Here is a 52,984-nt window from a genome sequence, read left to right as displayed (position 1 = left end):
CCCATCGCACCCCTCTAGGTTGATACAGAGCCCCTGTTTGAGTTCCCTGAGACATACAGCAAATTCCCATTGGCTATCTATTTTGCATATGGGAATGTAAGTTTCCATGTTACTCTCTCCATACATCTCACCCGCTCCCCAAGTCCATAAGTCTGTTCTCTATTGTCTGTTTCTCCACTTCTGCTCTGCAAATAAATCCTTTGGTACCATATTTTTAGATTCTATATATATACATTGCTGCTGCTAAGTCACTTTAGTCATGTCTGACTCTGCGACCCCATAGACGGCAGCCCACCAGGCTCCCCCGTTCCTGGGATTCTCCAGGCAAGAACACTGGAGTGGGTTGCCATTTCCTTCTCCATATATATACAGTAGTATACGATATTTATCTTTCTTTTTCTGACGTACTTCACTCGGTACAATAGGCTCTAGGTTCATCCACCTCATCAGAACTGACTCAAATGCATTCCTTTTTGTGGCTGAGTAATATTCCATCGTGTATATGTACCAGCACTTTTTATCCATTCATCTGTTGATGGACATCTAGGTTGCTTCCATGTTCTAGCTATTGCAAATAGTGCTGCAATGAACTCTGAGGGGCATGTGTCTTTTTAAATTTTGCTTTCCTCAGGGTATATGCCCAGGAGTGGGTTTGCTGGGTTATATGGTGGTTTTATACCTAGTGTTCTAAGGAATCTCCATACTGTCTCCCATAGTGGCTGTATCAACTTACATTCCCAACAGCAGTACAAGAGTGTTCTCTTTCCTCCACACCTTTCCAGCATTTACTGTATGTAGACTTTTTGATTATGGCTATTCTGACTGGCGTGAGGTGATATCATATCTCGTGTAGTTTTGATTTGCATTTCTCTAATAATGAGTGATATTGAGCATCTTTTCATGTGTCTGTTAGCCATCTGTATGGTTTTGGAGAAATGTCTGTTTAGGTCTTTTCCCCACTTTTTAAATTAGGTTGTTTTTCTGGTATTGAGTTGTATGAGTTGCTTGTATACTTTGGAAATTAATCCTTTGTCAGTTGTTTCATTTGCTATTCTCACCTATTGTTAAACAGGAAAACCCCTGAGGTTCTGGGAACTGGGAACCAGGAGACCTTGACTTGAATTCCATCTGGTTCCTGGTTGACTAGTTTTAAGCAAGTTCCCTCCCATCTTGTTCTCATTTTCCCCAATCCGTGTAGGATGTGAGCATTTCCGGATTTCCTCGTCTGTTTGTGACAGTATCAGAACAAAAATGAGGGGCTTCCGTGGTGGTTAAAACTCTGAGCTTCCACTGCAGGGGATGTGGGGTTTGGTTCCTGGTCAGGGAAGCTCCACACGTCAGGTGCAGATAAAGGGGGGAAATTATAAAGAAAGAAAAATCAAGTTTGCAAACTTAAAAAAAAAAACAAAAACAAAAACAACGAGGAGCAGGGAACGCCCCTAGAGAGTGATCCTTTTGGGATCCCTCTTATTAGAGCCTAAGCGCAAAGCGGAATCTTCTTTTCTGGGCTTCGAGCTTGCAGCCCGAGCATTTTTGTAAAGGGCCTGAATCGCGCAGCTTCTAGCCGGGGTCTCCCCTTGCAAGTCCGGGGTCGCTCCCTGCCGGGCCTCCCGTAAAAGCACTTCCCCACTGTCCACCGTTCCCGCTCGACCTGAGCAGAAAGGGAGCTCAGAGGACGGACTTGATGGGTGCGCGAGGCTGATGGCCAATACTGAGAAGTTTAGACTCTAAACTTTAGAAGAGGAGCGGATAAATGAAGGAGGGAGAAGGAGGACCATAAAGAGGTTGGCGGCAGATAGAGGGGTCCAGGGTGGAAAGGAAACGAGAGAAAGCGTCTGGCTAGAGCGGTGGGGGGGGGGGGGGGGGGGGGGGAGGGAACCATAGAGAGGAGCTAGAAGGAGGACTAGAGGGGCCATGGTGGGCGGGGAGGTGGGTAGCTAAGAGGGTAATTGGCTTCCAATGCGGGAACTAAAGACAGCCGGAAGGACCATTTCCTTCGGGGTTTTAGGGTGGTTTTAGGGTGGTTGGGGGCGGGGGTGGAGGGCGCTTGCCTGGTGGCTCAGTGGTAAAGAATCCGCCTGCCAATACAGGAGTTCTATCCCTGGGTGGGGAAGATCCCCTGGAGAACGGAATGGCAACCCCATCCAGTGCTCCTGTCTGGAAAAGAGAAGCTTGGCGGGCTACAGTCCATGGGGTCACTAAGAGTCGGACACCACACACACACACACACACACACACACACACACACACACACTATCGCTCTAGAGCTCTCTCAGTCCCCACCACCCCTTCTGTAGCTCAAATCTCATTCTTTCTCAGCTGGATTTCGGGCCCAGCCTCCTCCCTACTTCCTGAGCTTGCACTCTCTAGCCCGACAACATAGGCAGAGAGACCTTTCTAAAACTCTCATCCTTTCCCAGCTCAATATCCTTCTACACTCCCTCTTGACTCAAGACAGAAATCTCAACTCCTCTGCTCTGCGTTGGAAGGCCTTCATAACGAAGTTCCCGCCAAGCTCGCTGACCTCTCACCGCTTTGATTGTGCATCTTTCAAACACAACATGTCATAACCCCCAGTGAAACCCTCATGCTTTCATTGCTCCGGGTGCCAGGTCTTGGACTCCTCTCGCTACCCAGAATAACGTTTCCTGGGGGATCCTGGCCATTTCATCAGGCCTTAATTCCTCCAGAAAGCAACCTCTGACTCCTGCCTAGTTCCAGATCCCAGGCTGACTGAGGCACTCCGTCAGGCTACCGGTTTTACTGGAATGCTTGTAAAGCCCCCATATGACAGTTCCCTCATTAGCTCCCAGCTCACCCCGATGCCTGCGACACAAACTCCAAGTTCTTCAATTTGGTCCCTGCTGATGTCTCAGCCAGCATTGTCCCTGGCTGTGCACATGATGCTTGCAGCTGCTGCTGTGCTTGTGATTGGTTGTGCTGTGGTTAGTTGCTGAGTCATGTCCGACTCTTTGTGACCCCGTAGACTGTAGCCCACCAGAAACCTCTGTCTGTGGGGATTCTTCAGGCAAGAATACTGCAGTGGGTTGCCATTCCCTCCTCCAGGGGATCTTCCCAACCCAGGGATCGAACCTGGGTCTCCTGTGTTACAGGCAGTTTCTTTACTGTCTGAATCACCAGGAAAGCTCAAGAATACTGAAGTGGGTAGCTGTGGTTCTTAAATGTGTCCAACTCTTTGTGACTCCATGGACTGTAGATTGCCAGGCTCCTCTGTCCATAGGATTCTCCAGGCAAGATTTCTGGAGAAGTCATTCCCTTCTTCAGGAGATCTTGCCAACCCAGGGATCAAACCTGCATTTCTTGCATTGACAGGCAGGTTCTTTACAACTGAGCCACCAGGGATGTTTCATCACCCTGAAAGAAGAATGGTTCTTTAGGCTGTTTGCAGTCCTGGCCTTTGCCCCCACTTCACTGCACTTGTAACTGCATTCACGATTCCCAAAGGCGGGCTAACTCTTCTGTCCACACCTGAGCTCAGACGTTTCCTCCAGGAAAACTTTCTAATTCTGCACCCCTCCCCCACCCCAGCTGGGTCACGTGCCTCTTCTGACCACCTGGAGTGCCTCATCATTGCCCGTGTGACCCTACTTTGTAGCTGCCTGTTTGTCAGTTGGCTTCCCGTAGATTAGTCTCCCCAATATGGTGGCCACCAGCCATGCGTCGGTATTGAGCACTTGAAACAGGATTAGTCCAGGTTAAGATGTAAGGTGGCAGCTGCTAGCAGATACTGTTTTGAGAATGGCAGGTGCTGGCCTTGAGTCTGATACAGTTCAGAAAATTCAAGTTCTCAGTAATGGAACAGTGCATCTGAAACCACGTCTATAATGGCTACCCAGCTCCATTAACAAAAAAATACGTATTTTTTGGCTGCACTGGGTTCTTCTCGCAGCACAGGCTTTCTCTAGTTGCAGCAAGTGGAGGCTACTCTTTGTTGAAGTGCGGGACCTCTCACTGCCGTGGCTTCTCTTCCTGTGGAGCACCAGCTCTAGGTGCTCCGGCTTCAGGAGTTGCAGCGCATGAGCTCATTAGTTTCGGCGCACAGGCTTAACTGCTCCCTGGCATTTAGGCTCTTTCTGGACCAGGGGTTGAACCTGTGTCTCCTGCATTGGCAGGTGGGTTCCTATTGACTGTGCCACCAGGGAAATCCTCCAGCTCCATTTTTGATGCTTAAGCCACAGTGACTCCATTTTTATTCTACTTACATTCTTTACTGGTTATAGAAGATGTACGAAGAGGATGTATGCTTGCCAGGCCATAGGACAGGCTGTTCTGGTCAGCATAAAGTTCAAGACAGATCATGTATCAGCCAGAAGGACTTCCCATACATCAACATCTGAAAATTTATTCGATCATAATCTACATCTGAATATAGAAAAAAGTAAGATTAAAAGGAAAAAGCAAAGAATGTCAAATAGTGCAGGACAGGTGAGGAAACTGAGTCACCACATGCTTTTCAGATTTGCCTAGAGATGGGAGTTCCCTGGCAGTTCAGTAGTTAGGACTTGGTGCTTTCACTGCAGAGGATCTGGGTTCAGTCGCTGGTGTTGGACAACTAAGATTCCACAAGCCAAGCAGCTTGGAGAGCGGAGGGGTGGGGAGGTTTGCCTGGAGAAACTTGAGGTCTGATTGATTTGAAACGAGAAGTGGAATCCTGCTGTTTCTAAGCTCATTTTACAACCTGATCTTTGCCAGGAAACATGGAATGCCCACTCTTTCAAGACAGTGGGTACTGAGGCAAGAAGGCGGCCGTTTGTGAATTCCCAGCGCTCTGCGTGGGTGGGAGCTTGAAAGCCCAGCCTTCTGGTTTTTCCTGGCCAGCACCCACAGCCAGCTTTGAGGGCTGTGTCACACTCGGGCAGCTCTTTCCCTAACCGTCTTTCAGCTGCACCCCTCTAACTCTCAGGGACCATAGGACACGTTCCCGAAAATGAAGGTCTGGGGATGAGAAAGTGTAAAGACCTGCCGGATTTAGGATAACCCTGGCTCCAGCACCCACTTGCTCATCAGCCTCTCACTTAAACTCCTTGCGCGTCAGTCCCCTCATCTGTAAAATGCTAGGACTGAATCTGACACCTTCTTGTTCAAGTCCTCTTTTCGGCATATATCCGATCCTTTAGTGACGCGGACTCGTCGTTGTTGAATTTGTTTCTTGATTGTCATCCCTACCTGCTTCTCCTAGGTGCTGGGGCGGCGGGGGTGCCTGGGAAGATGTCAATATTTTGGTCTCTGTCGCCCCCAGGAGGCTTAGGAGAGTCCCTTGTTGCAGGTGTCCAATGCAGATAATATGTGCCGCCTCTTAAGGTAGAGGAAGGCGGGGACTACCTAGGTCTGGTTGGCTCACGCTTTTACCCCCATAAGCTGGTATCTAAGAGCCATTTGTGTTGAACAACATACAACCGATATGTGTTGAACGAAATAACTGAGCTTCAAGCTGGCGGAACTAAAGGTCCTTGGAACCCTTCCTTTGAGGGGTGTGTTTCCGGGCGGAAGGCTTTCACGTGAAACCCCCCCCCCCCCCCCCGGCCCCTCTGTTCGGTGGTCGGATCCCGTGTGTCCCCACTTAGGGCTCCCGGGTTGGGGGTTAATGTTTTCGCCTCCTGCATTCCGGGATCGGGCTTTCGGGAGGCCGTTCCTCACAACGGACGAACAGAAGGGTCACGCCCGGAGTAAGGGCCCTGGAGCACGAGGCCAGGTCACCAAGACCGGACCTGCTGACCCACTGAGGGGACAGGATACTTGCAGCTGCTGCTGTGCTTGTGGTGTGCTGTGCTTAGTTGCTGAGTCATGTCCGACTCTCTGGGACCCCATGGACTGTAGCCCACCAGAAACCTCTGTCTATGGTTTGTGCCGAGCTTCTTGGGAACAGAGAAGAGGCGGAAACCAGGCAGGTCTTGGGGGGGAGGGGTGGCTTTGGAAAGACGGTGGGGAGGTGATGGGGTCGACCGAATCCAGATTCTGGAGGTGAGAGGCTTCATTGGCGGCCGCGGTGGGGATGGCGGGGGTGGGGGGCAATGAAAACACTTAATTGTTGTCGCAGGACCTGCATGAAAGGAAGAGACCTTGGAGCTGCAGAGAAAGATACTCGAAGGGTATTTAACCGTCTGCCTTGCCCCTTCGCTCTGTCCTTATCAATACCTGCTAACTGACTGGACGGGCACAGAGTACACCCACCCACACAGACCCCGTGAGTGGGGAAGCCCAGTAACACAGCCCCACCCAGCGCGCGGCCGTCCCGGCTGCCCGCGGGCTTCCAGGAACGCAGCCTGTCTCAAGGCCCATGCCCTCGCCCATCTGGACGTCCGGTGCTTCATTTGTGAAACTTGTGGCAAGGCCTTCAAAGGACCCCGCTGTCTCTGCCCGCCCCGTCTCACCTACCGAGCTTCCTGCCGCTGCTCCTGCTGCTCCCGGCAGGTCAGCCTTACCAGGGAGCCAGTCAGCACGCACTGGTGTATCAGGGCAGATTGGGTCTCCTGCTAATGTGGGCACAAAAAGGGAAAGACACAGTGAAAGTCTCTCAGGCGTGTCTGACTCTTTGCGACCCCATGAAGTTCATGGGATTCTCCAGGCAAGAATACTGGAGTGGGTAGCTGTTCCCTTCACCAAGGGATCTTCCCAACCGAAGGACTGAACACTTGTCTCCCGCATTGCAGGCGGATTCTTTACCAGCTGAGCCATCAGGAAAGCCCGTTGTAGATGCATAGGAAGGGAAGGGCACACAGGCATGCCTTTAGGGGGCTACGTCCTGGGAATCCTGCCCCAGGTCACCAGCATCCAGCTCGAGGGCTGTCAGTTGCAGAGCTAGGCCCCGGCATCTCTGAAGGACAAGGCAGCACCTTTTCTGTGCTGGCTCTTTCTAACACTGTATGATCTTCAGCCTTCGGGTGTGCTGCGAGTCCGTGGGTGGCAGGGGAAGCAGGAGACAGTATCATGAAAGATGCATTCACCTCCCAGGGCGATGTCTGGTCTCCTTGGCTCAGATACCAAAGAATCTGCCTGCAGTGCAGGAGATCACTGGGTCAGGAAGATCTCCAGGATTCGGAAATGGCAACCTACTCCAGTTTTCTTGTCTGGAGAATCTCCATGGACAGAGGAGCCTGGTGGGCTGGAGTCCATGGGGTCAAAAAGAGTTGGACACGACTAAGCGACTAACATAACACTTTTTCCTATTGTAGAATGACTGGTTCCTTCTCCAGCCTAGAACGATAAAGTGACTTTTAAAGTCTTGCCTGGAAAATCCCATGGACAGAGGAGCCTGGTAGGCTGCAGTCCATGGGGTCGCTAAGAGTCGGACACGACTGAGCCACGTTACTTTCACTTTTCACTTTCTTGCGTTGGAGAAGGAAATGGCAACCCACTCCAGTGTTCTGCCTGGAGAATCCCAGGGACCGGGGAGCCTGGTGGACTGCCGTCTATGGGGTCGCACAGAGTCGAACACGACTGAAGTGACTTAACAGTAAAGGCAAGTCACAACTTTTCGGACAAAAGCTATCTCTTTTGTCTTCCCTTCCTCCGCATCTACCGTGTCTCCAAATAGTGACTATACTGGCTGGGTATTTTCTTTTTTTCAACCCTCCGATGGCAGAAGTGAGGCGCGCAGGCACCCGGAACTGTGGTCCGCGGGTGTTTGTTTCCCGCCGGGACGGATGCCTCGGACCCCGCCCGGCCGCAATGGCGGCGGGAGCCGGAAGAGGGCTTCGGGCTCTTACTGTCCATCTCCACCGCGCCGCGGACAGACGTTCTGGGGCCGTCCCTCGGGCTGCTTCCCGCCGCGCTCGGACCCAAGAGGCTCCCGCACCGCCAGCCGGCGCCGGGAGGCAGAGCCCGAGCTCCGCGCGGCCGGAGAGGCCCGAGCGGCGCGGTGCGTCCGCTGGGGCGCCCTCTTGGACGCAGGCGCGCGGGGCGGAACAGCTCGGAGCTCGTGGGTTCCGCGGAAAGAGCGAATTTAGAGGGTCCCGCGTGTGTCCGCCCCGCAGGCTCTCAGAGGGCTCCTCGACCCCGAGCCTCTCCGGGGGCCATGGGCCCTCCTTCCCTAGGGTGGACCCCGCCCCGGGCCCTCTGCCCACCTCGGAAGGCCCGTCACCCCCTCACCTCCGGGGATGGTGTTTGCCCTGCGTGGCCGGAGCCCAGGCGCTCCTCCTGTCCCTGTGCCTTCCCGGGAGCTCCCCGCATCGCCGGAGCCACAGCACCTCCTGCTCGGAGGTCTTCAAGCACGCCAACGAGGATTCCGAGGCGTCGCTTCACACACCGGCCCGCTGTGCCCTTGTGTTCCCAGGAGGCCCGGCGGCTGGCCCAGAACGTCCAGGACCGCTCGGCTGGAAGGGATTTCCTGGACGGTGGAGAGGCCGCAGGGGTTCCGTAATGCCTCCCGTTTCTGGTACAGAAGGCAGAGTGCGGGCCCTGGGCCTCCTGCTTACTTGTCCTGTGACCTGAGGCTGCCTTGCTGGGCCAGTTTCCTCCTCCTGAAACTCCTTGTGACCTCCAGCTATCCTGGCCAGCGGGGAGAAGCAGGAGTCTCTTGTTGGACCCCTGACTCTCCCACAGCCTCTCTTCATAGCCTGGGATCGATCACCACCCATCCTGGACTCAGTGTCTTGATCTGTGAGATGGGACAGAATGAAGCGTCCTTATGAGGTGAGCTGCAAACTCACGTAATATGAAGGTAGCACACACTGTTCCATAGCTTTTATTTTTATCTTCGACCGAGCAGAACAACTCGCGGAGTCTTAGTAGCGGCTTGGAGGATCTTAGTATTAGTTCTCAACCAGGGATGGAACCTGTGCCCTTGGCAGTGAAAGCCAGGAGTCCTAAGCACTGGACTGCCAGGGTGTTACCTTCATCACTTCTTTCTAGTAACTCATGGTGCCTGCCAAGGCAGGTGAAAATAAACGTTACTTAGTTTGAGTCCTTTTTAAATTGCAGTGGTAGAGCTGGAACCCAACCAAGGTGGAAACCTTTCCTTTGTGCGTGTGGATTGTAGGCTGGAGTGCTGCCCTAGGAGTAGGTTCCCCAGTCGGGTCAGGGCTGGGTGATGCCACTTGTGGCTGGGCCACCTCAAGAAGGGCCTCAGATCCCAGGTGGAGGAACCTGGGGACTTGGTCCTGAGGGTCACAGGGGCTGTGAGAAGGTCTCATGCATGTGAGGCAGCTGTGAGATGAGTATCGCGCCAGGGTGGGAGAAGTTCTGGGGGCCAGGGTACCAAGGAGAAGGCTGGTGCAAGGGCCCAGGTGGGAGGAAGGGGCCAGAGCTGGGGCTTGGGGGGTGGAGGGGAGCATACAGCCGTCAGGAGGAGGCACTCTGTTCCTGCCCAGCTTTGGGGAGTGAGATGGGGGGGCGGGATGGGGACCTTTGGGTGGATGAAGGGTGTCATGATAATCATGATGGTGTGATCACTAATCTAGAGCCAGACATCCTGCAATGTAAAGTCAAGTGGGCCTTAGAAAGCATCACTACAAACAAAGCTAGTGGAGGTGATGGAATTCCAGTTGAGCTGTTTCAAATCCTGAAAGATGATGCTGTGAAAGTGCTGCACCCAATATGCCAGCAAGTTTGGAAAACTCAGCAGTGGCCACAGGACTGGAAAAGGTCAGTTTTTATTCCAATTCCAAAGAAAGGCAATGCCAAAGAATGCTCAAACTACCGCACAGTTGCACTCATCTCACATGCTAGTAAAGTCATGCTCAATATTATACAAGCCAGGCTTCAGCAATACGTGAACCGTGAACTCCCTGATGTTCAAGCTGGTTTTAGAAAAGGCAGAGGAACCAGAGATCAAATGGCCAACATCCGCTGGATCATGGAAAAAGCAACAGAGTTCCAGAAAAACATCTATTTCTGCTTTATTGACTATGCCAAAGCCTTTGACTGTGTGGATCACAATAAACTGTGGAAAATTCTGAAAGAGATGGGAATACTAGACCACCTGACCTGCCTCTTGAGAAACCTATATGCAGGTCAGGAAGCAACAGTTAGAACTAGACATGGAACAACAGACTGGTTCCAAATAGGAAAAGGAGTACGTCAAGGCTGTATATTGTCACCCTGCTTATTTAACTTATATGCAGAGTACATCATGAGAAACGCTGGGCTGGAAGAAGCACAAGCTAGAATGAAGATTGCCGGGAGAAATATCAATAACCTCAGATATGCAGATGACACCACCCTTATGGCAGAAAGTGAAGAGGAGCTAAAGAGCCTCTTGATGAAAGTGAAAGAGGAGAGTGAAAAAGTTGGCTTAAAGCTCAACATTCAGAAAACGAAGATCATGGCATCTGGTCCCATCACTTCATGGAAAATAGATGGGGAAACAGTAGAAACAGTGTCAGACTTTATTTTTGGGGGCTCCAAAATCACTGCAGATGGTTACTGCAGCCATGAAATTAAAAGACGCTTATTCCTTGGAAGAAAAGTTATGACCAACCGAGATAGCATATTCAAAAGCAGAGACAGTACTTTGCCGACTAAGATCCGTCTAGTCAAGGCTATGGTTTTTCCTGTGGTCATGTATGGGTGTGAGAGTTGGACTGTGAAGAAGGCTGAGCGCCGAAGAATTGATGCATTTGAACTGTGGTGTTGGAGAAGACTCTTGAGAGTCCCTTGGACTGCAAGGAGATCCATCCAGTCCATTCTGAAGATCAGCCTTGGGATTTCTTTGGAAGGAATGATGCTAAAGCTGAAACTCCAGTACTTTGGCCACCTCATGTGAAGAGTTGACTCTTTGGAAAAGACTGATGGTGGGAGGGATTGGGGGCAGGAGGAGAAGGGGATGACCGAGGATGAGATGGCTGGATGGCATCACGGACTCGATGGATGGGAGTCTGAGTGAACTCCGGGAGTTGGTGATGGACAGGGAGGCCTGGTGTGCTGCGATTCATGGGGTCGCAAAGAGTTGGACACGACTGAGGAACTGAACTGAGGGCGTCACCGTTACCCTGTCCCAGGAGAGAAGCAGGGCATTTTGTTTGGGTGGGGGAGATGAGCTTTACCTTCCGGCAGGGTGACTGAATTCCATTCATTCCATCATTTAACCGGTATTGAATTCTGCCACTCCCAGCTCCCCAGACCTTTGCTAGAGTCTGAGCATAGACTTGCCCAGGACAGAGCAGGAAAGGCAGGCAGGAAAGTAGCAAATCCGTTAAGGAACAAGACCCTAAATTGAGATGCAGAGGAGATGGCCCGAGGGGCAGGTGGGGGGTCTCCCCTCCCCTCCCTAACCTCTGATATCACCTGCAGCGCTCCAGTGATAAAGGGTTACTTGAGTTCCCACCTGGCCAGAAAGGATGCCTCCTTGTAAGGGCTTGGGAGGAACATTCCAGAAGGAGGAACAGCAACACAAGGCCCAGGAGGTGGGAGAGGTTGGCAAGGGGGCACCTTGGTGCTGGGGGCCAGTCCACACAGGGCCGGGGCGCTACTGGGGTTTAATCTAAAGTGCAGCAAGAAGGGTTTGGGGTCAGGGAGTGACATGTTTTGGCCGGTTTACAAAATTGCCTCAGTGTTGCCATAGGGAGAGGGCGCCAGAGGAGGCAGAGTGGTGGGAGGGGAGGCTGTTACCATGGCAGCACTGTGCTGAGGACAAGCCCGAGGTGTCCCCAGACAGTGGCCATGACCCCTGGCTCGGGTCAGGTAGAGGCAGTGTCATCCTGGCTCCCCCACCTGAGGGTGCATGGCTTCCGGCCCATCACGTGACCTCTCTGAGCTTCTGTTTGCTCGTCTAAAGGTTGGGGTCCTCAAGACACTTCCCGTCTGGGTCCGCTCTGATGACTCGGTACATCTAACAATCACAGCCACTGGCACCATGCAGTTCAGTCGCTCAGTCGTGCCCAACCCTTTGCGACCCCATGGACTGCAGCATGCCAGGCCTCCCTGTCCATCACTATCTCCCGGAATTTGCTCAGACTCATGTCCATTGAGTCGGTGATGCCATCCAACCATCTCGTCCTCTGTCGACCCCTTTTCCTGCCCTCAGTCTTTCCCAGCATCAGTGTGTTTTCCAGGGAGTCAGTTCTTCTCATTAGGTGGCCAAAGTTTTGGAGCTTCAGCTTCAGCATCAGTCCTTCCAATGAATATTCAGGGTTGATTTCCTTTAGGATGGACTGGTTGGATCTCCTTGCAGTCCAAGGGCACCTTAGGAAAGGCCCAATAAATGTTGGTCATTGTTACTATTTCCAGAGATGGGTGTCGTTCTCACCTACAAAGCTAGTTTTCTGGATCTGAAACTTAAGAAAGGGATCTGAGGGAGAGATTCACGGGGGTGTCTGTGTAGCCCAGGATCTGTGTTGTTTCCTCCCCTCCCAGGAGGGGAGGTACATTTGGCAAGACCTGTTGTCACAGCCTGGTGAGAGGTTTGGGTGGGGGCGGGGGTGATGGTCCTTCTGGCCTCTGAAGGGTGGAGGCCACGGATGCTGGTCAACCTCCCACAGTGTGCAGGACAACTCTGCAGCAAAGAATGGCCCAGTCCCCAGAGGTCAGCAGCGCCAAAATGAGATGCCTGGTGTAGACAGAGGGGTGTTGGCCCCTTAAGCCGGGCACACTCTCTCAATCCACCAGTTTCCATCCAGTTTCCCTACCACCTGCCATGAAATTAGAGGAGGAAGAATTTGTAGGACCAACGATGTCCAGTACGGAGCCACACTTTAAAAAGTGAAAAGGAACAGCTGAAATAGTTTTAAGGACTCATTTAATACTTAACCCAGTCAGTTTACCCAGCGTATCCTTTCTCAGTGCTTATTTAATTTCTATGCAGAGCACATCATAAGAAATGCTGGACTGGAAGAAACACAAGCTGGAATCAAGATTGCTGGGAGAAATATCAATAACCTCAGATATGCAGATGACACCACCCTTATGGCAGAAAGTGAAGAGGAGCTAAAAAGCCTCTTGATGAAAGTGAAAGAGGAGAGTGAAAAAGTTGGCTTAAAGCTCAACATTCAGAAAATGAAGATCATGCATCTGGTCCCATCACTTCATGGCAAATAGATGGGGAAAGAGTGGAAACAGTGTCAGACTTTATTTTGGGGGGCTCCAAAATCACTGCAGATGGTGATTGCAGCCATGAAATTAAAAGACGCTTACGCCTTGGAAGAAAAGTTATGACCAATCTAGATAGTATATTCAAAAGCAGAGACATTACTTTGCTGACTAAAGTCCGTCTAGTCAAGGCTATGGTTTTTCCTGTGGTCATGTATGGATGTGAGAGTTGGACGTGAAGAAGGCTGAGCGCCGAAGAATTGATGCTTTTGAAGTGTGGTGTTGGAGAAGACTCTTGAGGGTCCCTGGGACTGCAAGGAGATCCAACCAGTCCATTCTGAAGGAGATCAACCCTGGGATTTCTTTGGAAGGAATGATGCTAAAGCTGAAACTCCAGTACTTTGGCCACCTCATGTGAAGAGTTGACTCATTGGAAAAGACTCTGATGCTGGGAGGGATTGGGGGCAGGAGGAGAAGGGGATGACCGAGGATGAGATGGCTGGATGGCATCACGGACTCGATGGGCATGAGTCTGAGTGAACTCCAGGAGCTGGTGATGGACAGGGAGGCCTGGTGTGCTGCGATTCATGGGGTCGCAAAGAGTCGGACACGACTGAGCGACTGAACTGAGCTGAACTGACCCTTTCTCAGTGGAATCCACAGGCATCATGCACGATGTACTGTGCCCTCTTTGTTCTCAGTTTTCAGAATACGAGGGGTGTCTGCATCCCAGCCCGCCTCAGGTCAGCCTGGACGTGTGCCAAGTGCTCGAGAGCCACATGTGGCCAGTGGTTGCCCTTCATGGCTGTACAGTTCTGGAGGATCTTTGTTTTTCTAATAAAACTTTTATTGAATAAAAAAGACAAACACCAAAGTTATTCTCCAAATCCCGTAAGGTATAGTGATACTATACAGTAGGTCTTTGTTGGTTATCCATTTGAAATATAGCAGTGTGAACATGTCCATGCCAAACTCACTATCCTTCCCTTCCTATCCTTTCCCACCTCCAGAACCATAAGAGCCTTCTTTTAAGTCGGTGAGTCTGTTTATTTTTTTTGGTTGCATCGTATTAATTGTGGCATGTCCTCTGCACTGGGATTGTGGAGTCTTAGTTCCTGGACCACCAAGGAACTCCCTGTGAGTCTGCTTCTGTCTTGTACATAAGTTCATCTGTATCATTTAAGATTCTGCATATAAGGGATGTCATACAATGTTTCTGCTTTTCTGACCACTCAGTATGACAACCTCTAGTTCAGTTCAGTCGCTCAGTTGTGTCCGACTCTTTGCGACCCCATGAATCGCAGCACACCAGGCCTCCCTGTCCATCACCAGCTCCCGGAGTTCACTCAGACTCTCTTCCATCGAGTCCGTGATGCCATCCAGCCATCTCATCCTCTGTTGTCCCCTTCTCCTCCTGCCCCCAATCCCTCCCACCATCAGAATCTTTTCCAAAGAGTCAACTCTTCACATGAGGTGGCCAAAGTACTGGAGTTTCAGCTTTAGCATCATTCCCTCCAAAGAAATCCCAAGGCTGATCTTCAGAATGGACTGGTTGGATCTCCTTGCAGTCCAAGGGACTCTCAAGAGTCATTTCCAACACCACAGTTCAAAAGCATCAATTCCTCTGCACTCAGCTTTTTTCACAGGCCAACTCTCACATCCATACATGACTACTGGAGAAACCATATCCTTGACTAGACAGACCTTAGTCGGCAAAGTACTGTCTCTGCTTTTGAATATGCTATCTCGGTTGGTCATAACTTTCCTTCCAAGGTGTAAGTGTCTTTTAATTTCATGGCTGCAATCACCATCTGCAGTGATTTTGGAGCCCAAGAAAATAAAGTCTGACACTGTTTCCACTGTTTTCCCATCTATTTTCCATGAAGTGATGGGACCAGATGCCATGATCTTCGTTTTCTGACTGTTGAGCTTTAAGCCAACTTTTTTCCTCTCCTCTTTCACTTTCATCAAGAGGCTTTTTAGTTCCTCTTCACTTTCTGCCATAAGGGTGGTGTCATCTGCATATCTGAGGTTATTGATATTTCTCCCCGCAGTCTTGATTCCAGCTTGTGCTTCTTCCAGCCCAGCGTTCCTCATGATGTACTCTGCATATAAGTTAAATTAGCAGGGTGACAATATACAGCCTTGACGTCCTCCTTTTCCTATTTGGAACCAGTCTGTTCCATGTCTAGTTCTAACTGTTGCTTCCTGACCTGCATATAGGTTTCTCAAGAGGCAGGTCAGGTGGTCTGGTATTCCCATCTCTTCAGAAAGGAATGGCAAACCACTTAAGTATTCTTGTCTTGAGGACCCCATGAACAGTATGAAAACGCAAAATGATAGGATACTGAGAGAGAAACTCCTCAGGTCGGCAGGCATTTAGATTATTGCCCAATAAAACATATCTTGCGATCCAGGCCAATATAACTGAATCATCTGTGGCCCTCGGGTCTCCAGTTTGCAACTGGCTGAGTGTGGTTCAGGAGCTGTACTGCAAGGTGGGCAGCCACTAGCCACCTGTCTATTTAAAGAAGAGAAAGAGAAACGTTTAAAAGTCAGGTCCTGAATCACGAGCCACCTTTCAGATATGGGGCAGTTCCCCTGCACAGAGCGCAGGTCAGAGGATTTTTCCATCATCGCAGAAAGTTCTTGTTGGCAGTTCTCTCAGAGGGAGCTCTGGCCCAACCCAGGTCCTTGGTCGGGTCACGACCTTAACGCCGGTTCTCTCTGCTCTGTGTCCCCAGCTGCCGCGCCGGCCCCACGCCGCTCTGGTGCCGGCGGCGCGTGGCGTTCGCTCTGGGATCACCGCGCAGCTGGAGGACGAGCTGCGGGCGCGCGGCTCCCGGCGCCAGCCTGGCTGCCCTGCCACCCTCTGGTCCTCGGCACCCCCCAAACCTTCATCACCCCATCTGGAGACTTTGGTTCTCTCCGGTCCTCTGTCCCCTTGCCCCGCCTTCCCCCCCATGAGAAGCCCACCCTCCCCATCTGCCCATCTGGCAGGCTTTGGGCTTCTCTGGGCCTCGGTTTCCCCACTTTGCGGGCCGGAGGATCCCGGCGGGGAGACGTTGGCGCCCAGGCTGGCCTCTGGACCTGGGACCTGCATCAACCCCGCGGGCAGAAACGTCGGTCCTCCCGCCCTCGGCGTCGCCGGGCAGCGGACGCAGGCGGGATGGCCGGGGCGAGGCGACGGCCTGGGCGACCCCGCTCGGGCGGGACTTCGGGCAGACGCAGTCCCGCCCGCCTTCGTTTACCCTGCGACCTCGGTCCCAGGTACCGAGCAGCTCCCGGCGCGGGCGGTCGCTGCGATTCCCGCGCCCTGGCCCCCTCCCCGCTCCCGACCCCCAGAAGCTCAAGAGCTGCGGAACCTTCGCTGCGGCGCGCGCTTCCGGCCGGCGCCGTTTCCCAGGGACGCCGCCGCCCCTCGCGCCCCCGCGCCCCCCGCGCCCGCGTTCCCGGCGCCGCCGGCCCGGAGCTCCCCGAAGCTTCGGCCCCGCCGCCGCCGGCCCTCGCGAGGGGAAGCCCGGGCCGCACGGGACCTCGGCCCGCTCCTCCGGACCCGAGAGGCCGCTGCACCGGGTACATGGGTAGGGATGGAGGGAGGAGCCGCGCCGGGCCGGCGGTAATCTGGGTGGGGGTGGGGCCGGGGCCGGCCGCGGCGGGGACTGAGGGGCAGGGGCAGCGCGGGTCCTGGGGGAGCGCGGGAAGCTGAGCCGGGCACGGCGCGGGGAGGGGTGGGGAAATAAAGGTGCTGCATCCCGCAGGAGGGGGGTGTTTGGGAGGGGGGCTCCGGGGCCCCGGCAGCTATGGAGAGGGTCGGAACGCTGTCAGCGGCCTATGAGTAGGGGCCGGGCCAGAGAAGGACCCCCGGGAGCGGGGGAGGTGGGGATGTAGCAGGTGTGAAAGTTCACAAGCCGACGCTTGCATAGAAAGCTGGCAGTTGAGATGTCCTAGCGATGCGTACCTGAAACTCGGAGGTTAGATGATGGAGTGAAAGTCGCTGAGTCGTCTCCGACTCTGTGCGACCTCAGGGACTGTAGCCCGCCAGGCTCCGCTGTCCATAGCATTCTCCAGGCCAGAATACTGGAGTGGGTAGCCGTTCCCTCCTCCAGGGGATCTTCCCACCCAAGGAATCGAACCGAGGTCCCCCACGCTGCAGGCGGATTTTTTACTGTCTGAGCCACCAGGGAAGCCCCTAGGTGATGGGAGAGTATGTTGAATCCTTAAGGGGCCAAGTGTAGGAACAAGTTAGATAAGCTCCGAGTGGAAAAGTGGGGAACTGGATTAGTGGGACTCTGGGGACATACCTTGGGAGGAAATTAAGAGCAGCCACAGACGTATCCAGGTTTGGGAGGCCTTCCAGGGAACTAGTGGGCATGGAGGTCTAGGAGGTCTGGAGGCCAAAGAGAGGCCTCTGCGGTGGTCCTGGGGGTGGGGTGTGGGGTGTGGGTGTGGGGAGAGGATGCATCCTAAATTGCGGCCGAGGAAGCGACCCGTTAGAGAAATTCTGGAGGCAAGAATCCTGGCGAGACTTGGAAGAAGCCTTGAAGATGTAAAGGACAAAATAGGCTTGGGATTTGATTGGCTGTCGAGGAGTGAGGGAGGCGGGAAGCAGGAGGAAGGTGAGGAGGAGAAGGGAAGAGGCCGGGTGATGCCCTCGGGTCCCCTGGGGGAGGAGAGGAGGACTCGCGAGGAAAGGCAAGTGGGGTCTCTGAGCTGCTGAGCTTAGCCGGAGAAGCCGTCGAGGCTGCCTGGTGCGGCCGAGCGACTCGGCCTGGAAGCGGCCCCTTTTCCCGTCAGGGAGGAAGTCAGTGGGACAGAGGGCCGCGAGCGCTGAGACGGCGGGGACATTGTCCCCGAGCAGCGGCCGTGTTGACCTGTCTCCCCTCCGCCGCTCCCAGCTGCCGCTCCGGATGCTGCTGTTGCCACCGCGGGCCCCCCACCCTCGGGCCTCCTCTCCCGAGGCCATGGACCCGCCGCCCCCCAAGGCGCCCCCTTTCCCCCCGGCGGAGGGCCCTGCCTCCACTGCGTCCTCGGCGGCGGGGCCCCGGCCCCCGCGGCTGGGCCGCCACCTGCTCATCGACGCCAACGGGGTCCCCTACACGTACACGGCACCGCTGGAGGAGGAGCCGCGCGGCCCGACCCCGCGCGAGGCGCCGCCTGGAGAGCCCGGGCCGCGCAAGGGCTATAGCTGCCCCGAGTGCGCCCGCGTCTTTGCCAGCCCCCTGCGGCTGCAGAGCCACCGCGTGTCGCACTCGGACCTCAAGCCCTTCACGTGCGGCGCCTGCGGCAAGGCCTTCAAGCGCTCCAGCCACCTGTCGAGGCACCGCGCCACGCACCGCGCCCGTGCCGGGCCGCCGCACGCCTGCCCGCTCTGCCCGCGCCGCTTCCAGGACGCCGCGGAGCTGGCGCAGCACGTGCGGCTGCACTGAGCCGGCGGGCGGCCCCGGCTCTCCTCCCCGCGCCCGGCGCCCCGGGTGCCGCTCCCGCGTGGTGCACGCCAGCCGTCTGCGCGGGAGGGTCAAAGGCTGCGGCCGCGGCCCGGTTCGCTCCTGCGTCTCCCCTCGCACCCGCTACCCTCACCCGCTCTCAATAAACATTCCGCACTTCACTTCAGGGCTCTTATTTGCGGGGCGCGGGGCTGGGGCGGGCGCGGGTGGTGAAGCCAGACCGTGAGCACTTGGGAACCACCGTCCCGGCACGCGTTTCCGGCCGGAGCCGTTTCCCGGCGGCCCGGGCGCCCCGCCCCCACCGCTCTGCCCTGGACCCTTTCCTCCGTCCCCCGGTCCTCTCCGCCCCTCCCCGGCGCCGCCAGCTCCCGGGGGACGTCCCGAGCGCCCCGGCCCGCCTCCGTCTGCACCCACGCAGGGAGCCCTGGGCCGATCAGCAGCCACCCGGACCCGAGAAGCTGCTGCACCGGGTACGGGGGCCGGGAGGCGGGCGGGAGCTGGAGCGGGCCGCGGGGCGGGGCGGGGCCGGGCGCGCGGGGCCCCGAGCGCAGGGCGGGGCGGGGCGCGCGGAGAGGCCGGGCCGGGGCTGGGGCGGAGGCCTGCGGAGCGCGGGCAGACCGCCGGGAGTGGGGGCGGGTGGGCGTGCCCTGGACGGAACGCACAGGGGTACGGGGGCGGGGGAGGACACTGGGCTCCCGGCACGGTCTCCCACCTGAGGGCCTGGGCACAGGCCTAGGGGGCGCCTCGAGCTGGCACTGACCCCCAGGGCAGGGTCAGCGGCCTGGAGGCCTGATGGGTGGGGCCTGCTGGCGACTTGTGAGCTGAGGAGGGCACACAGGGGGCAGACAGCCACAAAGAGATCCCGCGCCTGCGGTCGGCGGTGGGAAGGAAGGGAGAGGTGTCTCGAGGAGGGGGCGCCTGGGAGCCTCAGAGGGTCACAGAGTCAGGGTGGCGCTGCAGAATATGCAGCGGGCCAGAGTAGGGCACGCAGAGCGGGAAGGACGGAGCTCGTGGGGCCGAGCGTCCCGCCTCCGCGTGACCTCCTCGTCCTGTCTCCCACCCCTCAGGCCTCAGCCACCACTCCGGATGCTGGTGCTGCCGGCCCCCGGCCCCCGGCCCCCGGCGTTTCCCTCCGCTGAGGCCATGCAGGCCCCTCCCCCTCGGACAGGCGGGTCCCCAGAGCCCGGACCTTCCTGCTCCACAGGATGTCCCCAGACCTCGCCCTCTTCTTCCAGGCCCAACCACTACCTGCTCATAGACACCCAGGGCGTCCCGTACACCGTGCTGGTGGACGAGGAGTCGCAGAGGGAGTCCGGGCCCGATGGGGCGTCGGCCCAGAAAAAATGCTACAGCTGCCCCGTGTGCTCCCGGGTCTTCGAGTACATGTCCTACCTGCAGCGACACAGCATCACCCACTCGGAGGTGAAGCCCTTCGAGTGCGACACTTGCGGGAAGGCATTCAAGCGAGCCAGCCATCTGGCGCGCCACCACTCCATTCACCGGGCAGGCGGCGGGCGGCCCCACGGCTGCCCGCTCTGCCCTCGCCGATTCCGAGAGGCGGGCGAGTTGGCCCAGCACAGCCGGGTCCACTCCGGGGAGCGCCCCTACCAGTGCCCGCACTGCCCGCGCCGGTTCATGGAGCAGAACACGCTGCAGAAGCATACGCGGTGGAAGCACCCCTGAGCCAGGCTGCGGGGCCCCCCCAGGTACCGCGGGATTTTGGGGGCGGGGGTACACAGGGACACCTCTCGTCCTCAGACAGCTGGCGAGCACCAGGGGGCCCTGGACACAAACAGACCTATCGCCGCAGGGAGGCCGACCGCGGCCTTAAGAAGTCCTGCAGTCATCTCCTGGTGTTTGGGAGATAAGATGGGAACAAGACCCCACGTTTCCTGAATGGAACCCTCTAACCTCAGAGACACCAGCGATTCCACGACTGAGCCCTGACTGCCGGGGTTGGGCCAGGTGGGGGCAAGAGTGCCATGTGTTACCGATCTTTGGCCTGAAAACTGTGCCTGGGGGCCATCAGGAATCTGCACTATCTTCCTGAGACCCGCCCCCTCCCCCCCAACGTGCGATGCTGCGGGAAAGGGCCCCAGACTTGCCTCCCACTCCTCAGCCAGAGGTGGAGACTGGACACTCACTCAGTAAATACGTGTTCCGCTTTGAGCACCCGAGGTCGGTCTGGGAGATTGTCTTTGCCCACTGCCTCGCAGGGAGACTTCGAAAGTGCCTGGCCCACCTGGCTGGGGAATGGGCAGGTTGGCCTGTTCTGGGGTTCATCCGAGCTTGGCTCCTGACCACCTGTGTCACTGAGGCAGAATGTTTTTAATCTTAACTTTCTAAAAACCACGATCCATTGTAAGAAACACATTTTATACGGCAACCCGGTATACAGATACACAAAATACATGGAAAACAAAGGTTTAACAATAGCTACTTCTGCGTGCAGGCCTCTCATGTTTTTTTCCATCTATTTAATTTTTTAGACTGCTGATTACAGATTTCATTCTACCCTATAAAATTTTCTGCGCATGAATATGTAGTTTGAAAGACACCGAACTAGGGCAGGTGCCTCCCCCTGCACGTTTTGACACCGGTAGTGAAGTGAGTAGGAGGGGCGTGTGGCCAGGATGGTTCCACTCTCCAGCTGTAGGGGTAGAAAGCACTGCTCTCTTTAAGAGCTGGTAGGAATTCTGGAGCACGGAAGCTACCGGAGAGAGGGAGGAGAGGCAGGTGGCACTGGGGCAGAAGCCGAATAAACACCTGCCCTCACCGAGTTTTCTTTGAGTGTCGGAGTTGTGTCAGGCACTGTGCCGGGCCTCATCTCTTCCGACCTCTTGTTGGGTGGAGAAAACCAGCTGTCTCTACTCCCTAGAGAGGGAGCGTCCCATAATCTGACTCCAGATAACACTCATAGCGTCCCGAGCTTCAGTTCTGGCCCTGGCTAGGCGCTGGGCTGAGCGTTCTGCGTGCGTCGCATCCCCACAACAGACCTAAAAGGGATTATGATCGTCCCACTTTACAGGTGAGAAAACCAAGGCTGCGAAGGAGCGGCCAGGATTGGGATCTAGGTCCGAAAGTTGCAAAGCCAGCTCTTAACACGGGGGCAGGGACTGGTTTTTAGGCCTTTGTTTTCGGGGAGGGGTAACTCACTAGTCCGAGGGCCCCGGGAAGCCTGGGGTCCTGCGTGCTCAGCCCAGGGGAGATGCAGGAGCGGGTCGCGGGGGTCCACTCCGGCCAGTTCTCAGCATCTCTCTTAAGGGGATCCTCAGCTTTCCTGGCTGTTCCCTACGTCTCCCTGCCTCTCCCAAACCCGACCCGGCGCCTCCTCACCCACCCGGGTGACCCCGGGCGCCGCCAGCTCTCCAGGAATTGGGAATTTCGTGACGTTCCCTGACCAGGCTTCGCCGAGGGCGGGGGGAGTGCTGCAAGGGGCCATCGCGCAAGTGCGGGCCGGGTCTCCGCCGCAAACGGCCGGCTCACCAGGGACCCGGGACTCCTGGAGGAGGCACGCCACCTTCGCACCGGGTGGCCCCGGCTGCTGGCCCTCCTCGTCGCCCGTCTCCGAGACTCACCGCCGCCTCCGCCCCGCCCGCGGGTGGGTGGTCGCTTCCTTTCGCTCCCCCTCACTCTTTGCAGACGCTCCCCAGCGCCGGGCATGGGCGCCGCCGCCACCGGTCCCCGGGCCGGATTCCGCGCGCGGGTGGGTGAGCGGGGATCCCCGGCCAGCTCGGCCCCGGGCACTGGAGGGGGTGGTGGCCGCGTCCGCACCTGCGGCCAGGCGCATCCTCCGCGGGGACCACTCGCCGCGGCCCGCCCTCCCGCCCGCGGGACAAAGGGCGGGGGCGGCGCATCCCCACGCGTGACCTTCTCCCGCGCCGCGCACGCCCAGCCCCCCAGCACCGTCCGGTGCTCGCCCGGACGTTACCCGTGGGTGGGGAGGCCCGCCCGTGGCTGGGGTCCCCACCCTGCACCTGGAAGTTGGGGCACTCTCCCAGGCCGGTAACCTGTGTCGAGACCCTGTCGGCCTACTTCGACCAGAACCCTGCTCCGTCGACCCCACGGGTCCTCCTTCCTCCAGCTCCCCACTCCCTAGAGCCTAGGAGTTTGTAACCCCAGGTGTCCTCAGTCTGCCCCGCCTCCGTCAGACCCACGAGTCCCGGCCTTCAAACAGCTTTCCCCACGTCGAGAGCCCCAGGTCCCCCGGAATGCCCCCCAGAAGCCCGTCTGTGTTCCTCCATCTGTGGCTGCCCTTTTTGTCCAGTGGCCCTGAGGCGCTCAGCTGCCGGGGTCTGCAGAAGGCCGCGCCATGAACAGCCGAAGGAGGCCAGGTGAGGAACCGGGGCCCTGCTCCACCCACCCAGGTCCCTGCCCTTTCCTCCCAGGCTGGGGTCTGGTCCGAGGCCCCGGGACCTCCCTTGGGTGAGCCTAGCCTCTCTCCTCCAGTGAAGAAGGACAGCGAGGCCTTGGAGATTTCCATCCCCTTCGATGAGACGCCCCACCTGGACCCGCAAATCTTTTACAGCCTGAGCCCCTCTCGGGGGAACTTCGAGGGTGAGTGGACTGGAGGGGGACTGAGTCCCGTGGGGGTGCAGCCAGGGTCCTTGAGACCTGGGGTGTGACCAGGGCCGACCGCCCCTAGAGCCGGCGGAGGCTGCTTCCCCGACAGCGGCCCTGATGAACGGCATCCGGGCCCAGCTGCACCTGGCCCTGGAGAGGAACTCCTGGCTGCAGAAGCGCATTGAGGACCTGGAGGAGGAGCGGGACTTCCTGCGGTGCCAGCTCGACAAGTTCATTTCCTCTGCCCGCCTGGACGCAGGTGAGGGCGTCCCCCCTCCCCAGGGCACCGGGCTCCACCTTCCTCAGGGACATGGTGCCCTTGCATTCACACTCCTCCTTTGGTGGCTCTCTGTGGGCTCCAAGCCCAGCCTCCTTCCCGCTTGAGTCCTGCTGATGGGCGGGACTGTGGCCTGATTGTCTGGGTCCTGAGCACTGCCCCGACCCCTCCCCACAGGGGCTTTCCTGTCCCGAATCTTTAACAGTGGCCTGGAGGATCTAGCCTCTCCTCGACCTCGGTGGTGGTCAACCCCTGGCTGGCTGCCTCGAAAGCTTCCACTTCCTCTCTGGAAAGTCATCTGAGAGTTAGGGCGAGGGCCCTGCAGCTTTTCTCAACACCTACCTCATTGGGGATCCCTGTGCTCTGGCGCCACCTCTGGCCTGGGTTGCTGGGGTCTACCACCATCCGCCCCCCCCATGCTGGGGAAACCCACGCAGGATGGTCAGGGGCAGGGGCCCCTGGACTTTCTTTGTGGTAAGACCAGCACCGGGCTCCGAACCCGCTGTTAGAGGGAGGGCCTGCATCAGAACCTGGGCAGCTTCCCGGTCTGGGTGAGGGCGGGGGCATGCCCTTCCCGGGGGGACTAGACCTAAAGACTATTTCTCTTGGGGTCTGAACCCCACGCCCCCAGCGAGCCCTTGCCTGCCCCTACTCTTCTGGAGGCCTTACTGGGTCCCCAGAAAACTCCACTGTGAGAACCCCACAAAATCACTCTTTCCTGAGGTCCCCGTGGTACTGGCCTGGTCCTCTGGGCCTCTCCCCCAGACCTCTTGCACCAAGTCTGAGCATCCTCAGGCCACGCTCCACCCAGGACCCCCAAATCCCGGCCTAGTGTACTGTGTTCAGCTGGGCGTCTGTGCTGCACTTCCTCCTGGGAGACCCCCTTTCCCGGGGACTCTGTGACCTGCCGCCCGCCACCTCGATGTCCTGTTCCCGCAGTTCACGTGTGTGCGTGTCTTCCTGCCCCTCTCCAGACGACCACTGCCGGGGGAAGCCCGGGCCTCGGCGGGCCGAGGGGGACGGCCGAGGGGGGACAGGGGGTGAGGCCTCAGACCCCGAGTCAGCCGCCTCCTCGGTCAGCGGAGCATCTGAAGAAGGCAGCACCATGGAGAGGAAGAGGCAGAAGCAGAAAGGAGGCCCAGGCCGGCGGCGCTTCGGGAAGCCCAAGGCCCGGGAGAGGCAGCGGGGTGAGTGGGGGACGCGGGGGCTGGGGGTCTGTATGAGCTCCCTTCTCCCCGCCCCTGCATCGGCAAACAGACCAGATCAGACCTGGTTGACTGTCTGGGCCTCCGTGGGTGGTCCTGGAGTTAGGGCCTCAGGCCCCGGGGGAGGCAGCAATGGCCCAGGAGGACTGGGAGGAACGCAGCCCTTCCCCGCACTCCGGCCCTCCCCGGGCCTGCCTGTCTCCCCTTCTCCCACCGTGTGTAACTCACAGCTAGCCTCCTGGTCTTTCTGGTTCCACTTTCTGCCTCCTCCCGCCCCCCCGCCGCCCCCCCCCCCCGTCTCTGTACCCCCAACTCTCTCCCCTGCCCTCGGCTTGCAGTGAAGGACGCGGACGGGGTGCTCTGCCGCTACAAGAAGATCCTGGGCACCTTCCAGAAGCTGAAGAGCATGTCTCGGGCCTTCGAGCACCACCGAGTGGACCGCAACACGGTGGCGCTGACCACGCCCATCGCGGAGCTGCTCATCGTAGCCCCGGAGAAGCTGGCCGAGGTGGGCGAGTTCGACCCCTCCAAGGAGCGCCTGCTCGAGTACTCGCGCCGCTGCTTCCTGGCCCTGGACGAGGAGACCCTCAAGAAGGTGCAGGCCCTCAAGAAGAGCAAGCTGCTGCTTCCCATCACGTACCGCTTCAAGCGGTGATCCCACCCCACCCGGCCCGGCGCCCGCCCTCCGGCCCCTGCTTCCTCGCCCGGCGCGCGGGGCCGGCGTGTGCACGGGCGGTGGGCCCCCACGAGGGCGGCTCATTTCCACTCGGACCGCCACCCCCTCCCCAGGCCCCCTGTATATAGGTCTGTCCCCTGGGCCTCTCACAGCCCTAGCGTCCACCCTGCCCTCCGCCTTCCCTGGGTTGGGGGCTGTCCTCCCTTAGTCCTGCTTCCAAGAGGACCACCATCCAGGGCCCGGTTCTGTCTTCCCTGACCACTGGCACCCCCGCATCTGAGCGGCACCGTCCTGCCCTCGCTGGGCCCTCCCTCCTGGGGAAGACTGCGGGACCCTGCGGGGCGAGGCCACTGTACATATCCCGTCCGCACCCCAGCCCCGCAGCGAGCTTCCCACCCGCCTTCCGAGACCGCCCGAGTCCACACGAGACAGAGCTATTAAGATAATTTAAATTAAAATGATAAAATTTGGAATAAACTAGGCCCCGGCCTTTTCCTGGGCAGGGGGTGGCCGTTGCCGCGGGGACGGGGGCTCTGGAGGATTCCGGAGCGTGGACCGTCAGGCGGGAGCCGGGGAACTGGGCGAGAAAGGGTGTAATTAGCTCCCGCAAAGGCAGGGGTGGGAGGGGAGGCAGTTGTGCCCTGGGGGCGGGGCAGCACTTCGGGGAAAGTGCGTGAGCACCACCCGCTGGGCTACTGGGACCAGAGGCGCGGCGGCAGGAGGGACTCCATGACCTCCGACGGAGGTGGCCTGCCGGGGCAGCCGGGAACCTCCGAGCTGAGGAGTCCGCCAGGAGGCGGTATCGCGAGATTATCCGTCTCCCGGAAGTGTCCTCCGCGGCGCCTGCGCGGCGGGGCGAGCGCGCTTGTGCGGTCGCCACGGCAACTAGTAAAGAGGCGGCGTAGCTTAACGGTTGGGAATGCAGTGCCCTCCCCGGGGTAAGGGGAAGACTCGCGCACGCGCGCTGAGGGCTCTGGAAGCAGGGGTGGGGGGGCCTTTCTGGAGCGGCTGAGAAACCTCGCCTCAGACCGACGTCTAACGCAGGCGCAGAAGCCCATCTCGCCCCCCCCGCCTCTTTCACCCTGCGCAGGCGCACAAAGCCGCGCTGGCAACCTCCGCAGCGGCCGCGCGCACCCTTTACCCCGCTGGCTGCTTTTGTCTCGCGCAGCCTTCTTAGGCTCTCCACAGGAGCGGCCCTTCTTTTCCTCCCCTTTCCCCACCCGGAGAGTCAGGTGCCGAGAGCTGGGACGCTGCCCTTCTCCGTTTCCTCTCCCCTGACCCACCTCGCCTCTGTCCTCCCTCCCTTTTCGGTTCCCGGAGCCGGAAGGAGCCGAAGCACTGACGGAAAAAGCCGAAGCTGTCACCCGTGAGTGGGGGGTCTTCCCGAAGTGGTGGCGGAAGGAGCCGAAGTTCTCCGGGAGGGGAGGAGGGTGCCACTGGAATCTCCGGAAGGAACCGAAGTTTGGAAACAGCTAGATCTCTGACTGGGTCCGAAGGCGAGCGCCGGAAACCTTCGGAAAGTGCCGACTCCGGGACGGTTAGGACTGTCGGAAGTAGCCGATTCGCTTGGACTGGGCCGGCGGAGAAGAGCGGGGAGAATCAGCGCAAGCAGTCAAAGGGACGGTTTGAATTTTCAGAAGAAGCCGGATTCTTAGAGGGGGCTGGGTACAGAGGAACGCAAGGAACTCCGAAAACATCCGAACGTGGAAGAGCTAATATCCGAAAAGTTACGAAAACTTGGGAGAGTCCGCGAAACCCTCACTTCGGGTGTTTTCGGAAGCAGCCGTAGTCACCGCTCCGGACGCTTTCCTCTACGGTCCGGAAATAGCCGACGCGTTTCGGCGCCAGACCCTGGGGGGAGGGGCACCTCGCGGGCGCGCAGGCGGTGAGGGGCGGAGCCGGGGCGGGGCGGGGCGGGCAGCCAGGCCTTGATTAGGTAGGAGGCGGCGGAGCGCCGGCGGCGGCCGGAAGTAGCCGAAGCTAGCGGCGGAAGTAGCCGAAGCGGCCGGAGCGGGCGCGCGGCAAGGCGAAGCGAAAGCTGCACAGCGCCCTACGCGGCCGCCTCAGCATGTCGGACTTCGACGAGTTCGAGCGGCAGCTCAACGAGAATAAGCAAGGTGAGAGTGCCGGGGGAGAGGGGCAGCGGGCGGGGCGGTTCTTGGCTTCCCTCCGTGTCCCCCGCCATTTTTCCCGTCGCTTCCCCCTCTTCTTAGGGCCGCGCGGCGCACCCCCCCTCCCGTCCCGCGGCGCGCGCCTCGCTCACGTGACCGCCCGGCGTGCCACGCGCGGCGGGGAGGGGGCGGCGGGCGCCGACCCGGACGCATGCGCACCGCGCTCCGCTCCGCGCCTAGAGTGGTCGCGTTGGAGGCGGCGCTGGCGCAGCGGGCTCGCCTGGTGTCACCTCACGGATTTATGCGTTTTTTAATCTGGAAAGGGGATTGTATAGATGAGTCCAGCAACTCCTTTTCGCCCGACGCCCTGGCACTTCCGCTTCCGGCTGGTTAGGCCTGGTTCTCCACGCCCCCTTTGTTCCAAAATGGCGGTTGTGGGTCCCCCTTCACGTGGGCGCTGGCAGTGCCGCGTGGGGAGCACCTCTCACCCCGGCGCCTTTGCCCTTCTTCCTGCTCACCGGCCGCCGGGACCCCGCGGGCTGCTAGGGTTGGCGGCGGTGGAAGAGGCCGCATTGTCCGTGCTCTGTGCCCCTCCCGCACCCCTGCACCCCTTCTTGGGGCCCTGGCTCCCCCGGCGGTCGCAGTGCGGAGTGTTTGTCTGTCATCGCTCCCCACGGCCTGCATGATCGCGCCAGCCTCCTAAATCTCAGCGTGGAGCGGATTCTTGGGCACTGAGCGAGGAGAGGGCTCGTTTCACTTCAGAGGGTGGGAAGCTCGTCCCCCTCGGGAGACGGCGAGTCCAAGCACGGGGCTGTGATTAGTTTGGGGACTCCAAGAACGTTAGCGCTGGGAGAGTTGTAGGACAGTTAGCAGATTTCCTTGCCGCCTTAATCCGGTTTGAGAGTGAACAAATTTGGGTCGAGGGAAGGTGGCGGGCTTGAGGCTTACTCTGCTTGTGTCTGGAACGCTGAGTGAGGGGCGCTGGGATTCACCTTTCGGCCCAGCCTGAAGTTGGGGAGGGGGTGGCTGGATCAGTAGACTGTGCCTGGGGAAGCGTACCTACCCACAGGTTGTCTGTCCCATACGTGATGCACTGCTTAACAGCACGGGCTTTGGAGGGGAGCAGACGATGAGTAGCACCTGATGAGTGCCTGAGTATTTGTGGGCCTATTTTTTTCTCACGTAGGTCGCTGGTGTTTTTTTTGGTCGCTAACAGATGATAGTGATAATAGTTAAGTTTACAGCACCCACCACAGTGTGTCACGCACGTTGCTAAGCTCTTCTGCAGTTTTCCTAAGAGGGTTCTTGTAACAGCTCCGCGAGGCTGAAGTGATTTCGTACCCTTCGCAGAGGTGGAAACAGACTCAAGAATAAAAGCTTTCCAGATTTCAGCTGATGAGAGGCAGAGCTGAGATTCAGCGGGCAACATGCCGACAGTGTGTGGCATGTGGCTTGGCCTCTTTAAAGTACCCAATAAGTGAACCTTTTCAACGGTGAAATCGTTCATAATGTGCGGGCTCACACGGAAATGTGGACGCGCGTTTCCAGCAGATGTACCCAAGCCGTACACCTGGGGGTGCCCAAGAGCCTCATTTAAATAACAGGAGAAAACAGGTTTAGAGGTTTGGTTGCTGTTGCACGGTTTTGTGCAGGAAGCTGAAACGGCCCCTGAGTCTGCGGGGCTGCGGAGTCGCGTCCTTCCAGGCTGGACAGCCAGAGCTGATGGAGCTGCCCTGGGGCCCTGACACCCGCGCTCTGGTCTCTGCCTGGGTGTCCCCTCTGCCCTGGGAGGCCAGGCCCTCAGCCTGGGCATGTCCCTGGGGTTGGTGAGTTGTTCCATAACGACGTGGCCGTGGCATTTAGAGCAGCCAGAGCTCCCCTTCTGTTCTGATGTGTGCTGGATCATTCTGTTTTTGTTTTTGTTTTTTTTTTTTCTGGGGTGGGGCAGGGGTTTCCCTTGCTTTATGGGGCAGCTTTGCCCACGTGCTGCTCTGCCCCTGAGTCTGTCTTGGCGGTCCTGCCTCCCCCAGGCCTCAGCCCCTGCGACCTGGGTTCCGTGTTTGTGTCCATGACACCCGGCGGGCACCAGTGCTTACTGTGTGACCACCTCTCTCTGGTTGTCTGTTTCTGAGCCTCAGCTGCAGGGAAGGGTGTCTCCCCGTCTTAGCAGTGGGGAGCCAGAGGCCCAGAACCGTTGTCCATCCCCTTCCCAGGACCAGGATGCTCCTCACACTGCTTGCCCGTTCCTCCTGGTGCCAGTCTTGGATATATTTTTCACGTTTAGTCTTTTCATCTTTGAGGAGGCAATTTCACCATCACCAGTGGTTCCAGCCAGGTCCTAATGGGTCTGCCTGTTTCGTGTTTAGAGGTATTGCCCCTGCCTAGCTGCCCTTGACCTTTCAGGGTTCATATTCAGGCTTCACCTGTATCCAGGCTTTTTGGCCAGGGCAAGTCACATGACCTCCCTAAGCCTCAATTTTCTCGTCTGTTGTGAGCGAGATTCCCGCTCCCAGCAAGTGTTTCCCCACAGTAACCCGGGGAGTAAAAGCAGCAGAGTCTGGTTTTAGACAGGATCTGAGTGTTTGCAACGAGGTTTTTTTCTTTTCTGGGTGCGTATGTAGCTTTAGTGTTAAAACTCATTTATAAAAGTTCGCGGGTAGTTGCTTCGGAAGAGCTTGAGAGTTGAAGCAGTACGCCCGAGGCTTTGACAGCCTGTCCTTACTGCCCCCGCCTCCTTGTAAAATGAACTGGAGTCTGAGGGCTGGTTGAGCATAGTGGAGGAACCAGTGGCCTCTTTGAACCGAGGGACTGGACTACAGACCGCGTGGGGCAGAAGCCGCGCGCCTCGGAGGGTGGCGGGCTGCTGGGCAAAGGAGGGGAGGTCGAAGGCCCCGGCTGTAGCGGCCGTGGGGCGGTCTGGACGAAGGGCCCACCCAGCTCCTGCGTCCTTGACGCGGGGGTGGTGGGCGGGGCCTCCCAGGAGGGCGGTCCGCTTGGGGGCGGGGCTGGACGGGTGGGTGCCCCCCCCCCCCCGGGGCTGCCCGGCCCCGCCCGGCCTGACGCGGGCCCGAGGTGGGGCGCGGGGCCGGCTGGTTGAGGAGGAGTCTCCTGAGGGGTCGCCGGGTCCCTTCAGGAAAACATCACTGGGTCTCTTGATTCCCCAGCGTCTAGCCCTGCCCCTCTCAGGGACGACCCTGGGTCAGGCCCCTCAGCCCTGGAGGGGGACCAGGAGCCAGCCTCCTCTGACTTCTCTGGCCCCCCAGCTCCTCCTGAGCAGACTCAGGTACCTTACACCCCGGGGCCCTGCCAGGCCCTGTCCCCTCAGGTAACTGCTCCCGCCCGGCCCCCAGGGCCCTCGGGCTCCGCGTGCGTGGACAGGAAGCCTGCCGCCCCGCCCTCCTCGAGCCCTTCCCCGTGGGGGTGGCCTCCCGGGCAGGGGCGCGGCCTCGGGGGCGGGCGGGCCGGGCTGCCCCCGCCCAGCTCACGGCCCTGTCCCCGCAGAGCGCGACAAGGAGAATCGGCACCGCAAGCGCAGCCACAGCCGCTCCCGGAGCCGGGACCGCAAGCGCCGCAGCCGGAGCCGCGACCGCCGCAACCGGGACCAGCGCAGCGCCTCCCGGGACAGGCGGCGCCGCAGGTACCAGGGCGGCGGGGCTGCGTCTGGGCCGCCGGCCCCTCTCCACGCGGGGCTGGGGGCTCTGCTGTCCTGTCTGGCCGCCGTCGTCTCTCTGCGGGGGCTTCCGGGGGCGACTCTGGGGTCAGGGCCCCGCTTCCCCCGTCTGGTCTGGGTTCTCCGTCGGCTTCCCGGGCTGCGCTCTGCCTCCCTGGGGCGGGACGGCGTCTCTCGGGACAGCTCTCTGCTCGGACGCCTCTTCCCTTCCCAGGCTGCCCCCTGTTCTCTCAGCCCCAGTGGAAGGGCGGGTGGGTGGCGCCCCGCCTCCTCCCACCTCAGCCTCCAGCTGGAAGCTGGTCTGTCTGGCCCTTCTTCCCTTCCTCGTGGCTGGGGGGCTTGGGGGCGATGCCCTGCCCCAGCCCTGGGGCTCAGTGCCCTCGGGGGGGTGCGGTGTGCGGGGAGACGAGGGTCCCCAGTCACCCCTCCCCACACCTTTCCCTCCCACCCCCAGCAAACCTTTGACCAGAGGCGCTAAAGAGGAGCACGGTGGATTGATGTGAGCTTCTCTTCTGCCCCTTCCCCCACGCCCTCCCCCGCCTCCCCGCGCACCCCGCCCTGTCCTCATCCGCTCGCCGGGAAGAGTCCCCTGCCCAGAACGGGTCGGCCCTGATTGCGTCCTCTCTCTCCTTGAGAGCCGAGCCGGGGACCGAGGGGAGCCGGGGGGGCTGCAGGCCCGCCTTTGGTCAGACTGAGGTCGCCCTGCCCCACTCTCCCCTCCCGCCTCCCCCAGTCGCTCCCCCCGCCACGAGAAGAAGAAGAAGGTCCGCAAATACTGGGACGTGCCGCCGCCGGGCTTTGAGCACATCACCCCCATGCAGTACAAGGCCATGCAAGGTGGGCTCCACGCCTGGGCTGGGGGCGGGGTGGGCGAGGCCCTCAGCAGACCCTGCTCCGACAGTTTGTCCTCTGACCCCTTCTGTCCCTCTTGAAGCTGCGGGTCAGATTCCAGCCACTGCCCTCCTCCCCACCATGACCCCTGACGGTCTGGCTGTGACCCCAACGCCGGTGCCCGTGGTCGGGAGCCAGATGACCAGACAGGCCCGGCGCCTCTACGTGGGCAACATCCCCTTTGGCATCACTGAGGTACTGCCCTCCCCTGCCCCCGCTGCCCCCCCTTCCTGTGCCCGCTGTTCCTCCCTCCGTCCGTTCCCTCCCCCAGCCTGCACGGGTCAGACTCTGCGCCTGCAAGGCCCCCCGGCCCCCTCCCCGACGGACGATGGAGTTGAGCCAGCCAGGGGCCGGGCTGGGTGGCCCTCTCCTCCCTCCTCTTCCCTCTCCCATCTCCCCTCCCCAGCCTCCTCCAGCTGCCCAGGGATCAAGCACACACATAACGTACCCACGAGTCTGTGGTCCGAGTCCGTGTGGAGAGAGACAGAGAGGGAGACACGCACACGCACACACACGCAGACGCACGCCCCAGCCTCTCTGACACGCCTCTTGTTCTCTGCCGCCTCCCCGTCCTCTCCCCCACCCCTCCATGGTTGCTGCTCTGATTTTGATCGCCCTGACCTCCCCGCCTTCCCCACCGCTCCTGTCCCCTCCCCTCTCCCTACCCCTTCCCGTGGCGCCCCCGAGAATCCCGAGATCAAAGAGTTGTTTCCATTTCTCTTTAAAGTGAAATATTGTGGGGCTGAGATCCCTCGTAGCAACAAAAAGTTTGCTACCATCGGCGAAGGCAAGTAAGGTCCATTCTGACTTTCTCAACCTGCACTTTGCTGCATTTGATAAACCAGCCCCCGACTCCAGGACCAGATCCCTCCACATCACTCTTCTCTCCCCCCTCCCCCCCCCCCCCCCCCTCCCCGCCCCCCCTCCACCCTCCGTGTGCTCCGCCTGTTGATGCTCCACTTCATGCCGTCTCTCTCCTGCTGTCGCCACTGGATGTTTCCTCTACACTTTCCGTCTGTTTTCTCGCCTCTCCCTCGTTTCCCGCTTCTTCTGATGACCTCCCTTCTTCCCCGGTTGGGGCCCCTGGCTGTCTCCTGTGCTGCCCCCTGCCCTTGTTTCTTTCATCTTTCTCCTGCGTTTGTCCCAACTACTGATCTCTGCCCCACCCGGACTCCACTGTCCCCCCCCTCCCCCCACCCCTCTGTGTCTCCCTCTCTCACCCTTCCCCTCCTCTCTCCACCTCCCCTCCCCGCCCCCCCCTGTCTCCTCTCTCCTCTGCAGGAGGCCATGATGGATTTCTTCAACGCTCAGATGCGCCTGGGGGGGCTGACGCAGGCCCCTGGCAACCCTGTCTTGGCCGTGCAGATTAACCAGGACAAGAACTTTGCCTTCTTAGAGGTGAGCAGGCCTTGTTCCCACCAGGCCCTTCTGCAGTCTGCTCGCCACCCAGCTGCGGTCTTGGCACCCTTGGGTGGGCTCTGACCAGCCACTCGCCTTGCCCCTTACCAGCTTCATTCCTGTCCTTTCTTTAGTTCCGCTCAGTGGACGAGACCACCCAGGCCATGGCCTTCGACGGCATCATCTTCCAGGGCCAGTCGCTGAAGATCCGCAGGCCTCATGACTACCAGCCCCTGCCGGGCATGTCGGAGAATCCCTCTGTCTACGTGCCTGGTGAGTGGGCTCTGGGGGGCACTGAGGGGTGCACAGGGCCAGCCCGGGGTCTCTCAGCCTGTCGGAGGCTGGGCAGCCCTAGGGTCTTGGGAGAAGTGGGGTGCGCTGGGCCTCCAGGTCAGTGCACGCGCCAGAGCCCATGTGGACGCCCACGTGCCCGTGGAGCTCCTCCTCGGGCCTGACGGGCGGCTGTCCCTGCTCTCCTGTCTCGGGGCTTCCGCTGACCCCTGGCTTGAAGCAGGTCTCCCTGCCGTGGTCAGTGCCGTCTGGGTAGGTGGACAGCGAAGCAGACCTGGGTGGCCAGAGGCTGCTCTCTGATGGGCCAGAGAGTTGCTGTGCTTTGCAGCACATTGTCTCTGGTGGAGCTCCTCGGTCACTCTGGCCCGAATGCTCACAGATGCTGGCGTCGGGGGCCCTGTCACACTCATGGTATAAAAGGCCCTTCTGGAAAGTCCTCAGACCGGGCAGGAGCAGCACATGGCTGCACCGGACCTGCAGGCTATGCCGAGGGTGGGCCTGTGTTGGGGGCATCCCCGCCCCCGGGGGTTGAGAGCACGGGTTGTCCTAGCTGAGGTTCACACCGAAGGGCGCGCTTTGGAAGCAGTCCTTGTGCTTATGAAGCCAGGGGTGCGGGGCCCAACGAGGGCGGCCCTTGGGGACCACCTGGCTCCTCTCTGGTCCCTGCTGAGCGTGTGGGGGAGGCCAGCAGTCTCTGGAGCTTGTGGGAGGCCCTGACCTGCTGATTTGCCGTGTTTTCTGTGCACGTGTGTCTGGGGGATCAGGCCACAGGATGTGCTTCGGTGCCTCCTGGTGACCCAAATGCGTCCTAACCATCCTGTTGATGCAGGCTGGCCCAAGCCTGCCATGCCAGGCACCATCTGGGGGTTCCCTGTGGGTGCGGTGGTGTCGTGACTGTCCTGTAGTACAGGGTTAGAGCTGGTGCCTCACCCCTGTACGCAGGCCTGCCTGTCATCCTTCCCTTGTGGGAGCCTGGCTCTCACTGTGGCGGGTCTCCTCTCCTAGTATTTGCCTCCAGTCTCCATGGAGGGCTGGGGCTCCAGCCACAGTGACTGGGGAGTGTGCTTCCTGGGCTGTGGAGGGGGTAGGAAGCCAGATGCTGCATGTGGGTGAAGCATTCTCAAACCAGAGAAGTTTCTCTGTAATGACGAGTTTTTTTTTTTTATTTAATTTTCGCCGTGCGAGTCTTTGTTGCTGCTTGAGGACTCTCCTTAGTTGCGATGCTTCTTGTGGCAGTGGCTTCTCGTGTGGGGCTTGAGGGCGCTTGGGCTTCAGTTGTGTTCTGTGGGCTTAGTTGCCCCGAGGCAAGTGGGATCTTCCCGGGCCAGGGATCGAACCCTTGTCTCCTGAGTTGGTGGGTGGATTCTTAACTACTGGACCAACTACTGGACCACCAGGCAAATCCTAAACACAATATTTTGATTTTCCTTTCTACTCCAACGAAGAAGTCGAGTTCACAGATTATTGAAGGGGTGAAAGTGATAGTCCCTTAGTCCTGTCTGACTCTTTGCGACCCTGTGGACTGTAGCCCGCCAGGCTTCTTTGTCTGTGGGATTCTCCAGGCAAGAATACTGGTGTGAGTTGCCATTCGCTTCTGCAGAGGATATTCATGAGCCAGGGATCAAACCCAGGTCTCTTGTATTGCAAGCAGATTTTTGACCACTGAGCCACCTGGAAAGCCCCAGGGAGACGCACTTAGTAAAATTCAACAGATGCTTTTGGTTGGAGAAGAAACAGTTCAGGACCCTGGATGGAAGGGGCACGGCCTGTGGCCGTGCACCTGTGTGGCCCGGTGGTGTCTGCAGGCCAGGCCAGTAGCTGGGCAGCTAGGGCTCCTGCTGAGGCGGTGGCGATGCTGCGGGGCCTAGGGAGGCTTCAGAGCCCATGGGGGCTCTGGGCACCCACGCCAGCCCAGAGCCTCTGTCTGCATCGCTCGATCTGGCGTGGGCCCTCCTGGCAGCCTCAGCACGGCAGGCTGGTGGTGGCTGGGACGCGGCCTGCCCTTCCCCGTGCTGGGCCGCCTGGAGTTCGGCGGCCTGTTGTTCTCATCCGCCCCCGCTTCCCCCACCAAGAGCCTTGCTCCGGGCGGAACGCTGCCCCTCTGGTCCTCCGGGCTACCGGCGCTGGGTCGAAGAGGTGGGCCAGGCCAGGTGGCTGGCCGCAGTGGGCCCTGAAAGCAGTCAGGAGCAGGCCACGGTGTGGGCCCCGGGGGCTGGAGGACAGCGCTGCAGAGCCTGGTGGGCTGGGGGGCGGGGGCGCTCAGCAGGGGGTGTGGCCAGTGGGTGCCTGGTAGTCCTGAGGCCTGCTCTGTTGAGGGGCCCCCACCGGACGTAGCTCAGTGCTCGGGGTGGGCACAGCCCAGCCTCACGTACATAGAACACTGGGCCCGAGGTCCCACGGGACCTGGCCCAGAGGCATGGGGGTGGGCAGGCCCGGGGAGTTGAGGCCCCTGGGGAGCCCTGGTTAGGGGGTGGGGGGGCAGGAGCTCTGAGCTGGGGCCCGAGGGGGAGGGGAGGCCGTGGTTTGCGACCCTCCCTGGGGGCTGAGAGCTCCCCCAGCTTGGGGCGAGTGTGGTTGCTGACCTGGCCCATCGTGCGGCTGTGCCCGCTGGTGTCGGGTGTCGTGAGGAGGGGGCTGGCAGCCAGGCGGGCCCCCCTGGAGACAGCCCCCAGGTCCCCGTCATGACCGTGCCAGGAATCGCAACCTGTCTGCTCTACTCCCCTCCCCCCAGGAGTCGTGTCCACCGTGGTCCCGGACTCTGCGCACAAGCTGTTCATCGGGGGCTTACCCAACTACCTGAATGACGACCAGGTAGGCCTCTGCCTGCCCCGAAAACTGATGGCACCGTGGCCCGACCCCCGGCCCCCACCCCCTGCCCCGCCCTGCAACCTGACTGTGCCCCGGCCCACGCAGGTGAAAGAGCTGCTGACGTCGTTTGGGCCGCTCAAGGCCTTCAACCTGGTCAAGGACAGCGCCACCGGACTCTCCAAGGGCTACGCCTTCTGTGAGTACGTGGACATCAACGTCACGGATCAGGTGAGCCCGGCCCCAGCGCGCCCGGCCCTGCTGGGGTCTCCCCTCAGGGCGGGGCGCGGGGCTTGCAGCTCTTCCCCCTTTGCCGTGCCCTGTCTGCCACGCAGCCTGCTCTGACCCCGACCACCTCTCCCTGCCCCGGCCCCTCCCCCGCCCCACCACAGGCCATCGCGGGGCTGAATGGGATGCAGCTGGGAGATAAGAAGCTGCTGGTCCAGAGGGCGAGTGTGGGCGCCAAGAATGCCACGCTGGTGAGCCCCCTGGCACGTCATCTTCCATTGGCTCGGGGCACTGGGGGCGGGGAGGGGCTGGGTGCTGGCGGGTCCCCCCACACCGGGGTTGGGCACCCCGTGACCCCTGCCTCCACCCCTCCACAGAGCACCATCAACCAGACCCCTGTGACCTTGCAAGTGCCCGGCCTGATGAGCTCGCAGGTGCAGATGGGCGGGCACCCGACAGAGGTGCTGTGCCTGATGAACATGGTGCTGCCTGAGGAGCTGCTGGACGATGAGGAGTATGAGGAGATCGTGGAGGATGTGCGAGATGAGTGCGGCAAGTATGGGCTCGTCAAGTCCATCGAGATCCCGCGGCCTGTGGATGGCGTGGAGGTGCCCGGCTGCGGGAAGGTGCGTCCCTGCGCATATACCCCACACGCGTGCGCGCGTCCGCACACACACACATACACACACGCCGCCCGCCGCCTCCCCCACACGTGCTGCTCTGACCCTGGCATTGTGTGAGGCAGCGATGCAGTGCTGTGGCCGAGCACTTGTTTCTGCAGTGAAGCAACTTTGCCACAAAGCCTGCTCCTGTGTGCCGCTGTGCACGTGGTCGGCTCTCCTGGGGGCAGCAGTGCTGAAAGCCGCCCCCGCTGCAGCCCCGCCCCCAGGCCGGCTCCTCTGCTGCGCTCACCTGGCCACCCCCAGCTCTTCCGGCGCGCTCCCTGGTTTCCAGGCTGATTTTTGGCCCGCTGAGGTGTGCTGGCCCTGCCCCCATTCCGGGTGTCTGCACCTCGCCGCACCCTGGGGAGCGTGTGTGCCTCGTGACCCCCCAGCCACTCACTTGCGCGTCCACGGGACACCGTTAGACCTGAGGTGGGCTGGGGGTAGGGCAGGGCCCTCCGTTTTAGCAGAAAGGTTGGCACGGCGTGAGGCCCACAGAGGGTCCCGGGCGGGCGGCACTGAGGGCGTGGGGTTAGCCGGAGTGGGCACGGGAGACCTCGGTGAGGTCTTCGAGTGGAGGTGAGGGTGGGCGTGCAGCCCTGCGGAGCTGGGAGTTTCCGCAGTCAGGGTGACAGCAGGGTGGTCTTCGGGGCTCTGAAGACGAACCGTCTACCACTGTCTGGCCGGAGGACGGGGAGAAGGTGTGTCAGCACCTGGACCTTGTGTCTGCTCTGCGCGTGTTGGGGGTGGGGGTCGTCACGTGGTCAGACTTGGGGTGACAGGGCAGAATGAATGGAAGCTGAGAAGCAGGGAGGATGAGCGGGTCAGAGGGGAAGGGGCAATGCTGGGGGCTGGGGTCCCAGCGAGGTGCTGTGGGCACAGGGGGCTGGATGGACTTGCTTTCCAAGTGTGGGGTCTGGGGTCGCTAGATGTACTGGCCCCAGGGCAGAGGGGTGGCCCACCCAGGAGGGGCCTCCATGAGGTGATGGTGGGGAAATGGATGCAAAGACCTTGCCTGGTCTCTGGGATCTGCCTGTGAGATTTGTGTCCAGACTGTATTATCATTCTTTTCAAACATATGTAGGAGTAGGGAAACCGTCAGGGTGATAGTGACCGTGTGGAATAACACTTACGTTGGGTCAGAGCGCCCCGTTGGCCAGCGTCAGGATGCCAGGGCACTGTCAGTCTTAATTTCCGCCCTCGGCTTCCCATCTCCTCCTTTGTGTTTCTTTGCTGAAACAAAGTGTGTCTCGTGTCGCTGGAGCGCTTCCTCTCCGTCTGAGCCACTGCTGTCTCGGGTCTGGCGTCTGTGCTGCCACCTGGGCCCCATCCTGCCTCCAACAACCAGGAGCTGGTTGTGTCCCGTACCCGGCGTGACGGTGAAGAGCACCTCGGGGCTGCCCGGTGCCCCCTGGGGACACATCCACCTTGGCTGAGAACTACTATAAACAGAGGACTAAAACATCTTCATTTTTAAAAACCTACATGATACCATTCATACACTAGCAAAACTACCCTTCGTGTCTGTCTACCTAGGCATGCTTGAGTTCCCTTACTGTCTCAAAGATGTCTTTTTAAGTTGGTTTGATCAAAATAAGAATCCTGCAGGTTGCTTTCAGACTTCTCTTTTTTCAGTAAGCCGTTTTTGCTTGTCGAAGCATTAGGGTGTATTTTCTAGAATTCTCTGTTTCCCCTTGTTCTGAATTAGGCTGGTTATGTCCACCCCGCCCTCCACTTCTGTCAGCTGCTGGTTCAAGCAAGATGATAATCTTGAGTAGGTCAAGGTTCAAGTTTTTTCTTTGGAATCAGCCTGGCTGTGAATACTAATTGCTGAGGCGTCCTTATTTCATCCTTGGTCTCGGGGAGACCCCATGGCTGCGGGGGACTGGGGAGCACCCAGGGGAGCCTGGTGCAGGTAGACTGCTCTCCTTGAGTCTGCCCGTGGCCTGCCCTTTGGGCTCTTGACTCGAGCTTGCCTCTGCTCTCCATGCCCTTGTGTTTTGTGTTTCTTTGATCCTGGGGCGCTGGAGGGTGTTGGGTGAATCCCTGCACCTGCAGTGAGGCCGCTCTCTAGCCCTCTTCCTCCCGTGGAGTTCTGGGTTTGGGTGGGTGCTGCTGGTTGCTGAGAGGAAGCTAAGAGGCCTGGGTCTTTCTTCACAAGCCGCCTCTTGTTCCTACAGATCTTCGTGGAGTTTACCTCTGTGTTTGACTGCCAGAAAGCCATGCAGGGCCTGACGGGTCGCAAGTTCGCCAACAGAGTGGTCGTCACAAAATACTGTGACCCCGACTCTTACCACCGCCGGGACTTCTGGTAGAGGCGGCGGGGGAGGGCAGGGGTGGAGCTGGCTGGGGGCTTCTCCCCCTCCTGCTCCCCCGTTTTCCCCCTCTGAAGACGATGGGCAGAGGAGTGACAGCCGAATGACAGCCGGCAGCAACTGGAATGGCAGCAATTAAGGGTGGGGGTGGGCTGGGGTTGGGGCGGGGCGGGGACTGGGGAAGTGCGCACACAGACCCACACAGACACACGCACCCACAGACACAGAGGGAAGGGCGGGGAGGGCGTGACCGCAGGGAGGGGTTGGATCCCGACAGCCCCTCCCTGAAGCAGTCTTCTCCCGGATACCCCCTTTCTCTTACCCTTCCCCACCGTAGAAACAGTGTGTTTATATTTTATGGCCAAACTCTTTTGAATTTTGTTGTCCGGCCCGGTACCCTGCCCCTTCCCTCTCAGGACCACAGCTCCCGTCCTCCTGGCCTCTGGTCCTCGCCCCTGTGTCCTCCTGGTTTCTTACGTAGTCGATTCTCTCTAGTCTCCCAGACTTGCCCCCCACCCCGTGGCCCCTGTCCCTCTCCTCCTCTCTGTGGCAGTTTCATATTTGCTAAGACGAATTTGCTCATTAAACATTTTGTTGTATTTTACTTTATGGAGCTGTTACGTGTCCCGTGTGTGTGAACCCTTTGCTCTCCAGGTCTCGGGTTCTTTGGGCCCCAGGCTGAGGCCTGGCTCTGGGAGGTCTACAGGCTGTCAACCCCGGCTTGGGTGCCCCTGCCCTTGGCGCAGCCGAGGTGACGTTCGCCTGCGTGGCCTGCCGCGCTGGGACGGGCCGGGGCGTGGCCCCGGGGAGCAGGGGGCAGTGAACTGGCCCAGCAGACAGCGGGGAGGGCGGTGGTCGGGCAGCCGGCTGGCCTGGTGGCCCCAAGAGCTCAGGTCGCCCAAGGCACCGCCGGCGGTGGCGCGTGGCCCGGGGGTCCGGAGCTTGCGCGCGGAGGTGGTCTGGAAACGATGCGTTCCCGACCAGACTCTTGCTGCGTACCCACCCTCTGTCGGCTCGCGGCGGCGGGCGGAAATAAGGCAAAAGGCCACGGGTCCCGCGCGCCGGAAATGACGACACGTGAGAGGGCGGGGGCTAGGAAGTGGCGATTGCGCAGACGACGGCCGGGTGGGTCGCGGGGTCACTTCCGCTTCCGGTCCGTCGCCTTCTTCGGTTGCTTCCCGTCCGCTCGGCGGCTCCCCTCCCCCGCCCGGCTCTCCGCGCCCCTCCCGGGCGGCGGGGCGGCGGGGCCGTCGACGTGCGGCCCTCCGTGCGTCCGCGCGTGTGCCCGAGCGCGGCTCCGCGTCCGCCGCCCGAGGCCCGGCACGCTCCCCGTGACACCGAGGCCGAGCGGGGGCAGGGGGCTGCCTGCCATGAGCCCCCGGAGCGCGGCGTGAGCGGCCCGAGGTGAGCGCGGGCGGGGGGCGGGGAGCGAGGGGCGGGCAGGCGCGCTCTGGCAGCTCCGCGGCCTTCGTGTGTCTGCGCCCGCCCGGCCTGGACCGCCCGCGGCTCTCCGGCTCTCCCGCGTCTGCCTCCCGCGGGCCCCCCGGGCCTCGCCGGTGCTCGTGTCCGTGTGTGTCTCGGCGTTTCCACAGAGCGCTCGTCCCCGTGTGTCTTTCCCGGTCTTGCGCTTTTCTGTCACGTGTGGGCGTCGGAGGGTCAGAACTAATGCCAGTGTCTCCGGTCTGTGCCTCTCTCCCCGCCGTCCTCCCGTGTCATGGTTGTCCTGGTGCTCGTCTCCTCCAACCCCGAGTCCCTCTCGGCGGGTCTGTCGTCCTCCCAGGTTCATGAGTGAGGGGTGAAGAGCCCGACTCTGCAGTCAGAGGCCCACTTTGTGCCAGCCTGTAATATTTATAAGCTGACCAGACAGTTCCCTAGTCTTTAAAATAGTAGGGCAGCCGTGCCTGATAACGGAGGTGATGCTGCCCCTCGCCTCTAGCCTAACCTTAGCTGCTGGGAGCTCTGGTTCCCATTAGTACTTGTAGATTTTCTCTCCCACACGGTTAAGGTTTGATATCGTTTGATATCTGAGTAACTGTTGGAGAATTTTGTCATATCATTTGTTTTGTATTTGGTCTAGTAATTTTGTTTGGGTCAGCCAATTGTGAAAAACCTTTTCCTTCTTAGCCGTACCCATGAAGTCTTAGCTTTGCTGTGGTGTTTTTCTTCTAACGTCCTTTAATAGAAACACACTGTGTTAAGATAGCACATCTTCTTTCGAAAATGTTTCTGTTTCTGCTGATGAAAATCAGCCGGTGTTATTGAGCTCTTATTATCTGGGGGTCGGGGAGTTGAGTACTTTATGTTCCCATTGTATTTAATCAACAAACCTGGCAGCTGGAAATCCTTTGCTTTATTTCACAGTTGAGCAAACTGAATCCCAGGGAGGCCGGAATTTGGACACAGGTTTCGTTGTTCTTTCCCGTTTCCTTGTCTGATTTCTCAGCCTCAGCTTAGCCTCTGTTTGTCTCTGGGCCTCTGTCTTCTCTCTTTGCCTCCCTGCCTCGCTCTGGTCTCGTTTCTTTATCTGTAGCTGTGTCTCTGCCCAGGTTTCTCTGTGCCTCTCTCCTCTTTCTCTCCCTTCCTCTCAAAGGCCCCTGCTCTGTGTCGCACACAAGCGTCGTGTGTTCGTGTGTCTGGCTGGGCCTGTCTCTAGCCCTGGCCATCTCTCCAGCCATTCACAGCCGTCCCTGAGTGCCTGGCTCCCCTGCGTTCGGGGCAGGGACTCAGGTGGTAGGAGGCCTCCACAGGAGAGGCTGTGGGCGATGGTCAGAGCCTACTCTGGGACCCGGCTGCCCCCGGGGAGGCCCGGGCCTGGCTTCCTCCCTGTGAGGCGTCAGCGAGTGTGCAGCGGAGCAGAGGCGCAGGCGTGGCCCTGGGTGAGGCTGCAGAGGGCTTCGCAGATCCCCGTCCCCCTCTTCTGTTTCTTCTCCGTCGCCCTCCCCTCAGCACAGGTTAAGTTAAAGGACCTGTTTTGGAGCCTGTGCCGCCTGCCCAGTGTGACCTTGGCTGGGCGCTTTAGCTCTGTGGCCCGTCTCCTCCTGTTAGAACCTGGTGTCGGTATTAGATGAGATCACGTGTGTCCCGTGCTCCCTGAGTGTCAGGCACGCCGCCAGGGCCCAGCCAGGGGGCTGCACTCTTCCTTATCTCCCCCCGGCGGACCCCCTCCCGGCCATCTCCCTTTCTCAGCCTCCTCCCTGTGTGCCCTTGTTTCTGCCCCCACCTGCTCTGGAGGTCTCTCCTGCCCACTGCCCCCTTCCCCCAACCCCCGCTTCCTGTCCTTCCTGCTCCATTTACTGAGTGGCTCTTCCGGGCTAGCTCTTCTGCCGGGAAAAGCCTCGGCCGTCCAGAGTTACGTGGTTGCTGCCCCCACGGGCTCTGGGGGCGGCCTCAGCCCAAGTCAGACCCGCTTAGGAAATCACGAGGACAAGCCCTGGTGTGGGGGTGGGTTGGGCTGGAGGTTCCTGTGGAGCCCAGCGGAGGACAGGAGGAGGAGCGGGGTGGCTGTCTCAGGACCCACCCGCGGGGACAGTGCACGCATCCCAACCCCTGGCTTCCCTTCCTGTGTCTAGACTCTGGATCGAGGACCCATCTTACAGAGCAGAAAACTGAGGTTCTGGAGGTGCGGGTTAGGAAGTGTTGGCTGGGGTGTGCCCCAAGGGCCCGTGGCCCCCTGCAGGCTCTGCCACCGGAGCAGGAAGGTGCTGGGCATGATTGAGGAACTGAGAGCCAGTGGGGTGACGCAGGCGGTGCCTCGCCGGCTGTGGCAGGAACCCCGTCCTGCACCTCGAGGGCCAGGCGGCTGCAGGCCCCGCGCCTGGTTCTGAAGGCCCTCCCTCCACCCTCCAGATGCGGTGAGCCGCCCGTCGCTGCCGCGCCGCCTGCCCGCCCCGCCCGGCTCCGCTCGCCGCGGGGCCCCCGCCCGCCGCCATGTCGACCTCGTCACTGCGGCGCCAGGTGAAGAACATCGTGCACAACTACTCGGAGGCCGAGATCAAGGTGCGGGAGGCCACGAGCAACGACCCCTGGGGCCCGTCCAGCTCGCTCATGTCCGAGATCGCCGACCTCACCTACAACGTGGTCGCCTTCTCCGAGATCATGAGCATGATCTGGAAGCGGCTCAACGACCACGGCAAGAACTGGCGGCACGTCTACAAGGTTGGTGTGTGTGTGTGGGGGGGGCCTGCCGGGCAAGGGGGGCGGCTGACTGGGGGGACAGCCGGAGGCAGGCCCGCTTTTCCTGGTTTCCGGGAGGAGCTGGAATTCTGTGTCTTTTCAGTGACGGCAGCAAACGTGACGAGTTTAAGAATGTTCACCCTTGTGGTTTTCTCTCCTTGTGGAGTCAGGGCCGTTGTTACGGCAGTGCTGGGCTGCGGTTGCCGCAGCGGCTGCTTTTGTCTCGGAGCACAGGCTCTGGGACACTAGGCTCCTGCTTGTGGCATGCGGGCTTAGTTGCTTGGCGGCTTGTGGTTTGGACCTCATGCCACCTGGGCCAGGGATGGAACGTGTCTCCTGCGTTGGCAGCTGGATTCTTATCCCCTGTGCCATCAGGAGAGCCCCAAGCCTTGTGAACTTTGAAGAAGGGGCAGGTTCTAGGCTTGTCCGCTCTCAAGGCCTACGTGGGTGCTCTGCGTCCACTCTCGGGTGCCGCAAGCCCAGCCCCCTCTGCACCTCCTGTCGTCCCCGGGGTCCTCTGTGCATGGGGCTCCAGGCAGTGGGTAGTAGCCCCAGGGAGAGAAGGAGCCGTGGGACGGCTCCGTATCTTTGCTGCAGTGGTGCTCGTACAGTCACGTCTGATTTCCAGAACTCAGAGCTGCGTGAGAGAGAGAGCTTTTCTATAAGCCATTCTCTGCTTTTAAAAAGGAAAACAAGTCTGGGATTTAGGGATCATTCCCCATTAAAAGCACAAAGGTTTGTTACATAAAAAAGCCCCACATTCCCAAGTGTTTAAGTTTGCGCTGATGATGGGACATAACTGGCTACCTGACGGTGCCTTTTCAGTGGCTTGCACCATCTGCTCTTACACACAAGGCGGGGATCACTGTCCAGTGATCAACGGAAGCTTGCCGTTTTCCAGAACCGGGATTTCTGGGTCCATGCTCGTGCCCCGACCCCGTGCTGTGCAGGTGTGCCCCTATCCAGTGCACAAAGAGACGGACAGACCCCAGGCTTTGGGGGAAGGGAACTCGGTTGCACACAGCCCTCTCCCGTTTCACTGCTTCTCTGGGGCCTGGGGCCCCAAGGCGGGTCCAGGAGTGGCCAGGGCTTGGCTGGGGCCTACCTCTGGAGAGTGGACTCCTGGGCCCAGGAGCGCTGAGAAGTCCTGTCCGTGAACTTGGGCGGTCAGGGGTCTCCTCTGTGTGGGGTGGGCAGGACAGGGAGGCCCTGGTCTCGTGGCCCAGAGCCCGCACCAGCCGCCAGGCCTGGGGAGGCTGCAGGCCTGCTGGCTCCCTGCCACGCCCCACTCGGGTCACTGATCGCCTGAGTCACTTGTTGGGGCGGGACGGGGCCAGGTGACCAGGCTGCAGGTGAGGGCGGTGGAGGCACTTGCTCCAGGGCTGCCCCCGTGCCCGGCAGAGGCGCGCAGGTTTGCAGCAGAGCCCACGAACTGGGGCTCTGGCCGCGCCTGGTGTGAGGGAAGCGCTGTTGGTGTGTGGCCTGTGCCGGGCTGCGCTCAGGATGGGATCCTGGCCCCGGCGGGGCAACCTGCTGAGCCCTGTTGGCACGTGCCCATGGCTGGGACCCCTGAGGCAGCCTGCTGGCTCCTCTCTGTGCCCGGGGCAGGGACAGGTAGCGCGTCTCCCGGGGACACGGCACCTGAGGTGGCGATGGGGACTCCCGGGGCTGCGGTCACCGATGCCCACTTCCTGTGCGGAGGGTGAGGTGTGGTGGCCGCACGGTGCTCACACGTGTTGCTCCCCTAGGGGTTAGCTTGTCCCTGTGCTCGCACACTGCAGCTCCAAAGTGCTCAGAGCCCTGCGATGAGCGTTCTGAGGCTGGTGCCAGGGCTGCTTCTGGACGGGGCTGCAGTGGTTGGCCTGGTGTGCGGGCCTCTGGAGCATGGTGTTGGCATCCCTCTTTCCCTCGGGGACTGCTGTCACGTGTGGGTGTGACCCCAGGAAGCCGCGGAGCCCCGGGGGGTCAGGAGCCTGTGGTCCCCATGCGGGGTGAGGTGTAAACACCTCTGGGTCAGTTAAAGACTAACCTCCAGCAGCCTGGTAACCATATCGACACACCTCCGGGAGCCGTGCCAGACCTTCGCTGGGCTCCCGGGAAGGCAGTGGAGATGTGACCCGGTTGAATTCCAGCATGGCCCCGAGGTGGCCCCTCTGCTGACGTGGCAGCCCAGGGCGGTGCAGTGGGTCTGGGAGGCCCAGGCGTCACCTGCAGACTGCGTGTGCCCTGTGCCTGAGGACTGTGCCCGGGGCCTCCCGCAGGGCCTGGACGGGCCCAGCCCTTGCTCGCTCTCAGAGGCCTCGCCCGGGCTGTGGGCTGCGGGGTATTCCCATCTGACTTGTTGGGAAGGAAGTGTGTCCCAATGTCATAAAATGAGAAGATCCCAAAGGCTGTTTCTCCCTCCCTCTGAGGCCGTGATCCTCCAGTAGTGCCAGGCGGGTGTGGAGTCCCTGCCTCAGATGACACTTGCTAGGCTCCTGGTGTGCACTGGGCACCGAGTGTGACCTTCCAGGTCCAGCAGCGTGGCCTTTGTCTTCGTTTTTTTGAAACAGCAGGTCTGTGCTGCTCAGGGACATCTGCGTGGGCTGTGGGCCAGGCCTGCCTATCCCCCCGCTGTGCCTTGAGACACACAGAGGTTGCGCGCCCCGTAGTTTGTCCTTGTTCCCCAGGGGCTGCGTGTCATGCCGTCATCACCCACCTTGTTCAGAGCATCTTTGTCCCCCAAGTCCGGGCTCTGGGTTTGCCTGCTTCGATGCTTCTGTGAGCGAGCTGGCACACTGTTCTTGGGGCTGGGCTCCTGATGCCCGGGGGGCTCTTCTCCTGGTGCTGCTGGGCCCTGGGTGACGAAACAATGCCCCCACAGGCCATGACGCTGATGGAGTACCTCATCAAGACGGGCTCGGAACGCGTGTCACAGCAGTGCAAGGAGAACATGTACGCCGTGCAGACCCTGAAGGACTTCCAGTACGTGGACCGCGATGGCAAGGACCAGGGCGTGAACGTGCGCGAGAAGGCCAGGCAGCTGGTGGCCCTGTTGCGCGACGAGGACCGGCTGCGGGAGGAGCGTGCCCACGCGCTCAAAACCAAGGAGAAGCTGGCGCAGACTGCCACGGGTGAGCGGGGGTCTCTGCGGGCTGGGGTCGCGGCAGTAACTGCCACGGGTGAGTGGGGGTCACCGCGGGCTGGGGTCGCGGCAGTAACTGCCACGGGTGAGCGGGGGTCTCCGCGGGCTGGGGTCACGGCAGTGCGCCAGCAGGCGGGCAGGGGCTTCTCTGCTGACCACGGCCAGGGTGGAGCGGTGTGGTGTTGGGGGCGGGGGCTGCAGGGGAAGGCTGCTGCTCCCTCTGGTCTTCGTCCTCGTTTTCTCTCCAGCCTTTGCTCACTCACCCCTGGTGCCTAGAGCTGGGTAGGGGCCAGCTGTGCAGGCTGTCCCCTCCTAGCATCCAGCCCCGGGCCCAGCCCTGGAGACCGAGATCCCTGGCTCCCCAGTGGGAGCCATGGGGAGCTTTCCAGCCCTGGAGAGGGGGGAGGAGGCCATTCACCCCCAACCAAGAGCAGGAGCTTAGGCCTCTGGCTCAGAGGTCCACGGGGCCCTGGCCCTCACCAGCTGACTTCTGCCCAGGCCCTCAGGGCCGTCCCTCCGTGCCCGGGTTGTTCCCCCAGGTGGGGCCACTTCTCTCTTCCTCAGCCACGGAGCCTGCATCCCACTGGGGCACGGGGGCGTCTCAGACTCGGCCCCCTGTTGGGTCCCATCTTCTCGGGGTCTCAGCGGCTGTGTTCCTGCAGCTTCCTCCGCAGCCGTGGGCTCCGGGCCCCCGCCCGAGGCGGAGCAGGCCTGGCCGCAGAGCAGCGGGGAGGAGGAGCTGCAGCTGCAGCTGGCGCTGGCCATGAGCAAGGAGGAGGCCGACCAGGTACCGGCACGGCTCGGTGGGGTCGCAGGCCGCGGGTCTGAGTCCGCTCTGTTTCCATCTCCACGCCTCGCCTCCGCTCCTCCAGCTCTCCCTCTCTGCCCCCCTCCTCTCTGGAGGATCGGCCCCACCCCAGCTTGTCTGCCGTTCTTCACCAGGTCGGGGCCCTGCCTCTGTCTCCCTCCTTGTGTGTGTGCGTGGTCACGGTCTCTCCCCGCCTCCCCGGCCCCGCCCACCACCTGGCTCCGCCCTCCACAGCCTTCCCCGGCTCCGCCCCCCTCTGACCCCGCCCCCTCTCACTCTCCCTGCCCGGCCCTGCCCCCTCATGCTCTCTCTCCCCCAGCCCCCGTCCTGCGGCCCCGAGGATGACGCCCAGCTCCAGCTGGCCCTTAGTTTGAGCCGCGAGGAGCACGATAAGGTCAGAGCGGCTTCCCCGACCACCAGGCTCCCCTAAGACCCTCCCTAGGTCCCCTCCCCCACACTCCCACTCCAGCTTCTATGGGACCTGTGTCAGACCGTGCCCTCCCCCCCGCCCCGTGTGTAGCTGCTAGGGGCTGAGGGCGCGCTGCTCCCTGCCGCCAGCACCCCCACCCCACGGGAGGAGACCCCCGCCTCAGGCGCGCCTACCCCCGGCTGTCCCCGTACAGCACCCTCACTCCGACCCCGCCCCGCCCCCATGTGCCTTCACATCTCACCTTTGTCCACATCCCATTGTAATTTTCAGTCGCCTTGTCTGGGTGGGCGCGGGGTTCTGGGGCTGTGCATTTGGGGGAGGGGGCGCAGTGAAAGTCCAGTCACCCAGAGTCTGACCCCTCCCGCCTGCCGCTCCGGGTGGATCAGGAGGAGCGGATCCGCCGTGGGGACGACCTGCGGCTGCAGATGGCCATAGAGGAGAGCAAGAGGGAGACCGCGGGCCAGGAGGAGGTGAGGTGGCCCCGGGCCAGCCTTGGCCAAAGGTGACCTCAGTGTGCACACAGCTCCGTGCTCCTGGGAGTGGGGGGCATGGCTAGGGGCCCCTCTGCATCCAGGGGGACCTGGCTCAGCCCAGGGACAGCCCGGCATCGGTGTATGCACTGCTGTGCTGCCCGGAGCCCATGAACTGGCGCGGGGCAAGGGGGCCTGGGGTGGCTTTGGCCTTGGTCCTCAGTCCTGCAGGGCTGGTTGGCGGTCTGGGTTGGTGGGGACCGGTGTGTCCGTGTGGGGCCTGCTGATGGCTGCGAAGAGAGTGATGTCAGGGCCGTGTGGGGCGGGGAGGCGGTAGGCAGGGCAGAGCCTGTCAGAGCAGCGGACGGCGGCGGCGGTCAGTCCGAGGAAGCTCAGCCTCCTGGTGGGCCGCCTCCCTCCCCCCCCACCTGCTCTCTGGGTGTCCTTTCTCTTTGGGCCTGGTCTGGGGTCGTCTCCACCCCTCTTCCTGTTCTGGGCACTTCTCTCTACCCCCGGATCCCCTCTCTATCCCCAAGGTCCCCTCTCGAAGTCTGGGGTCCCTTCCTCCTCCCGGGTGCTTCTTTCCTGCCCTCCCCCCGGGGTGCCCTCTTGGTCTGAGGCCGCCTCACCCCTCCCTCTCTCTTTCACTGCAGTCATCCCTGATGGATCTTGCTGACGTCTTCACGGCCCCGGCTGCTGCTCCTGCCACTGATCCCTGGGGGGCCCCTGTGTCCATGGCTGCTGCCCTCCCCACGGCTGCCCCTGCTTCGGACCCTTGGGGGGGACCTCCTGTCCCTCAGGCTGCTGATCCTTGGGGGGGTCCAGCCCCTACCCCGGCCTCTGGGGACCCCTGGAGGCCTGCTGCCCCTGCAGGGCCCCCAGCTGACCCTTGGGGGGGAACCCAGGCCCCTGCGGCTGGAGAAGGACCAGCACCCGACCCGTGGGGGGGCTCCGATGGTGAGAATCCCTGCCCCCAGTGTGCAGCCCTGGGGGTGGGGACTGGTAGCTGTGGGGCTGGAGGTGGTCTCTGGGATTGGGCAGTGGGGGCTAGGTGGGAGGGGCCAGGCCCGTGGCTGCAGGGACGCCGGGCTTAAGAGGGGTAGAGGGGAGTGCCAGCACTTCACATGCCTCCTTCCTGCCCCAGGTGGGGCCCCAGTTAGCGGACCCCTGGCCTCTGACCCCTGGGCCCCAGCTCCGGCCTTCTCAGACCCCTGGGGGGGGTCCCCTGCCAAGCCCAGCACCAATGGCACTGCAGGTACTGGAGGGGGGCTGGAGGGGGCAGACCCGTGGGGGGCCCAGTCTCCTGGGGAAGCTGAGTGCCATCTTGACCCCCGCACAGTGGCTGGGGGTTTTGACACGGAGGCTGACGAGTTCTCTGACTTCGACCGCCTGCGCACGGCCCTGCCGGCCTCTGGGAGCAGCACAGGTGAGCCCCCACCCCGCCTGCGCTGGGCGCCCGTGGCACTCACCCGCCGGTGTTCAGAGACGAGCACGTGTCCTTTGCCGTGATGGCAGGTTTGGAGGGAAAAACTGCAAAGGTGGTGCGGGGCGTCCCCTCTGCAGCTCCCCGGGTGCTGCTGGGCCTGTGACCGTGGCAGGGCGTCCCGTGTCCCTAGGACCCTTCTGCGGGCTGCGCCCCCGTCCTCACCTGCCTGCTGGGGTTCCCACGCAGGGTGGGCATGCTGCCGCTGGCCTGGCCTGTGCACCCCACTGCTGGGAGTCCCTTGTGCTCTGTCCACGTCCAAGCAACGCTCACTGCTTGGAGGCAGCAGGCTGGGGTCTTGTCCTCCAGCCTCTCTGCAGCTGCTTCTGTGCCTTTTTCCCAACATAGCTGGGTTCTGATATCTTTAAAAAAGCAAAACCAGGCCCCACGAAGGGTACTCGCTCCACCTGCCCCCACCCCAGCGGTCCCAGCCTCCTGGAAGTTGTCCCCGCTGCTGGGCCTGCCCCCTCCATGCCCCTGAGGTGGAAGCCTGGTGCCTGGACCCTGCCGGCCGGGGCTCGGGGGCCCCTCTGCTGGGCCCTGCATCTCGGGGTCTCCCCTGAGCCCCTTTGCGGCCCCTTCAGGGGAGCTGGAGCTGCTCGCTGGAGAGGTGCCCGCCCGCAGCCCTGGCGCCTTCGACATGAGCGGGGTCGGGGGCTCTCTGGCTGAGGCTGTGGGGAGCCCCCCGCCCGCGGCCACCCCGACCCCCACGCCGCCCACGCGCAAGACACCCGAGTCTTTTCTGGGCCCCAACGCCGCGCTGGTGGACCTGGACTCGCTGGTGAGCCGGCCGGGCCCCGCGGCGCCCGGGGCCAAGGCTTCCAACCCTTTCTTGCCAAGTGGTGAGTGTGGCTGCGGGGGCGGGTGGGCGCGGGGGCTCCGGCAGACCCCTGACTGCTGCGCCCTCCTCCCTGCAGGAGCCCCGGCCACTGGCCCTTCCATCACCAACCCCTTCCAGCCTGCGCCCCCCGCGACGCTCACCCTGAACCAGCTGCGGATCAGCCCTGTGCCCCCGGTCGCGGGAGCGCCGCCCACGTACATCTCTCCTCTCGGCGGGGGCCCTGGCCTGCCCCCCATGATGCCCCCGGGACCCCCGGCCCCCAACACTAACCCCTTCCTCCTATAATCCAGGGTGGGAGGGGCCTCCCCCATTTTGCTTCCTGGGAGACCAGTGTTGTGAGTGCATGTGAATCGGGGGACCCTGCCCCCCCCAGCGCCCTTCCCCCTCCTGGGGCCCACTCACACTACAGCCTCTTCCTGTGTCCCCCGCCCGCCTCCCTGAGAGAAACTGGACGCGGCTGGGGAGGGTGCTGGCCGGAGGAGGACCCTTCCTACGGCATTAGAAGGGGGAGGGGCAGCGGGGGCCCCCGCCAGTTCCCCTCCCCCAGCTCCTGACTGTCCCTCAATCAGTGTTTGAGCCGCCGCCTCCCCTCACGCACCCCTCGGTGAATCCTCGGTGATGATTTTGGCAACTTCGGGAATAAATGGCAATTCTCATGGGCATGGAGCTCCCCTGGTCCCACTCATGGGTCCTGTGGCCCCTTCCCCCGCGGGCCTGGGGCTTGCAGTCCGTCTGCCTCTTAGGGGCAGAGGGAGCCTCGATTTCACTGGCCCCAGGTGCCGGGGGATTCTGTGTCGGGGGTGGGAGGGGGCTCTGTGGGTGGTGGGGCTGCGGCCCCCTGGCTGTCTGGAGAGCCGACAGGTGGGGGCATGGACGGTGTCGAGAGTGGGGCTGGGCTTGTGGGTTGTTGGTGAGGACTTGGGGTGCGCACACCCACCACCTGGGGTGCAGGGCCCTGGGCTGGGGGATTTGCAGGCCCCCGGGGTCCCCAGAAAGAGTGCCTGGGTGACCGGGCTTCATGGGGATCTCACCACACTCAAGGGGCCAGGTTCCACCGTGGGGAGCTCCTGCAGCTGTTCTCTCAACTGGCTCTGGCTCGGGGCCCTTGGGGGACCCATGGGCCAGGTGGCCTGAGATCAGCTGGCCCACGTCCTTTCCCAGGAGGTGCCCCCGCTCCGGGTGAGGGCAGGGCAGACCTCCAGGGTGCAGGGTGGCCTGCATGGATGCCCGGGCTGCCTCACTGGATCCCCCTCTGACGTCTGGGGGACTGGTGGGTCCTCGACCCGGAGCTATTTCTGCACGCCCGGTGCCAGGATGGATGGAAGAGGGGCCACCCCACTCTCCCAGAGAGGGTGGAGACCCAGGGAACTTGGTCCAGCCAGTTGAGGTTGGCCAGAGGTGTTCTGCAGGGAGCGGGGAGGGTTTCCGGCGAGTGTAGACTGGCAGGACGCGCTTCCTGTCCCCAAGGCCCCTACATCCTCAGCATCTACCATACTCATCTGCCTGCCCCTGCATCCCATATGGTCCCTAACCACCCCCCTATACAGGCCCTGGACCCCACACACGGAGCCCCTTGGCCCCCCAAACCCCGATGGTAGGATGAAGGTAGGTATTCAGAGGCTTTTCACTGTTTCTTTTGCCGTCTTAAGTTCCCCACTGAGGGTGTCTTCTGGCTTTATTCTCCTCTGCTCAGTTGTCCAGTCACGTCTGACCCTTTGCGACCCCACAGCCTGTAGCCCACCAGGCTTGTCTGTCCATGGGATTCTTATCCAGGCAAGGATACTGCAGTGGGTTGCCATGCTTTCCTCCAGGGTATCTTCCTGACGCAGGGATCGAACCTGCAGTTCTTGTGTTGCCTGCATTCACGGGCAGATTCTTCACTGCTGCACCAGAGAGGCTCCCTGGGCTAATTCTTTATTTCTTCCACTTGATTTTACTTCTGTTTGATCACTTAAAGAGTTTCTGTGAGTACTGCTTAATGTGTTCCTTAAAATACAGTTTTAACGGACGCTTGCCAGCTCAGGAAACTGTAGAGAGGATGCCCTGTCCCCGCCCCCCGCCCGCCCCACTCCTGTCTTGCTCAACCTTTGTCCAGCCTCCCCCAGAGATCCAGTTTCTCCACAGCCCCTCCC

General features: G+C 60.8%; 5 protein-coding genes and 1 long non-coding RNA gene across 19 annotated transcripts; 5 read left to right on the top strand and 1 right to left on the bottom strand.

Annotated features, from left to right (window-relative positions):
• The first annotated feature begins 7,671 nt into the window (after positions 1–7,671).
• LOC105612738 (zinc finger protein 580) lies at positions 7,672–18,592 on the top strand. 5 transcript variants are annotated; one of them, XM_042232440.2, is made up of 3 exons: positions 7,672–8,652; positions 15,729–16,560; positions 17,883–18,592. In XM_042232440.2, the coding sequence occupies exons 1-3, from the start codon at positions 8,635–8,637 to the stop codon at positions 18,170–18,172; spliced, it is 1,140 nt and encodes a 379-aa protein (XP_042088374.1). In that variant the 5' UTR covers positions 7,672–8,634; the 3' UTR covers positions 18,173–18,592. The 5 variants fall into 5 exon arrangements, with proteins under 5 accessions (XP_042088374.1, XP_060254157.1, XP_027834565.1 ...); XM_060398174.1 differs by lacking the exons at positions 15,729–16,560; positions 17,883–18,592 and adding an exon at positions 9,420–13,858; XM_027978764.3 differs by lacking the exon at positions 7,672–8,652 and having other exon boundaries at positions 16,379–16,560.
• Positions 18,593–18,716: 124 nt separating this feature from the next.
• On the top strand, positions 18,717–20,866 carry ZNF581 (zinc finger protein 581). 3 transcript variants are annotated; one of them, XM_042232447.2, is made up of 2 exons: positions 18,717–18,901; positions 19,499–20,866. In XM_042232447.2, exon 2 carries the CDS (start codon positions 19,518–19,520, stop codon positions 20,112–20,114), a length of 597 nt encoding a protein of 198 aa, XP_042088381.1. In that variant the 5' UTR covers positions 18,717–18,901; positions 19,499–19,517; the 3' UTR covers positions 20,115–20,866. The 3 variants fall into 3 exon arrangements, with proteins under 3 accessions (XP_042088381.1, XP_042088382.1, XP_042088380.1); XM_042232448.1 differs by lacking the exon at positions 18,717–18,901 and adding an exon at positions 19,000–19,097; XM_042232446.1 differs by lacking the exon at positions 18,717–18,901 and having other exon boundaries at positions 19,000–20,137; positions 20,242–20,866.
• On the top strand, positions 19,000–25,629 carry CCDC106 (coiled-coil domain containing 106). Of its 5 annotated transcripts, none has more exons than XM_042232444.1 (7): positions 19,000–19,097; positions 19,667–20,137; positions 22,699–22,765; positions 22,881–22,988; positions 23,077–23,253; positions 24,246–24,458; positions 24,815–25,629. In XM_042232444.1, exons 3-7 carry the CDS (start codon positions 22,744–22,746, stop codon positions 25,129–25,131), a joined length of 837 nt encoding a protein of 278 aa, XP_042088378.1. In that variant the 5' UTR covers positions 19,000–19,097; positions 19,667–20,137; positions 22,699–22,743; the 3' UTR covers positions 25,132–25,629. The 5 variants fall into 5 exon arrangements, with proteins under 5 accessions (XP_042088378.1, XP_042088376.1, XP_027834564.1 ...); XM_042232442.1 differs by lacking the exons at positions 19,000–19,097; positions 19,667–20,137 and adding exons at positions 21,337–21,459; positions 22,074–22,137; XM_027978763.2 differs by lacking the exons at positions 19,000–19,097; positions 19,667–20,137 and adding an exon at positions 21,337–21,459.
• LOC132657705 (uncharacterized) lies at positions 25,588–26,982 on the bottom strand. The gene is made up of 2 exons (XR_009596232.1): positions 26,436–26,982; positions 25,588–25,729 (listed from the first exon to the last, which is right to left on the bottom strand). It is a non-coding gene; the product is annotated as an uncharacterized LOC132657705 (long non-coding RNA).
• Positions 26,983–27,111: 129 nt separating this feature from the next.
• U2AF2 (U2 small nuclear RNA auxiliary factor 2) lies at positions 27,112–40,132 on the top strand. Of its 2 annotated transcripts, none has more exons than XM_027978761.2 (12): positions 27,112–27,269; positions 30,765–30,900; positions 31,388–31,432; positions 31,667–31,770; positions 31,868–32,019; positions 33,106–33,222; positions 33,357–33,495; positions 36,245–36,324; positions 36,427–36,549; positions 36,711–36,797; positions 36,924–37,172; positions 39,389–40,132. In XM_027978761.2, exons 1-12 carry the CDS (start codon positions 27,221–27,223, stop codon positions 39,521–39,523), a joined length of 1,416 nt encoding a protein of 471 aa, XP_027834562.1. In that variant the 5' UTR covers positions 27,112–27,220; the 3' UTR covers positions 39,524–40,132. The 2 variants fall into 2 exon arrangements, with proteins under 2 accessions (XP_027834562.1, XP_027834561.1); XM_027978760.2 differs by having other exon boundaries at positions 36,711–36,809.
• Positions 40,133–40,683: 551 nt separating this feature from the next.
• On the top strand, positions 40,684–51,514 carry EPN1 (epsin 1). 3 transcript variants are annotated; one of them, XM_027978758.3, is made up of 11 exons: positions 40,684–40,927; positions 43,370–43,678; positions 46,560–46,809; positions 47,483–47,607; positions 47,948–48,022; positions 48,445–48,528; positions 49,182–49,485; positions 49,673–49,783; positions 49,868–49,954; positions 50,596–50,853; positions 50,929–51,514. In XM_027978758.3, the coding sequence occupies exons 2-11, from the start codon at positions 43,451–43,453 to the stop codon at positions 51,135–51,137; spliced, it is 1,731 nt and encodes a 576-aa protein (XP_027834559.1). In that variant the 5' UTR covers positions 40,684–40,927; positions 43,370–43,450; the 3' UTR covers positions 51,138–51,514. The 3 variants fall into 3 exon arrangements, with proteins under 3 accessions (XP_027834559.1, XP_027834560.1, XP_060254156.1); XM_060398173.1 differs by lacking the exon at positions 40,684–40,927 and adding an exon at positions 40,990–43,142; XM_027978759.3 differs by lacking the exon at positions 47,948–48,022.
• Positions 51,515–52,984: the final 1,470 nt, after the last annotated feature.

The sequence above is a fragment of the Ovis aries genome, chromosome 14 (assembly GCF_016772045.2).
Source record: "Ovis aries strain OAR_USU_Benz2616 breed Rambouillet chromosome 14, ARS-UI_Ramb_v3.0, whole genome shotgun sequence".
Classification (NCBI taxonomy): domain Eukaryota; kingdom Metazoa; phylum Chordata; class Mammalia; order Artiodactyla; family Bovidae; genus Ovis; species Ovis aries.
This window is presented reverse-complemented; position numbering and strand designations above follow the sequence as displayed.

Coding starts and splice junctions, on each gene's coding strand:
- LOC105612738 (XM_042232440.2), top strand. Junction 16,561..17,882: donor CCGAGAGGCCGCTGCACCGG/GTACATGGGTAG, acceptor CGCCGCTCCCAG/CTGCCGCTCCGGATGCTGCT.
- ZNF581 (XM_042232446.1), top strand. CDS start 19,395: ATGCAGCGGGCCAGAGTAGGGCACGCAGAGCGGGAAGGACGGAGCTCG.
- CCDC106 (XM_042232444.1), top strand. CDS start 22,744: ATGAACAGCCGAAGGAGGCCAG. Junction 23,254..24,245: donor CTCTGCCCGCCTGGACGCAG/GTGAGGGCGTCC, acceptor GCCCCTCTCCAG/ACGACCACTGCCGGGGGAAG. Junction 24,459..24,814: donor GGCCCGGGAGAGGCAGCGGG/GTGAGTGGGGGA, acceptor CTCGGCTTGCAG/TGAAGGACGCGGACGGGGTG.
- U2AF2 (XM_027978760.2), top strand. CDS start 27,221: ATGTCGGACTTCGACGAGTTCGAGCGGCAGCTCAACGAGAATAAGCAA. Junction 31,433..31,666: donor GAGGAGCACGGTGGATTGAT/GTGAGCTTCTCT, acceptor CGCCTCCCCCAG/TCGCTCCCCCCGCCACGAGA. Junction 36,810..36,923: donor CCACGCTGGTGAGCCCCCTG/GCACGTCATCTT, acceptor ACCCCTCCACAG/AGCACCATCAACCAGACCCC.
- EPN1 (XM_027978758.3), top strand. CDS start 43,451: ATGTCGACCTCGTCACTGCGGCGCCAGGTGAAGAACATCGTGCACAAC. Junction 48,023..48,444: donor GCCGCGAGGAGCACGATAAG/GTCAGAGCGGCT, acceptor CGGGTGGATCAG/GAGGAGCGGATCCGCCGTGG. Junction 49,486..49,672: donor CCCGTGGGGGGGCTCCGATG/GTGAGAATCCCT, acceptor TTCCTGCCCCAG/GTGGGGCCCCAGTTAGCGGA.